This window comes from Aedes aegypti, chromosome 2, assembly GCF_002204515.2.
Source record: "Aedes aegypti strain LVP_AGWG chromosome 2, AaegL5.0 Primary Assembly, whole genome shotgun sequence".
Classification (NCBI taxonomy): domain Eukaryota; kingdom Metazoa; phylum Arthropoda; class Insecta; order Diptera; family Culicidae; genus Aedes; species Aedes aegypti.
Genome location: NC_035108.1, coordinates 458721264 through 458793352, shown reverse-complemented (window position 1 = coordinate 458793352; position 72089 = coordinate 458721264). Strand labels below are relative to the sequence as shown.

At 37.7% G+C, this 72089-nt stretch overlaps 4 protein-coding genes and 1 long non-coding RNA gene across 8 annotated transcripts in view; 1 reads left to right on the top strand and 4 right to left on the bottom strand.

The window, feature by feature from the left end:
• LOC5565922 (NF-kappa-B inhibitor cactus) overlaps nucleotides 1-15233 on the bottom strand; it is a 21232-nt gene extending 5999 nt beyond the window's left edge. For both annotated transcript variants that reach the window (XM_001650217.3, XM_021848127.1), the window contains exons 1-2: nucleotides 14111-15233; nucleotides 9718-10016 (exon numbers count right to left, since the gene is read on the bottom strand). In XM_001650217.3, coding sequence (XP_001650267.3) covers nucleotides 9718-10016; nucleotides 14111-14547 — 736 coding nt within the window. In that variant the 5' untranslated portion in view covers nucleotides 14548-15233. The remainder of the gene's footprint in view (nucleotides 1-9717; nucleotides 10017-14110) is intronic.
• Nucleotides 6168-7409, bottom strand: LOC110677200. The gene is made up of 2 exons (XR_002501017.1): nucleotides 6413-7409; nucleotides 6168-6315 (listed from the first exon to the last, which is right to left on the bottom strand). It is a non-coding gene; the product is annotated as an uncharacterized LOC110677200 (long non-coding RNA).
• Nucleotides 15234-42799: 27566 nt separating the features above from the next.
• LOC5565920 (DNA replication complex GINS protein PSF1) lies at nucleotides 42800-55384 on the bottom strand. The gene is made up of 3 exons (XM_001650218.2): nucleotides 55173-55384; nucleotides 55029-55093; nucleotides 42800-43324 (listed from the first exon to the last, which is right to left on the bottom strand). Exons 1-3 carry the CDS (start codon nucleotides 55239-55241, stop codon nucleotides 42877-42879), a joined length of 582 nt encoding a protein of 193 aa, XP_001650268.1. The 5' UTR covers nucleotides 55242-55384; the 3' UTR covers nucleotides 42800-42876.
• Nucleotides 55385-61760: 6376 nt separating this feature from the next.
• Nucleotides 61761-67133, top strand: LOC5565918. 3 transcript variants are annotated; one of them, XM_001650219.2, is made up of 3 exons: nucleotides 61761-62008; nucleotides 66180-66533; nucleotides 66793-67133. In XM_001650219.2, exons 1-3 carry the CDS (start codon nucleotides 61912-61914, stop codon nucleotides 66972-66974), a joined length of 633 nt encoding a protein of 210 aa, XP_001650269.2. In that variant the 5' UTR covers nucleotides 61761-61911; the 3' UTR covers nucleotides 66975-67133. The 3 variants fall into 3 exon arrangements, with proteins under 3 accessions (XP_001650269.2, XP_021703817.1, XP_021703818.1); XM_021848125.1 differs by lacking the exon at nucleotides 61761-62008 and adding an exon at nucleotides 64512-64758 and having other exon boundaries at nucleotides 66793-67132; XM_021848126.1 differs by lacking the exon at nucleotides 61761-62008 and adding an exon at nucleotides 65844-66033 and having other exon boundaries at nucleotides 66793-67132.
• On the bottom strand, nucleotides 67124-68092 carry LOC5565919 (39S ribosomal protein L4, mitochondrial). Its single transcript, XM_001650221.2, has one exon. It carries the CDS (start codon nucleotides 68010-68012, stop codon nucleotides 67173-67175), a length of 840 nt encoding a protein of 279 aa, XP_001650271.2. The 5' UTR covers nucleotides 68013-68092; the 3' UTR covers nucleotides 67124-67172.
• Nucleotides 68093-72089: the final 3997 nt, after the last annotated feature.

Here is a 72089-nt window from a genome sequence, read left to right as displayed (position 1 = left end):
GGGGGCCGTCCACAAACCGCGTGACAACAAATTCCATGAAAATCTCTCAAACTTCGCATAGAAATAAACAGAAGCTGTTCGGGATCCCCAAATCGAACCCTCCGTACTTTATGGACGACCCCCAACACGCGCCTTCAATGATTTCATCGACCCACGACAATACAGGTTCGCTGCTTTACATCTGGGGGAGGCAGGCAAAATCAGGAAAACCGGCGGAACAGGTTTGCGAATTGATGTGTTAAAAACCCCACCCCGAATCCTGTGCAGTGATAAACTCCGGTCCGGTCTTCAGAGTTTTCTGCCGAGTCATTGTCCAATGAGAGCATACATATTTCCCACCGAAGCGACAACGGGAAAGGTATGCGCCAAGCATGATGACAGGGCCGTTTGGGATTGCAACAGATTTTTTTTGCATTGAGTTTAAATGCCAGCGCAGTTGATTGAGGTCAGTGTGGAATACTCCGATGTCAATTAGATAGTCAACTCTCCATAACTAGATATTCAAGGGATCTTCGAGTTATAAGAACATTCAACCAGTGCAACCGTAGTTCAAAAGATCATCGAGGTAGCCATGAAAATCAACATTTACTATGATCCTACAACTCGATTTCGAGACATTGGATACACTGCGGAACACGTTTTTGTCTCAAGCACCAAAATACCGCTATTCACGCAATTAAGGGTTGTTGAATCTATTACCGTTTCCAGAAATATCATAGCACGTCTAGTTTTTGAGATATTGGCTGTTGAAAATGCAAAAAATGACTATTTTAGCCAACTTGCATGCAAGTTTGCCAGCTTGTATGGCAATTTATTTGCTTAATTTGTCATAGAATTCAAACCTTATCTTTATAACAATACTTATCGGCAAACTTTATAATACTTTCGATGCGGAAAAAATATTTTTTGATGGTTTTAAAAAGTATTGTATTTTTCCATATAAGAGAAACGAAGAATTTTATATGGAGACAGAAAACATGTTGAAAAAATCGGTTTAATTTAAATTTAATCGCGCAATTTCAACCAAATTCATTCCAAAATGAAAGTTTAAGTGCAAAATAGCATGCTCAGTGGATTTGATCACAAAAATTTACGATAAATTATACTTTAAATTTCATATAAACATCAATATAATCAATGTTTTATACAACTTAGGTGACCTGTAGCTAAAAGATGTGACGTGCTGGAACATTTCTGAAAATGGCATCACATTCAGCAATCTCGAATCTACTCGAGACACATATTTTGATCCTTGAGACACGCAAAAATGTCATTTTTGTTACGCAGTGATATCAAAAAATACTCTGAAATAAATGAATGTTACTCGATATCTAAAACTAGATGAAAATTCTAGCTGCTGTGTTTGGTTTACAATCAACTAACTCGATATGGAAGGGACCATCGAGTTCGGGAGGTATCGAGTTACCGAACACAAAACCAGTGCGAATGCGATCGAAGGGACCATCGAGATAGCCATGAAAAAAATACTATGCTTCTCTAACTCGATATCCAGATATCGAATATCGAGTAAAAGAAAGTTTAGTGTATTTCTGAAATTCATCTCTTCAGATCGATATCGTCAGTAGGTTTCTTCCGTGATAAGAAATATTTCAAAGTTTCAGATAATGGTAAAACCTTTTCAATCGAGCAATCATGTATTATATTCTTCGAGTACTACCTTTTTACAGAGAAATACAGCCGGACAGTCTTTAAGTGCATGATATCCATTTAATAGTAGATATTTAGTTCTTGGTTATACAAAACCGTATACTATGATCTCTATTGGCGAAGTTCGCAGTTTAAACTCTCTTTCGGACAGATAAATGTATTCAAAGAAAGTTGGCAAACTAGATCCGCAACCCCGGAATGTCGATGGTTTCTCAGAGATGATTCAAGCTGAATGCTTGGAAACGCTATTGGAACATCGTAATAATCGCAAAAGAATGTTCAGTTGACGCAAAACAGCGACACATGTGCAATGAAGGTCCAGACAGAATGGGACGGCAAAGCGGAAAGCTCAACTTTTATGACAAAGCAATATTATGATCGCCCGTTTATGGCGTTACGGCGCCCAACCGTTATCACTGTATTTGGGCCTCAACTTCCACTAGAGAAAGATGAATGACTCCACGCAAAAGCGTAGATTGACCCACGTTGACCGCACTTCCGCGCGATTCTGGGACAACGTTTGACTGCAGACCACGAGATTGATAAGAGGACATCCTCATCCAATTCCATCGAACATAGTCATGCATGCCTCATCCGAGATAGAGAGAAGGTTTGCATGCGCAACGCAGAAAGAAAATCCCCGCACGCTGTAAATCTGCAAACGAAGCCGTTCCAATCAACTGTTTGCTAACATATTTTCTGCCGTGATGAACGACTTGAATGCTTCGGCATGGTGTGCGAATAGCCCAACAATCGTCAAGGGAAGATCATGTGTCGTCGCTGTCACTCAGCGGTCGCGTGGAACAATGAAACTGGATCGCCCGGCCATAAGTCACAAAATTGTCAGGAAAAACCACTTTTTGCCCGGCGGCAGCGCAGTGTTGGGAAACTCGTGAGTACTCACTGAAAACTGCAAACTCACTCGCGAGTATGAGTTGTACAGCTTGAACTCTCGCGTGAGTATACTCAGGCGTGAGTTTCAGTTGTACAGCTCATACTCGCGAGTGAGTTTTCGACTAACACTTACTCACTCGTGAGTAATTTTACTCACTTGAAATATTGTAAATATTCTAAAAGCTTGCGAATGGCCCAAATAAATAATAAGTAATAAGTAAGGCTATTCTTGGGGTTACCTTATTCAAATGATAGCATGAAAATTTTATTCTGAAAACCATTTGATGCACGCAAAACGTTATTATGATATGAATTCATAACACAAGCTGTAATTTATGTTTGGTATTTCGCTGCGCATGTTGCCTCGTAAATGCCCTTTTCTTCTTTCTTCTGATGTTACCCCTCTACTGGGTCTGATTCTGCTTTTTAGCTTAATGTACTTATGATATGAGCATTTCCACATTTATCAACTATGAGCTTCATTTGCCAATTGACTATTTTTTTATTCTCTACTTTACGATATGCAGCACTACTGCAATAATAAAAACCTGAGACAGAGACTCGACAAAACGTATCTGAGTTTCGTGCCAAAACTAATAAACCGCTGATTGGTCTGCCAAACAGCGTTGCCAGCAATATTTTGTGCGACAACTTCAGCACCAGCTTTTCTCGCTCTTCTTTTCAATATTCATTATTTTGTCCCGGTTTTCTGACAACATATAGATCATAAAAGAGGAGCAGAAATCTAACAATAAGTGAGGTGCTACATGTCTTAGATAGAAACGAGCAAAAGAAGTTAAAAAAATATATCAGAAATTTTTTTTTTATAATTTTGGGACTAGATTAAACGTTGAAAATGATACATTTTTCAATGTCTCGTCTGCCTGTCTTTTTTTCCGGAAGGAATCTCTTGAGTAAATCGAGTAATGAAATCCTTACAAGAAATTCCTGATAATCCTCGAGAATCTTTGGATACATTGCGGGAGGAATTTCGGGAGGTATCCCTTGATTAATTCCGAGAGAAATCCCTTCAGGAATTCCGGGAGGAATCCGTTAAGGAATTCCAGGAGGACTACCTTGAAGAGTTCTTGAAGAATTTTCTAAACGGTCGGGTAGAATCCCCTAATAAATTCCGAAAAGAGTTTATAATAGATTGCCTGATGGAACCCAGAAGAACCCTAGTGGGATTCTTGAAGGAACCTTTAGAACACTTTCTGATAGAATCCCTGACAGAATTTCTGATGAAATCCCAAGAGGATTTTATAATAAAGTCTAAGAAGTTTTTCTAATGGAATCCATGAAAGAACTTCCGATGGAGTCTCCGCAGAAACTCCCAATGAAATCTACTGAAAAACTCCTTCGGATGGAATCCTTGGAAAAACTTGAGTAATTCCTGATGGAATCATTAGATAAACTTTTGATAGAATCCCAGAAGAAATTCCAAGTGGAATGCCTAAAAAATGCTAATGATACCCTAAAGAAAATGCTAATGAATCCATTGGAAACTCTATTGAAAGACTCAGGGGAACTCCGGATGTAATCCCTACAGAAACTTTTGATAGAATCCCAGAAGGAATTCCAGGTGACATGTCTAAAGAAAAAGCTAATGAAACCCCTGAAGGAACCCTTTTTGAAATCCCTGATGTAATTCCCAGAAGAGTTCTTGATGTTATCTCTAGAAGAAACTTCTGATGTAATCCCTGGAGGATCCAGGTGAAATCTCTGAAGAAACTTCTGATATAACCTCTACATGAACCCCTGATGGAATCTCTAAGGGAACTCCTGTTAAAATATCTGAAGAATTTAATTATGATTCCTGAAGGAATTCCTGGTGAAATCCGGAGGAACTCTTGATGGAACCCTTTTAGGAATTTCTTGAGATATTCTTGCAGGAACTCCAGATGAAATCATTTGAGGTACTCCTGTTGAAATCCTTTGAAGAACTCCCTATGGAATCGCTACAGGAACTACTGATGAAATCCCTGATGGAACTCCTGATAAAATGCCTAGAATTGCTTATGAAGAAATCCTGATGGAATTCGTAGGGGAACTCCTAATATAAATTCTAAAGAAACTTCTAATAGGATCTCAGTAGAAATAATTGCTGGAATCTCTGAAGGAACTCTTGATGAAATCCTCAGAAGAACTCTAATGGTAATTCTAAAGGTACTCCTGATAGAATCCCTATTGGAATTTCTGATAGAATCCCTGGAGGAACTCCGGATGGAATCCTTGGAGGAATATAAAGATATTGTTGGAGGAACTCTTGATAGAATCATTGAAGAGACTCCTGATGAAATCGCTAGATGAACTCCTCATGAAATTTCTGGAGAAATTCCTATAAGTTTCCTGAAGGAACTCCTGATAGAATCTATAAAGGAACTCTTTATGATATTCCTAGAAGAAGCATTGCGGAGTCGATGTTGGTCAAAACGTCTGAGCGTCTCTGGGGTGCATAATGGGCTAATGGATTATGCCCTCCCATCGTGACAAGGTCGCATCACCAAGGGGAGAGAATTACTTATGAAAAACTATTTGCGATGAAATAACTATCCAATCGGAAATCAGAAATGATAAGGCATGACATTGCCGGCCACACCCATCTTCTCCGTTAAGAGGAAAGGAAAGGATAATGATGATATGACACCTATTTGAGTAGAGGCCAGCGAAAGTTACAAGTGGTGGCACACAGTAATCAGCACCAAAAAGTGGGTGGTGTTTGTCTGTCTTGTTTTCGTCCATGGCTCGTTATCTTCCACGAACGATAGATGTCATGCGTGTTGTAGGAACCCTTCGAAATAGCCCTAGTTTTTGTGGAGTTTAGATTGTCAACCAGAAAGGAATCACCCTTCACGCGATGCTCACACAACTTACTCATACAAGTGTCAGTTCGCAAGTAAGACAAAATACTTCTTTCAAAAAGAGGCCAAGTCTCTTAACAGAGACCTGCTATCATTCCTAAAATTGATAGCTTCGACATTTTACATATAAAGTTGTTTGAATTGCAGATTATTTTCCCAAATTCAATTTTAGAGTTTTGTTAATTTCGAATAATATGTTAATGAATTACTGATCAATTCTTATTCCTAAAATTCAACCATGTCATGGCCCATGACTCTTGAGAAGTCGATAAACTTTCTTACCCAAAAAGATCCTCACTTAACAGCTCAAGAAGCGTTTTGATAGCAGCGCAGCCGAAATATGTTGGCTTTGACGCGAAAATCCTTTTTCATGAACATATTGAACCAGTAAAATACTGCTTCGCATAATTTTCCTCATTGTTATCGAAATCTCCTGAGAATTCCACGTTTTATTTTTGCTATCAGCTCTACAAATGTCCGTTATGCCAAATGACCTAGACTTGATTTGAATTCAGTAACTGTGGACCACAAAAAAAACAATAAAAAATCCATACTAACCATCGTCCTGTGGTTCCCCGCCAACGTGTCTCAGCTTCAGCGCTTCAAAACTGGGAAGTACACTAATCTCCTCGCCGTCATCCGTGTCATCCACACTCTCCTCGTCATGACCGTTTTCATCAACCGGAATTCGGTTCCCTTCCGGCTGACGGACAATTAGCTTCTGGTCTTGCAACTTGTTAATGTCCAAAGCCACCCTCGGCGGCGACTCTTCTCTCGTTCCGGCATTCCTACCCGAATGGTTTTGAGACTTATCCGTCGTTTCTTGGCATTTTGCGCTCTAGATTTGGCGAGATTGGCATACTTATATTTGGGCAAATTGTCCAGCTGAAATCTATTGGGATCGACTTTAAACCTAGCTTTCAGCCCCTCGCCTCGCTTGAGGAAGGGCTTCGTCGGAACTTTCTTGGGGGGTGAATCGGGTAACTTACCCCTCCGTTTTACTGGTTCCCTCTCAATCTCCTCGTCACTTTCAACCGGAGGTTGTTCCCTAGCGCTTCGCCTCCATTCCCCTGCCACTTTTCGCTGCATGTTGGTCTGTTCAAATTCCGAATCGTCCTTGTCACTAACATCCGGTATAGGGTCATTTTCCCCTCCCCCGTGATTCAGCCCCAGAATGACGTACATTTTCTGCTGTTACTGGCTCAGCAATTCCCGCTGGGCCATTTGGTTCTGCAATAAAACGCGCTGCTTTTCCTGTTTCCATTGCTTAAGCTGTTCCAACCGGGCCAGGATACTTCACGGCGAGTCGGACTTGGACATAGCACAGATGTCCCCCGCGGACGAAAATCCGGCTTTTTAAAAATCAAGAAAATACGGACGAACACTTACCGAATTGCAGCGGTTTAAAAAACGGTTGTTTGTTTACTCGCGGTTGTGATCGTTGCGATCCGCCGTGCGAGTTGTGCCTCGCTAGGGGTGCTCAGATACAATTCAGTCATTCGATTAAAATAGAGTCGGCACAAAAACCCCTGACTAACATTCAAAGAGGGCCCTTTTAACATCGGTAAACACTGGGAGGGAGAAACCGATACGAAATTTATGTACGTCAAGGTGAGCCGAGATTCTGCTGTCACGAACTGTCTCTGTGAGCCGAGATCTTGAATAATGGACAAACATTTTATGTCACTAAACGAAATAAATTGGTCTGGGAAGTATTTGAACACAATCGGACTTTGGCATATATAACTTGTTTATCCATTTTGAAAAACTGACTCTGAAATCGGTAAAGTTTAAACAACCATACTAAATAACTGCATATCACAATACACACTGAAGTCGACAGCAGCTGTAAACACTTTGAATTATTTACATTTACAGTCTTCCACCTAGTACATATAGAACATACTAATGTACAATTTTATTTTGCTTTGGAAATTGGTTACTCACCATACTCACAAAGAGTAACTTGCTCACTCACCCGAGAGTAATGACGTCATACTCACTGCGAGTATTACTCTTTACGTGAGTAATACTCGCAGTGAGTTATGACGTCATACTCTCGCGTGAGTTAGAGTAAGGAATGAGTGACTCACAGCGTGAGTATTACTCGCTATCGAGTACAAGAGTGAGTATTTTTTTACTCGCGAGCACGAGTTTCCCAACACTGGCGGCAGGTACCTTGGCGCGTAGGAACGCCAAATATGTGAAAAGAAGATAACAAACGAGACAGGTGTTTTGTGGAAAGGTTGTGGCGATGTGGTGGTGGTGCCATGTTGTTGCCTAGTAGAATAATGAGGCAACCGGTGGTGCGTGGCTACCTAGCCGCACCATGCACCAGGCCAAACCTTACCCATCAGCCTACTATACGGTGATGATCATCACCATCGTCAACAAAACGAAGCAGGCCATGTCTATATTCCAACGCGCTTTTGCTCCACCTATCCGCATGGTATTTTTATCGCTACGAAGCGGGACTGTAGCGGTACACTGGCGAATGCAAAAGGCGGCGTGGGAGGGTAATCAAAACAAAAATAGCAAACTGTTTGATGAATCGTGGCCTGCGGACTAGCTGTATGGTTGTGTATGGTAAGTTGAACTGTTGCTGGTGTAGTCTGTATGACGTTACCACTACAAATCGATACGTCGAAAACTATGTATGTGTGAGAGTAGTGAACCGATGATGGGAATCTTCAATACAAGATACTAGTCCTGATAATATGCAGTCTTTGCAGGAACGTGGTACAAATGCAAACACCTACTACGACAACTGGGAAAGCAACAGCGATCAATGTGTGGCGGCCTGGCTATCAAGCAAGTGTGAGAGACTATTTTGCTGCCTCTGGGTTGGTAACGGATGGTCGGACGGATGAGGCGGGTTACGGAGAGCGCGAGGGAAACATGAAAGAGAGCACGACATTGGGGAAAACCCAAACGTTTCGCAGCCACTCGGCAGTGCAAACCGCGGCAAATGCGGGAGTTGAGCGGTTTGCTGCTTTCGGAAAAGGGGGCGCCCCCTGTCGACTGTGGGGACGGCAAAAAGATATACCGCTCTACGGACCGCCATACATAACTCCTCTCGAGTGCGGGTTGCGCGCGGGTTTACCAAACAAAACCCGAAGGCGAGTTAAAATCGATGCCATGGTTTTGCGCCGTCCGAGGCCACCAATGGTGGTGGGTGAACTGCACCGCAAGACAAGACCCGCCGCGGTTACGCAAAGAGAAGACGAAGGAAAATAGCGACGAGGAGATGACTAGGGAAAGCCCCAGAGATTGACCTCCTTCAACTGGAAGCGAAGTCAGTCGGAGCGCGAGGGAGGTCAACGGGGAAGGAAGGGGAAAAGTAGCTATTTTAAGCAATAACCGGGAAAAGCCAACAACACGAGAAAGCCACGCGAAGGCTTCCGCCTTTCTTCGTGGGGCCAATAAAACCCATGCCGATTGGTGCTTGCTTACTACTATTGCTTGCTGCTATCAAGAGATTTCTGTATTTTCCCATCGTAATGAAGCGGTTTTACCGGTCCGTGTGAGTGATTGGCATGACTTTGTGTAAAGCAAAGCAGCCTTCTGGAATCTTTCTGCAGCTGGAATTTCTCCTCTAGCTTACATAAAAACCGCAATACCAATTTCCGCGTCTTCCAATTTGTCAACAAAGTCATCCCCAAGCAAGCCATGCCCGGGCTAATTAAAATAATCCATTCGCTATCTGCGCCTGCTGCGGCAGACGCACAGCCTACTAATTTTAGCACGCGGGAAATCCTAATTTTAGAGCATATTTCCTTCGGCTGACGATGAAAATTCCGCCGTGCGCGTGATATTTTTTCCACCCATCGGACGAAGGAAAATTCCGACAGAGCCGGGAGAGGAAAGCAGCAATTTGGGTTTTTTCGAGGAGCATTTTTCTATTTTTACCGCCCAAAGCGAGCGCGATTTGGTAAATTGGTTGCGCGCGCTGTGGGAACGAAATCTTTACCATAAAAAGTCCTGTTTCGCAAAACCATTCATTCATCTGTATACTAACTGAGAGTGATGACGTGTGGTAGAAAGCAAGTGAATCGCTCTGCCCAGCTAGTTGGAGAATTGAATGACCGGGGGGCCGTCCCACATTGCACAGGATGATGAGATCATTTCGTGTACGATGATCGTCATGCAACATTATGTTATTTCCCAGCTCTAACTGACTGACGAAACAAAGACCGCAACATTTAGCATCGAGCCTGGAGTCTGGTTTTTCTCAGTACCGGTTGGAATTCCCGACCGCGGATCGATTCATATACGAAAGAGGATGTAGACTTACCATTGTAGTTCCACTGTTCCAGATCTTGACTCAGCGGGTTCAGGAGTTCTTTTGCGCAGTCAGTCCTCTGGTGTAGGCAGGCCAGGTGCAGCGGTGTGTTGCCTTCGACGTCACGGATTCCGGTCTTGGCACCGGCCACCATCAGCCGGCGAACGATTTTCGGCTGGCCCGTTAGCACCGAAAGGTGCAGCGGCGTCTGGCCAATGTCGTTTTGAATGTCCAGCCAGGGCCGCGGTGCCGCGTGAATCAAATTATAGACCGCTTCGGTAGCCTCGTGGATCACGGCAAGGTGTAGGTAACTGTGGGGTAAGATGGGAAAAGAAAATGTTCATTATAGTTGACTTTCGTTCTGTCTTGGTTAAGGACGAATTGGTGGCGAAACCTGTTGCAGGGATCGACGATCATCATCGGTTGGGAAAGTTTGACGACAAACGAGGAAACTGTCCGATGTGGCTTGTTGTCTCGAGCTTGTTAATGAAATTCAGAAAGTGTTCACGCCCGGAAGGCGTTAATGAATTGCCACTGCATTCAGAAAACCTGTTCTATAGTCAGCTCTCCATAACTGGGTATTGAAATGGTTAATGAGGACCATCTAGTTTATCATGAAATTATCTTTTATTATGCTGCCGTCCATAAAGATTTGGACAGATCATAGAACAAGTAGGCGTAGAAGGGCAGTATTGTTCTAGGTATAAACGTTATCGAGATATGCAGAATGTACTGTAGCACCATATTGATCATTGAGTTAGAGCGAAGCTAGACTAAACCACGCGCCAATCGTTCAGATCGGATGACGTATTTTCCACCAAAGGCGAGTTGTTTTCTCGAGAAAAATAGTAAATCGGTTGACGTGTAGGTAATGATCAATAATCGTAAGAACGAAAACAACCAACGTATCGAATGCATCATCGCCATCAAACAAACAACACTATACCCCGATTGGTGGTGATTGAGGAGAGTGATAGCAATAAAAAACGACGCTCCTCTTGGGATGGCAATTTGCATGCACCGAACGGGTAATGATTACTAACAATCTCCGCGGGAAGGATTAGGTACGACTTCTGGAAGAGACGGGTTGAAAATAAGTTCGTGGAATTTTCCACCCTGATGTAATAGCGGTGGCGTGTGGTAGATAGCTATGTGCTTGCGTCACATATGAAGTATGTTGTCTGGAAGATGTGAGGAAGATTGATTTTCTTAGACTTCGTTCAATGTTTTGTAGTTTGATATAGAAAGCTCTCACCCATCCAAGCAGGCTTCGCTGAACGTTTCGAACGGATTCATCTGGCAATGGTAGATTCGTCTCTATCTATCTGGCTCTTTTTCGATTATAACAGGACATCTGTTGTTCATCTTTTTCAAGTAATTTTGACAGTTGGACTATTTTGATTTGTCAAAAAAGTAACAGGTAGAATCAGAATCCAAATCAAGCTCAGTTTAAGGCCTAAATTTGTTAGAGATTTGTGCGTTTTGTCTATCCGAATCCTATCAAAAATAATATCTGCGGAAGACTAATTATGGCAGAAATTAGAAAAGTCAAACAGAAGACAAAACATTAGAAGGCCAAATAGACTGAAAATGGTAGAAATAGTGGAAAAGATTGGGAAACATAAAACATAGAAAGACAAAAACGCAAAAGGAATTAAAGTCAGAAAGTTTCAAATCTAGAAATGAAAAAGGAGCAGAAAGAATCGGAACACAGTTAATAACTGGAGGCAAACAGCACTAGAAGGATGAAATACTGCATTGTAGAAGATTCAGAAAGGCACAAAGATAGGGAAATTATGAAATTGTGACGCTGGAGTTTCCGTTAACCAAAATGCATGCATTGGTTCGATACGTTTTCATTGCCACAAGCAATTCCAGTGGATGTTTTACTTTGCGTGAACGTTTTTCAACGTTTTCCTAGTCAAAGGCATTAAACCCTTCCTTCGAGACAAATATATAAAAGCGGTTTTGATTGAGCAAATCGATGAAAGCGGTTTGAATATGGCTATTGGTCATTGTCAGTATCAGTCAGTATATACATTTCAACATTACTTATCTCCTTGTATCAATCTGACTGTATGTAGGAACTGATAAACAACTTAATTCGCAGAACAGCCCCTTTATCGTATTCAGATTAGTGTGCCTTTCTGTACCAAACGACCTTTTGCTGACTTCAGATGATCGGTTTCATTTGACTCATAGTCTTCTTATCATTTGTGTTTTCTGCCAATCGGAATTTTCCGCCTTCCGCTCGAAAGTACTTTCGGGTTTACTGCTTTTCTATATTTGCTGGCTTCTGGATTTCTCTGCCTCTCGATACTCTCGGTCTTTTATACCTTTTGATACTTCTGATTTCGAGTCGTTTTCGCCTTGGGGAATTCGGATTTTTGGTAAATCCATCTTGCGGCTTTTCAGAGAAGCTTTCATCAAAATTCTTGAAGAGATTCTCAATGGATGTTATAGAATCATTTCTGACACAACGGTATTTCTGGTGGATATCTTACAAGAGGTTTAAGTCTGATTTTCGACCGGAATTTCTAGTGGAATTATGACCAAATTCGTGCAGACATTTCTTGTAGCAATCATGTAGAAATTTTGAAAGGAACTCCGAAGTGACTTCTTACATATATCATGCGTCAGGCTATGGTGGAATTCCCAAAGAAATTTCTGAAGAAATGATTGAAAACATATTGAAATGTTGTCGTGAAAATGAAGAAGAAATTCAAGATAATCCACTGAAGAATTATTACTCATGAGCATTTCTCGCGTTCAGTATCAATGATCGATTTCTCGATGTTCTCGATTACAGTTGTGTTATTGTGTAAAACATTACTTTTGAATGCTTCCTAACGGATTTGATCCAAACATGTCGCGATACTAGTTTAGGATGCGTGAGTGAATCTAGTTAAATATTTGACAAATTCGGCTCCAAATGATCGCACTGTTACACCCCAAATCTGACCACTAGTCCTCCATACAAGAACAATTCCGACATTTCACACAGTTCCACTTCCGATAGATTCTGAACTTGAAACGACCCGCACGCTTCGCCACCATCTCGAGCACTATCCTCGAGAGTGTCTGACTTGGAAACGTCTGAAATCTTCCCTGATGCGTTTTCTAGAAAATTCTCAATTGACCGGTTGGTGCCCCGGCTCTGTAGGGAGCACGGGCCAATGTTAAGCCGTGTTTTTTTTTTTTGCGTTGCAACGAACGAACGGATGGATGTCGAGGGGGATTTTGTACAATCAAGCCTCGATTCGATTACTACACACTTTGAGGGGCTGGGAAAACCCCAGATTGTTGCCGCTTGCCGTTGATGGGCTGTCGTCGTCGTCGTCGTCGTCTGGAAGGAACCGACACAAACAGGCCACGGCAATAAGCGCCGGACTCAGAAGTGCTTCAAAGTGCGCTTCAGTGGCCAGTTGCACTGATAATGCAGAAGCTCGTCAGGAGTGTATATGGCGAAAGAATGCTTTAGCTCACCATAGGATGGGGGGAATTTGTTCCTTTATTCCTTTGTTGCATTGTTCTGATCATGGAACAGTAAACTCTTCAAATACTTTTAAAAACGAATCCTAACTAGCTTTTGAAGAACAACACCATCAATCAAAATGTTGTATTTGCGACAAAAGTAGTTGAATCAATGATACAGGGAGCATTATTTTTCCATTTTGAGCAGGAAATGTTTGTCTTCGTCATAAAGAGTTTCTACTTTCGTCAAACGTCGTTCCGAAGTTTAAATGTTCAGATACTCGAGCATGAGATGTTATACAAATACTGATCAGAAATTTCTCGTTATCGTGTTTCGAGTCAAAAAAAACAAATTATGCATCCGGATCTGAGAAGGAGAGTGACACTGTAGAGTAGGATAATGTTGTCTAATTTTGTCTGATTATGACACTATTCGTAAGCTTTGAAAAACTAATTTTAATAAGCTTTTAAAGCATCTATCAGAAGAACATCAATGGTACAGTAAAAACAATACTTCTAATTTTGCGCAGGAAATGTTATGACTTCGTCATAACGAGTCAAATTTCTAGTAATCGTGTTTCGATTTAAGGAAATTTTGATGCGTTTGATCAAGAGGAGGGGAGTGACACAAGGTTGGCTAAGCCAATAAAAATATTTGCAGGCTTTATAGCCTGATTAAGAGCTGGTAAAACCCACGAACCTTGTGCTAGTTGAGTCAAAATAATAATGATGCATATGGTCTTTTTTTAAGATTACGAAATATTGTGTCACACCCCTTCTCAGACAAATCTCCAGAATGTCACGCTTAATTTATTCAAATCTTGTATCAATAGAGGCATTCGTATATATGGAATCAATTACCGAGTTTGTCGTCCCACCTTTCCCAAAGTCACCCCCAACTACAATACAAAGATAGGTAAAATATACTCACGTATCACCGTCGTCGTTCTGGTGGAAGTACTTTTCCCATTTCATCAAATGCAGCGCCTGTTGTTGCTCCTTGGACTTCATCTGCATTTGGCGCAGGCTGATGCACAGGTCGTCCACCTTCATCGGATCGGCGCTGCTCGGGTTCTGCTGACTCGAGTCTAGATCCACACCGGAATCGAAGGTGCGGCTGTCTTCCTCCAGGGGTTGCTTCTGGCTACCGGATTGGTACAGCACTTGCACTGGAGCTTCTTCCGGTTGCACTGACGCCGACGAAGACGAGCTGAACAGATTGTCCGAGCTGAAGTTCTGCCCGGAATGGAAGCCCGAGTCTATCGCTCCGCTGTCGGTGGAAAATTTGTCCTGCTTATTTTGACCCTCTGAAAGGGAAAGGTGCGTGAAACCTCCAGCTGACGACGCTCCTCCTTTTGATGGATACATGTTGGTCTGCTTGTTTGAAAAGAACTGGATCTTTTTTGTTTGTTCGTTTGGCAAGCCTCTCGACAAACTATCTTCGCTCAATAACCACTCACTTCAACGCAAGATGATTAAAGGCCTGCAATGGCTATTGACACTGGCCAATGTAGATATGGCTCTTTTCTCTAATCGGTATTCAACACATTAACTCAAGATGGCGATTCAAATAAGTCACTTTCGCTGACACAGATGTTCTCCACATATTCTGTATGCACTTTTCACCCGAGCAAAGAACTTACAATGTATACTCGGAACCTCAGTACAGTATCACGTTAAAGGTCAAATCTAAATAGGGCACCTACGGGTTCACTATCCACTCGTAAATTAATTCCTCCAATACTGCATGTAGTGTTTAAGTTTTCAATCTACAAAATAACGAGCTGACACAATCAGGTACCAGCACTTGTCCAGCACACGCACACACCCGAAGCTCGGTAATCACTTCTAGAGCTGAGTACCCGTCTCAATGCAGAAGTACGTACCCTAGCATGTGTTGGTACGCGCGAACACACGAACGTCGCGGGTAGATTTTATACAAAAAAAAAATCGCGAATGCGCTCACCACACGTGAACCACTCAAAAAGCCTCGCTCGGAAAACACTTGCGATCTGCTCAACAGCTCAAACCGAACTGACTTCGAACGGCGAACGATGTCTCCGAGCTGAGCAGAGAGCGCGCGAATGCAAAGCCAGCGAGGACGGAAACTACATTATGGACACTGTGCTCTCTGTATAGTGTGTAATTCCCACATTGCTAAATAGGGTTTGTGTGTATCATCGTCAGATCTGACTGACTGTCGAATCGACAGAACTACACACTACGATTACCGTTATTACGTCACGAGAGCGAATCACATCGCGTACAAAATCAGTCAAATTATGGGGAGATCCTAGTGCGACCAGCTGACGGGGATCATACAGAAGGGGACTTCCAATTTCCCCAGCAGAGGAGTAAACAACAACCCGTGCCATATGGCGACGAACTTTCATAATCACTGTGGTTTGGGATTTTCAGTGAAGCAATGCCAATTTGCTTTGCAAACATGGTTTAAAGCCCACTTGACTCTGCTGCAGGTTTGTGGAATAAGTAAATCAAAACTGTTTCTTTCCACATTCTCAGTAGATATGGTAGAACAACAATAGAAGTAAAATCCCTTCCATTACTATCACGATTGGCTCCACAACGTTAGGATTTCTGATAATATCCTCCTTCTCAGTATTGTCTCAATTCTTCACTGTTAAGTTTATCAGTTAATCATTTTTGCATTGAAAAAATTACTCAAAAAATAACTTTACTCTGAGGGATACAGTGAACTATGTTTAACTCAACAAATTGAGAAGAAATTAAATCAGAGTGCAAAATCATCGAATCAAAATAAAAAGCTCACTTTTCTGTATGTTCAGATGAAGTATACGAAAAAGGCCGATTTGATGAACGAAACCTTAAAATTTCTTTAAAAGGCCAAGATTGAAGCGCCGTTTGCAAACATTGCGCTCGCACACATTGCCACATACCATGAGAATGTGATCGAAGGTCTGGTCAACTGGCCCTTCGGCTTGGTATTGGAGTTGGCGAGGTAGTAGTATGCCAATCAATCATCAGCTTCTCTTGGTGAAATGGTATGGGATTTTTATTGTGATGAAATTCGAAGGAATCAAAAAATTTCCAACACTGTGTTTGCTTGTTTTTCAAATTTTGCCAATAACTGCAAGTACCGTAAAAGGGGGTGAAGTTGATCACTTTTGAACACGTACATTGTCAGGTATATATGTATTATATTATTATATTTTTTCAAACCTTGCGAAACCAACTGATTCATCGCTCCATGAAAGTAAAAGTTGGAAAAAAATATGTATACCAATAAATAAACAAAAAACCAGGCTTCGATTTCGAGATGAACTTGATCAATTTACAATGCTTACAACTGGTTGATTATTGATAAATTTAGTTAATTTTAGTTGTTTCCGAAATGAACCGTATTAAACGCCTGAAGGTAGGCAAATTCAGAAAACATTGCTGGACTAAGTTAATTAATTTTTCTGATAGATCATTCTTGTTCTAGAACAAAAACGAAAGTCACATGATTGATTATTTTCATCGAGCCTGTTTTTTAGCAAATAAAGGTAACAACGAACTAAATCAAAATAGCTTTATTTGCAGAACAGAGGGTCAATTATTAGAAATAGATCATGTAACTTACGCCCTTATTCTAGCACAAGCCCGGTGAGGCCCGGTGCGTAGTTCCATTTCGGGGCTCTCAAAATTAGGAAGAACGCCGTCTAAATGTAAGGCGCTAATGTGAAATCGATTGTTGAAATAAACGATGACCAAATAGCTTTTGTAGAATTATGACTAAATAGATGGAACTTAAGTTGATATGTTGTTATGGCCAATTAATGGCAAAAAAGTCGATTAATGAGCCTACAAAAATATATTAATTTACTGGAAAAGCATCGATTCATATACAGCTTTAATTGAGCATTCTAGGGAAATTTGAACATTTTCCAAATTTTGTGTTTTGACTGTGGATTTATTTTAAATTTGCCCAAAATTCACATCAAATAAATTGCAAAATGAACTCCAAAGATTTCTTTGAACTTCCTAATGATTCCGTTTTAGATACCTTCAAAAAATTCAACGTATTTTTTCCTACGGATAGAAGTTACCTCAGAGATTCATGAATTCCTTCAAAGACTCTTTCAGAAATTTTTCAATAAAGTCATAACTATTCCAATGATCCAATGAATCCATGTATCCAATGATTTAACCATAGTTTTCTCAAAACTTCCACCAAGATTCCCGTTTACAACATCTTTAAGATTTCATATAGTATTTTCTCAGAGGATTTTCTAGAATAGGGTCCTAAAGCCCTGTCCCAATTTCAGTGCCAAATGCTTTAGTTTAGGCCAAAAACACATGTTTACTCAATTTTTTAATGTTTTTTGTTTGTTTGAGTCCAAAAACTTTTTAACATGTTTTTTTTTTATTTTGTCACACCCCTTGGCTTAAACTAAATTTTTTGGGTGTATTTTGTTTTCCGTGTCCCTTCCAAAATGTCAAATAGGAACAACCCCTGTGGTGTTTTTGTCGACTAAGCGAACGTCAAACGTGATCTTAAGTGTCAAGGTTCATTTATGGACCCAATTTTTAAATTGAAGTTTAAATATGATATAGCCGTTATTTGAGCGGGAAAAATTGCTAAAGTAGTTGCAGTAACATGCTTTTTCGTGTTATTGAATAAAAACAAGATTTCATCAAACATTTTAGGACCCTATTTCCTTGAAAATTATCATTCAGATTACAACGATAGAATTCCTTCAGGAAATACTCCATTGATTGTTCCTAAGATTCCTTCAGGTATTATTCTATAAATATCTTCATTTCTCAGGAAAATCTCCGGAAAAAAATCAACAACATCAGTAACATCTGAAGAAACGTGATACAGCATGAAGGATTTCGTAGATAAATTGCTTAAATGATTGCAAATACTAGAATATTTACTGTACTGTGTGGAACCTCAGATGAACTTTTGAAGAAGCCATGAAGATTTTACTTGAAAAATACACGACAAATCGGTTGGGAAGAATTACATGAGTAATTTCGCATGAAATGTTGGAGAAATCTTTAAAGAAATTTCTGAAATAGCTTCATGAGGAATCTCAGGTAAAATTGGAAGAGGATTTCCTGGAAGAGTATTAAATATATATCCTCTGATAATCCCTGGATGATTTTTTGAAGCAATTCCCAGGGTAAATGTGGATGATTCCTTAAAAGAATACATTCAAAAATTGCGGAAAGTCAAACTGGATAAACTGGCGGAATTCTCGTGAATTTTTCAGAAAAAATCGCTAAATTAATTGCTTCGAGAACTGTAGAATGATTGTTTTTAAAGAACTTTAAAATAGTGGGAAATCAAAACAGTGAAGAAAAGCGCTCACGGATTTCCTGGAGCAAATTATGAAAAAAAAACCTAATTATCCCTTGAAACACCGCTGGAAGATTTTTGGGTAGACTTAGTGCTGGAATCAATAGAGAAAAAACTAAAGGATAAACCATAACTATACCTGAAATGATCTTTGTAGGAATCACTAGAAGAATTCCTGAAGTTTTCCTTGCACTTCTTGAAGCAGGATTCCCTTGCAAGCAGAATAAAAAAAGTGACTTCTGAGACCTTCCATTAAAAATAGAGATTTGCATTAAGACAGAGAATAAGCCTCTAAAATAGATCTGTCACCAGCCTCGAATGAGTATAAACCATCCAAAGACGGTAACAGATTTTTTTTTTTTTCAATTAAAATTTAAATGAAAATCGACTTTATGTAAGAATATGTAACATGCCTCCAAATCAGTTCCAGATACGATTATGGGCCCGAACATTTAGGTAAATCCGTCTGATCTGCTTGTGAACGTGTGAGTTTTCCAGAAATCAAAATCACAATATTAAATGGAACTCTTATCACTATTTGGGGGCCCCTTTGAACCCACCCTTAGCTGCGCTACTTCATGTTTGGTGAAAGATAGTTTAATGGTCTAATGAAATCGAAAAATTAAATAACTATCTTCAATGTCACACCAAATGGCACAGATTCGCGAGTTATTGCCGAAGGTTGTTGTTTCATATTATTGTACACAGTTAACATAGAATTAGAATTGTGACTCCCTTGACGCTTTTAGAAGTGACCAACTTCACACCAATTGATCAAGTTTATTCGAACTCGAAAATATTTATTTATTATATATTTGCTTGAATCTAAGAAGTTCACCGCTGAAGGGATAATTGACCCTCTGAAATTTATATAAATACAAACAAAGACAAAAAATATGAAAAATGTCAGAAAATAAATCAGAGACGAGAGGCGAAAACTAGTATTTTACAATGGGTGGAGTTGATCTATACATATAAAGAAATATGTAAACGAAATTTTGACACAAAAAAAAACAAACATCTTTTAGAAATCAAAAAGTAAAGTTTTTGATTCAGGGGTGAAGTGAAATAAATAAAAATAATCTGTTTTCTTCATAGGAGAGATTTATCGTCAATTTTATACTCTAGACAAATCTCTAGGGAGCTAAACAAACAAGCCAACCTTCTACAAAGGATATTTTTCTTTGTTGAATGGAAAAATCTCGAAAACTTATTCAAACTTTCTCATGTCAAAAGAGTAAACAAACTTAATTTATCGATCCTACGTGTTTCACGGACACAATTCTACACGTTCCGCACTAAACCAACTCGATTTTTTACTTTTAGAACGTCTAACTTCCGGATTTACAAAATGACTTGAGTCAGATTTTCAACTTTCGCAACCTAACTGCTACTTTCACCGTCGTATGGAGAGATAAAGTGATTCAACCGCTTCTCGTGACTTCGACTTCTACTCTAGTACACGACACTGAAACGGCTTCACATTTGAGGTAGAAATACGCGTATCTGTCAAAGGATACAAACTTTAATGGAATTAAATTGTATAGTACTACATTCAGTTTTCATTTATCCACTTTCAAATGTTTTCTCATTCAACTGAAGTTTGTTACCATACCAGATGTAATCTCTTAAATCATACAATTTAGTATTACACAGTTTACTCAAAAGCTCGTTAGAATATCCGATTTTGATGAATGATAACAGTGTAAAATACTATCTGACAAAACAATATAAGCTTGCACAAACGAACAGAACAACTTTTTTTAATCCACTTTTTTCAAAACAATTGCATCACATGTTCACTTCATTCATAACTTACCGAATACTGCAGAATCTCTTCGTGAAATATCCTTATCACTGTGGGTCACTGTTATCCTGACGTTCACTACACTCTCGCACCAAAAACTCACTTTTTCGACCAAAGTCTTCCAATTTGTTCCGTAACTAATGTTCCAAAACGTCAAAAAATATCCTTAGTGTTTCCTCTGCAAAACCAAACTAGAAAGTGATCCTAGATGCACATTCCCTCGAAAAGGAAAGTTTCCCTCGATTTATGTGGGAAAACACCACTCCTTCGGTTCCGTTCCCATCCTCCTCACAAGCCCCATGCGTCAGAAAGAGGCCGAGCACATCTTCCGTCGTCGGGATGCGATCTCCAAAATCTCTACCCGTCTCGTCCATACCCGTACCATATTGGACTTTTCGCTGGGAAAATCGCACAGTTAGCATATTATGGACCGATGGATGGATGGGACGAGCGGGGCACCGATTTAGCATAAACACAATTGGATAAACCATTCGCCATCTGTTTCCCGGGCCGGCCATGGGTCCGGGCGGTATTTCCGCTCTTCCGAAAAACCCCGAACCCGGGCCAATAAACCGTACCGAGCCAGAGAGCATAAGAAGCGCATGCGGCACACGGTCGATTGTTGATTAACTTATGCGGAAGGGCCCTTTGTTTGCTAGGCGCCTTCGCATGTTAAATACATAATTAGCATAAAGCGCATCTTCTGAGGTCCTTTAATTTAGGGTGACCAACTGCGGACAGAGAGGTCCGATGGAGGATCGTACAGCGCCTTACAGCGTTGGGCAGTAAGATAGCTCCTTGTTCATGGTTAATACATATCTCACAAAAATGTATGGAGGCAATTTATCATGATCAGCTTTCAACTCGAATTCTTGAACCATAAAATTCTATCTTCCTTAGTTGATATCTTCATAAATCGACGTTTTATTTGAAAAATCTAATCCTATGTCAAGAGTTAATTCGAGGCAAATGACTCTATAGCTAAACCTCTCTAAAAATAATAATAAAATCGAGAGTTGAGATCTCTCTTGAATTGTTTTCTTACCAAATGTCGTTAAAAACTTTTTTGAATTCGCTAAACAATATGCATTGTTTTGGATTATTTTTTTATTTCTACCTTAACCATGTTTAGATTTTTTTCTTGAAAATCGGTTGTAATTTTTCTCAATATATTCTCTCTTTCGCATTTTTTTTTTATTGTTTCTCAGATTTTTCCGCCATTTCCGTCACATTCCGTAAAATTCTTTTTCAACCATTTTGGCACATTCCTCCTCAGATCTGTTTTGAAAAATGATTCCTATATTTTTCAGAATTTTCCTTTTCTAAAGTTTCGACGAAAATCTCCAAGATTGTTCTGACATTCTGGTGTTTCCGTTGGAACCATGAATTTCCGACTAGAATCTTCGACTTTCTGCGAAAATCGGACTGTTCTCTTATAATGTGTTGTTCTGACCATTTCCGCCAGACTATTAAAACTGCTAACGGAATCTTGCTCGACTGTCAATATCGAAGTCTCTTTGATGGGGTTCTCTCGCGATTTTACATCTTCTGTATTTCTACCGAGACTCAATGAGTTGTTATCGAAATTCATAAGATTTTGTTAGATACTTTGTCCCTGTTGGCTCTGTTCGCTCTGCTGGCTACTTCCGAATAAATTTTGTTTCTGTTAAAATCTTCTGACTATCAATGCAACTCAAGAGTCCCATGACCGTCCTGGGGTTAAATCGTATAAGAAAAAACATTTTGCGAAACGTGATGTTTTTTGACGGGGTTCTAACGAGACCGCACCTGTGATTCTTCTACAGTATTGACGAATAAAAGTTGGGTTATGTTTTGTAAAATTTGAGTGAAAGCAAAAATACGAAAACCCTCACCACTCAGCGAATAACTACCGCATTCAAATAATTTTTTGTCGGTATACTGGCCCACATATCTAGTTCCTAAAAGTGACCAAGGGATCTCGGGAATGTTCCTGTGGTCGGAGATATTTTGGTGGGTCACTGGGTCAGGTAGGGTAAAAAAGGGCTATTTTTTTGGGACACGCCAAGTTGTCTTTATTTATTTGCAATGGCAATCATTTTAATTTGCATAAATAATTAAGATCTGATATTCAACATTATAAATGAAGAGGTAAGCACCGTTTAGAATGTACTGGATGTGGCCACTCGGGCTTAATTCCCTAGAGGTATAGATTTGTTGGATACTAAACCGTTTCAATTCTTTAACAGTAGAGACTAAACATAATAATTTACTGAAATACGTTCCCATGGGCTTGACACATATATTTAGATACAAATTGGCTACTTTGCCGTAAATTTGAGGCATTCTGGGGACCCTAAATGGTTATTTCAAGGGTCAAACAAATGCAGGACACAAGGTTATCGAACTCAATCGTTCCTCAGAAAGTTTACGCTTATGCGTTTTTCATGAAATTCCTTGATAGAGTGGCCACATTGTAACCGATTCAGGAAATTATCTGTAACTTGAAATTTGCCTACCTCCAGGGGCACAGAAGTACAGCACCCTTTTCAGCCGATCTGACCCAGTATCCCACCTGAATAACTCCGGACACATGAACATTCCCGAAATCATTTGGGTCAACCCGTATAGGCCTGAGTGCACATATCTAGTTTCCAGAAGTGGACAGAGGAACGCGGAAATATTCCTGTGGTCGGAGTTATTCCGGTGGACACTGGGTCAGGTCGGGTGAGAAAGGTGCTGTGCGTTTGTGCCCCTGGAGGTAGGCAAATTTCAAGTCACAGATTATTTCCGGAATCGGTTATAATGTGGCCATTACATGACGGAGTTTTAAGAAAATTGCATCAGTGTAAACCTTTTGAGAAACGATTGAATTGGATAACTATGAGTTTTGCATTTGATATAAAACCTACAAATGACCATTTTCGGGTCCCGAGACGTCTCAAACTTACGATAAAGTGGTCAATTTATATCTGAACATCTGTCCCAAACTTATGGGAACGTATTTTAGGTTACAATTATGTTTGATTTCTACTTTTCGAGATTTGAAACGGTTTAGTATCTATGTAATCTATAGCCCGTTCTTCCTGGCATTACGACCGAATGGCCACATCCGGTATATTTTAAACGGTGCAAAAGCCTTCATTTATAATATTGAATATTAGATCTTAATGATTTATGTAAATTAAAATGATTGTCATTCAAAAAAGGTAAGTAGGCTTTGACCGGCTTGGATGGTCTTTTTTCTGCTTGTCATTTTTTTTCAATTTTTCAGAAACGATTTTTTCAAGAATTTCCGATTGTGAGGATTAACGTGTAAGGAGGTGTTTCAAGGACCGTATTTGGATCGTTTGGATTCGTTAAAGAGTGGTTGTGCAATCTTGAGACTTGCGTGCGTGTGGGCTCTAATTCTCGGAAGATTTGAAGACTACGTTCCTGGGACGTTTGTTTGTACGTTGATTTGGCGGTGGCTTTCAAGTTTGTTTGGCGTATTGACAAGAGTATTGCTGTTCGAGTGGCACGATTTTTGGATTATATAAGATTCCTGGATCTTCAATTTGGTGGTTCCAACTACACATTTTCTTTGTTGAAAGCTCGATAAGTATCATTATTATATTATTATAGTATAGTACAAGTTTCCTTTTCTCTATTCCTATCCTATCCTATATTTATTATTTTGAATTTATCTACAATTATGGAAACTGATTCAGGTGAAGGAGATTCAAATGAAAATGATCATTCTATAGAAACCCCTTCAGTTAAACCTTTCCGCATAAAAATTTATCCATCCACTTTTCCGGGTCCATATGTAGTTTATTTTAGAAAAAAGGAGAGACCTATTATTGTTTTGTTGATTTCTGCTGAGGTTTACAAAAAAATTAAATCAGTAAAAGAAATCAAGAAAATTTCTCTCGACAAATTAAGAGTAGTTTTTGCATCTCGAGAGGATGCCAACTCTCTTTTAGAATCAAAATTATTTGTAAATTCTTGTCGTGTGTATGCTCCATGTGATTCTTGTGAAATCAGTGGAGATATATACGATGAAGATTTAAATTGTGACGACATTAGGAATAATGGCACTGGTATGTTTAAAAACAAATCCATTGCTCCTGTTAGTATTTTAGATTGTAATCGTTTATCAAAATTAATTTTTGGTGGTAATGAATCCAAATATGTTCAATCTAATTGTAAAAAAATAACATTTTCTGGATCTGTTCTCCCAGATTATGTTATGATTGATAACGTCATTTTTCATGTTAGACTTTACTACCCTAAGCTCATGCACTGTGAGCGTTGACTCCTTTTTGTCCACACATCTTATTTTTTTCGAATAAATTGAAATGCTCCAAATGTGGAGATCTTCATTCATCGGAAGATTGTAAGAAAAATTCTGATGTTTGTATTTATTGTAGACAAAAACATACTAGTTTGAGAGAATGTTCTGTATATATTGAGCATCAATCAAAATTGAATAAAAAAAAATTAAAACAAAAATCTTTTATCATATGCTGACATAATGAAATCTTCTGATAATATTAGTACTTCAAATTCATTTGCATTATTACCTGATGTCGATGATAATGATTATGACAAACAACATAATTTTCTTTACAACCCTCCGAACAAAAGAAAACGAACTTATAATAACTCTTCAAGAAAATCTATTCCTACTTTTGAACCTCAACCATCTACTTCTTATGAGTCACATTTTCCTTCACTCAATGCTTCCAATACCCCCAAAATCATTCCTGGTTTTCAAAAAGTTGATAACTCCTCTAACAATGTTGATTCAAACACTAATAATTTTTCAGGAGATAGAAAAAATGAAGGTAGTGATAATTCCATTTTGAATATTTTAGAAGAATTAGTTGAATTTTTAGGTCTTTTTTATTATCTTACCTTTTGTGGCTTCTATTTTGGATAAATTGAATAATTTTGGACCACTCATTGCATCTTTGTTTTCATCCTAATGGCTTCAAAAAATACAAATAGTTTGAATATTTTACAATGGAATTGTCGCAGTATCATTAACAAACTCGATAGATTAAAAGCATTGATAAATAGCTTAAATACCGATATTTTTTGTTTAAATGAAACTTGGCTAACAGAATCTAAATTTTTACGTGTTCCACAATTCAAAATTTTTAGAAAAGATCGTTGTGATTCATATGGAGGAGTTCTGATTGGAATACGAAATAATATTGAATTTAAATATTTGGATATATCAATACAATCACAAATTGAATTTATTGCCGTTTCAATTAGAAAAGATGGTTTTGAATTTTCTATTGTTTGTTTCTATTTACCTCCCAACGTAAGTTTTTCTTTATCGCAAATTAAATGTATTTTAAAAGAAATTCCTTCTCCTTATTATATATTGGGTGATTTCAATGCCCATAATATAGCGTGGGGTAGTCATAGCTCTGATGGAAGAGGTTCATTGATATTGGAATTGATTGATGAGTTAAATTTAAATATTTTAAATGATGGATCTTTTACCAGAATGGCAGTACCTCCTTCTCATTCATCATGTATTGATTTATCTCTTTGTTCTAATAGTTTATCCATGATGTCGTCTTGGAAAACTATTGATGATCCAAATAATAGTGATCATTTACCTATTTCCATTGAATTTCAAAATCCTATGCATAACAAAATGCCACAAGAAGTACATGTTCCTGATCTATGTAATAATGTGGATTGGATTAAATTTGCCGATTATGTATCATTTTCTTTGTATAATGATGGTAATTTATTTTCTGTGTTGGAGAAGTACAATCATTTTTCAAAACTTTTAACTGATTGTTTACATAAAGCTCAGAAAATAAAAGTTGTTCCAGGTGTTTTTAAGAGAAAGCGTCCTTCTTTTTGGTGGGATAATGAGTGTACTATTGCTTTAGAAAATAAATCTGCTGCATTTAAACTATTTCGTAAATCTGGTTGTAGGGAATATTATTTTTCATATCGGAAAGCTGAAGCATTATTCACTAGAATTACTAAATTCAAGAAAAGAAACTATTGGAAAACATTTGTAGAAAGTCTCGATAAAGATACTTCACTTACAAAATTATGGTCCGTAGCTAGAAATTTGAGTAATTATGATTGTACTTCTCCAAATGTGTTAGAATTTTCAGAAGAGTGGATTGATCAATTTGCATCCAAAATATGCCCAAGTTTTGTTCCCAATTTTGTAAATTACAAAACAAGATGTGTGAATCATTTTCCTGATTTGTGTATTCCATTTTATTTAGCGGAGATGAATTTGGCCTTATCACTAACCAATAATACTGCTCCAGGTATTGATAATATAAAATTCATTGTTCTTCAAAATTTACCAGATGATGGAAAAGAATATTTACTTTCGATATATAATTCATTTATTTCTCAAAATATTATTCCTTCTGAGTGGCGTTTTGTTAAAGTAGTAAGTATTTTAAAACCTGGTAAGGATCCATCTTTAGTTGATAGTCGAAGACCTATAAGCTTACTTTTATGTTTACGTAAGCTTATGGAACGTATGTTATTAAATCGTTTGGAACTGTGGGCTGAGACTAATAACATATTTTCTTCTTCTCAATTTGGATTTCGAAAAGGTCGTGGTACTCGTGATTGTACTGCGCGGTTGGGTGACAAAACGTCGAAAGACAAAATGTCGAATGCCAAAATGTCGAATGCCAAAACGTCGAAAGGACAAAACGTCGAAGGACAAAACGTCGAATGCCAAAACGTCGAAAGACAAAAGGTCGAATGCCAAAACGTCGAATGTCAAAATGATGAATTCCAAAACGTCGAAAAAGAAAAACGTTGAAGGGACAACACGTCGAAATAAAAAAATGTCGAATCCAAAACGTTGAAAGGACAAAACGTCAAAGAAAAAAAAATCGAGGGTGTTTGGCAAAACTTACGCTGTAGTGACTTTGACCTATTCGATTAATAAGTAATGCGAAGAAAATCGATAATAATGTAAGGGTTTATGGGGGGAGGGGGGGTTTGAGATTTCTTACGCGCTATACAATTTATTTTTAGTTTTCATACAAAAAATCTTACCAAGGGGGGAGGGGTGGTTGAAAAACCTCGAAAAACGTCTTACGTAATAAATGGACAGCCCCTAACGTCAAATTCAAACACTCAACAATGTTTTAAACAGTTGAGGTATTGAAAAATATTTCGATTTTACTATTATCACCATGATATCGTAATTTATAGCTCGTCTTCGAAGTGATAATAAAAATAAAATGGTAAATAACTAAAATTTATCTGAATTTGAAAACAAATTTTTTGATGTTCAGGTTATAAAATAATTTTTTAAGTATCTCACCAAATTGCTAAGTCAAACATTGAAAAATAAGTAAATTATTTGATTGATTTGTACCTTTTCAATAAAAGAATGAGTACATTTTAGAAGAATAAAAAATCCACTAATAATCAAGAATCCATTCGTAAATTTGATGAGATTGATGTCACTAGTTTGTTGAAAGAACGGATGTATCTAATAAAAATGAATAATACTCTATCTACCAATAGGAAGCTTAACCAGTAGCAAATTCAATTCACCAAGTTCTGTATTAAATTTTGAGAAGTTATTTAACTGTAACATAACCACAAAAAAATGAACCTTTTGAGATACAAAGACTTTGTTTTAGGTGAAAACAAATTTATCTAACGTAAAATGCTTACGCTCCAAACATACGAAACAGCTGGAATCATCACATTCTGAGGCACCTTGCTTTAGTGCACATTAAAATTTTGTTCGCCCACTAGTCGTAGGAAAAAAAATGTAAAGTTTAAAGGGGCAAGTTGAAGTGGCTGGAATAGAATAAAATGGTAGCTGACACGCTACAAATGAAACAACCTCCTGTTCACATCTACTGATATCGTATTCAAAAGTTTGCCTTCCAACTTGCCCAGTGCACGTTACACTACTTTTTTCTCTTCATTTTCTGTTATAAGCATCCAGAGGTACGGCGAATTTGTTTTCGAAGTGCTTCACTGCTTCTTGTCTGGATGGAAATTGACATTTTAGTGAAAATTTGTTCTATGCTTACTGTGATGAAAAATGCGAATTTTGGTTTTCCCAACACCGTTTGCATCGCAACATTTTTTTCCTTAGCAACACTACTGCTTTCGACGTTTTGTCCCTTCGACGTTTTGTCCCTTTCGACGTTTTGGGATTCGACGTTTTGGCATTCGACGTTTTGGGATTCAACGTTTTGTCTTTCGACATTTTGTCCCTAAACCGTACTGCGCTCTTAGCTTCTCAAATACAACTTTCGTTTAACAAGAAACAAGATGTTGTTTCTACTTTTCCTGATGTTTCTGGTGCATATGATTCTGTTTTGATTGATTTGCTTTTCGACAAAATGAATAATTTAAAAATTCCTAACATGATTTCAAATTTCATTTACAATTTATTTTCTTTAAAAATTATGCACTTTTTCCATAATGGATCTTCAAGAACTATTCGTTATAGTTGTTTTGGACTTCCACAAGGTTCTTGTTTGAGTCCATTTTTATATAATTTATTTACTTCAGATATGGCTTCTATTATTCCTAATGGTTGTTATTTAATACAATTTGCAGATGATAATGTTTTATCTATTAGTGGGAAAAACAGAGAAATCATACGACATTTTATGCAACTTTCCTTAGATAACATTGATACCTGGGCACATAATAATGGTTTCACATTTTCTATTCCAAAAACAAAATATATAATATTTTCTAGAAAACATTCAATCACTAATATTTGTTTATATTTAAACGGCTATGAAATTGAACAAGTTTTTGATTATAAATATCTTGGTATATGGTTTGATTCAAAATTAAATTGGAAGAATCACATTTCATATATTCAGAAAGTATGTTCGAAAAGAATAAATTTTCTCCGTACTATTACTGGTACTTGGTGGAGTGCTCACCCTTCTGATATGATAACCCTCTATAAAACAACTATTCGTTCAGGATTCTACCCCATTACCCCGAATCCCATTACCCCGAATGCCATTAACCTGAACGCCATTACCCCGAATTCCAAAACCCCGAACGTCCCATCACCCCGAATGACATTACCCCGAATTCCAATATCGCGGGGAAATGTCATCAATATCATCATGTCATGATAATTGTAAATTCGGGGAAATTGCATTCGGGGTGATGGAATTCGGGGTAATGGTACATTCGGGGTAATGGAATTCGGGGTGATGGCAATCGGGGAAATGGCATTCGGGGTAATGGGGTAGAATCCAATTTCGATGTTTACGAATTTGTTTAAAATTAATGAGTTCAACTCATACTCAATCCATCGAAGTTTTAGCTGGCATTGAACCTCTTAAAATTCTTTTTCACAAATTAAATTGTAAATTTTTGATTCAATGTATTTCATACAATCATCCAATAATTAATACCTTGCAAACTTTATATGAAATTAATCCCACAAGTAAAATATTAAGTTCTTATGTTTATTGTTCCGCGTTAAATATAAATCCTGATAATTCTATTGGTTTTCATAATTACAATATAAATGTTTATACATTTCAACCACTAATTGATTTTTCTCTATATGAAGAGTTGAAACAAATTCCAAAACAAGAACATTCTCGTTTAGCTAATTTATTATTTGAAAGGAAATTTGAAGGCATTAATCGCAATCAGTTTTATTTCACGGATGGTTCTCTTATTCAAAATGTTGCAGGTTTTGGAGTATATAATACTGTGTTAGGTCATTTTTTGAAACTACGAAATCCTTCTTCAATTTTTATAGCTGAATTAGTTACTTTATACTATGCATATAACTTAATTAATGATTGTGAACCAAATTTATTTATAGTATGTTCTGACAGCATGAGTTGTCTACAAGCATTGAATTCCATTAATTTCAATTTCAAATCACATCATATATTTTTAGCACTCAAAAAAAACGTTATTTGACTTATATTCTCGAGGATTTTTGATTAAATTTGTTTGGGTACCTGCTCATTGTAATATATATGGCAATGAACAAGCTGATTGTTTAGCAAAACTGGGTGTTGCTCGTGGTATAATTTATAATCGTCATATTTTTGCTTCAGAATACTATTCTAAACTTAAATCATTTTGTTTAGATGAATGGCAAAATTCTTGGAATTCAAGCGACAAAGGTCGATGATGTCATTCTATTTGTCCTGTAGTTAATTATTCTCCCTGGTTTAAAAATATAAGTTTTAGTAGAAACTTTATTTGTTGTTTTTCAAGATTGATTTCAAATCATTATATTTGTAACAGTGTGATTGCGGTGATTTTTATGAAGATATTGATCATATTGTATTTGTATGTTCAAAATATGTCCTACCTAGAATTAAATTTGAAAATCGCTTAAAAAACATTATGAATTGTATTCCTGGATCTGTTCGTGATATACTTGGTAGCAAATGTCCTTCTATTTTGAAATTATTATTTGACTTTTTGAATGAAATTCCATATATTGTTTGATACTCGTGCATTTTTTTTTGTTTGTTTATTTTCAGATTAGTACCACAATTTCATGATGACCCTCCTTTATCCATATGATGTTGTTTCCCCTGGAAATTCATGCACTTGGCCCTGTTATGGTTTATGTCCGTTGGAGCCTATAGATTATATATTCATATTATAACGTTTTGGAAAAGATGAAGAGGTGTTGTGCCTCTTTGAGAAAGATTTTTATATAAATCACTCAAAGGCGTTTTTCCCTCTTCCAAATTTTTGTTAAATAAATAAATAAATAAATAAATAAATGATTGTCATTGCAAATAAATAAAGGTAACTTGGCATATCCCGAAAAATAACCCTTTTTAACCCGACTTGACCCAGTAATCCACCAGAATAACTCCGGCCACAGGAATATTTCCGAGTTCCTCTGGCCACTTCTAGAAACTAGATATGTGGACCAGTGAACTGACAAAAAATCTTTTGAATCCGTTTAGAATTCTCTGGGCGGTGAGGGTTTCAGTATTTTTGCTTTCACTCAGGCCTATACGGGTATTGGTAATTAAATGTGAGGAAAATATTGCTTTGAAAAATTATTAGAGGTGGAGGAGTTTGTATATAGTATAAAAACGGTATTAATTGCAAACAAATTACTGCCTCCGAGATAGTAAGTAATTCAAGAGATTTCAATCGTACTGCATAACTTTTCGTTACAATTTTCGTTAGAGTAAAGTGGGACAAAAGTTCGAGTGAGGCAAGAGTTTCTTTTTAGAATTTCTAGCTCAATTCAAAACAAAACTTATAAATGTCATGGTAGTTCAAATGTTATTCAGGTAAGAGACTTTCACTTCAAATATCATAGAAATTGATTGAGATTAGGAAAAGTTATGGCTATTTGTTGTTTTTCGACGTGAATATTGTAATTTTAGGTCAAACTTTCGTTGCATGGAACCAAATTAAGATAAAATCTTTTTTCAATATTTTATGTAAGGGCGTTTCTAGACCTATCATAAGAATGCTTTGAGGTATATTAGTTTTTGCATAAATGCTTGGAAACAATTTTTGGCCAATAGTGGGGAGAAAGTTCGAATTAGCGGGGCAAAAGTTCGACCCATGTATGAACTCATAGAAAAATTTGCAAATTCCCTAAAATCCACATATTATCTTCAAATTTAGTGAAATTTGCCAGATCGTGCGAAAAAAGTCACTAAAATTTCACTTAGTTTTGCGAAAAACTGCTATTTTTGGGTATATTACCTGTTTTGGGCTTTTTTTTGTGTATTTTTCAACAAACATAAGTTCACGGCTAGTTTAAAGCAAGCCTGTCATAAAAGTATCAATATTTTGTGTTTGAGGCAACGAACTTTTGTCCCACACTAGATTCGAACTCTTGCCCCACCGGTGTGGCAAAAGTTCTTTAAAGACAATCAATTTTGAAACTAAATCGTTTAATGATGTGAAATAATTTTAAACTATTTTGCGTTAACAACGAACTTGCTCACTTTTATAATGGTGGGAGATCCTTGATTGATTTGCTAGGGTGTCGACTCAATTTTGAAAATGAAATTCCCTGACTTTCCCTGACCTTCCAGCCGTTTTCCAGAAAAATTCCAGACCATGTTGATTTGTTTGTTAGGTGGAGTTTATGTTTTAGGTCGTATGAATAAATTGAGTAATAGTTGTAACGATAATTTTCTTCAAGTTGACATGATAAAACTGAGCACTTGGGTATGTACTTTGCAAACTTGATAATTCGTATTAATAAAGCGGTAAACGGGGCCCAGATAGCCGTAGCGGTAAACGCGCAGCTATTCAGCAAGACCAAGCTGAGGGTCGTGGGTTCGAATCCCACCGGTCGGGGATCTTTTTCGGGATGGAAATTTTCTCGATTTCCCAGGGCATAGAGTATCTTCGTACCTGCCACACGATATACGCATGCAAAAATGGTCATTGGCACAGTAAGCTCTCACACAGTTCGAACGAAACGTGTAAATTTCTGAGACATTTAATGCACATAATTGGAGCGTGGTATATCATGGATGTTTACATGACATGTCATGTAAACTTCTATTATATGTCATGTAATTCAGCAGGATCTTGTGTGATTACGTGACATATAACACATATTTACATGATTCCAGACTTAAATTTACATGACGTCCTGTTTACATCGCATAATTGAAGTTTACATGACGTGTAATTTTCATTATTTTTAACTGTGCAGTTAATAACTGTGGAAGTGCTCATAAGAACACTAAGCTGAGCAGCAGGCTTTGTCCCAGTGGGGACGTAATGCCAGAAAGACGAAGAGTAGCAGCTAAGTAAATTCTGAGTTAGCTACTGATCATATTGTAATCTTCAAGCGCAAAAGATACTTTTAAAATTGTAGAAAACGATGTATTCGGATATTGAACTACCTCAGATATAATTTCACAAGTTTCAGGCATAAAGGACTTGTGGACACCGTCCGCAAGCTGATTATACCATTTTTCATACATAAGACGTCACTCTATTAAGATCATTACTATGCTTTCTTATTAGAAGGACTTTCTTCCTGAAGTTTGGTTACTTCTTTTTCAGGTAAATTGTCAAAGAACTTTCTTTGAGAAATTCATCAAGGAATTCAACAGAAAATTCTAGGAAATTACAATTTAAATTCTTAAATGTATCTTTCCAAGTATTCCTCCAATACTTCTTTCTCCGGGAACTCCTCTAATATTTCTCCCAGAACCTCCTCAAATGTTTTAACCAATGACTTTAATATCACAAAGAATTATGTTTTAAGAACTCTTACATTGTTCCTCCATAAACTAGTCCAAAGATTTTGGACAAGTTTAAGAATTTTATAATTACACCTCCAGTAAGCGAGTTCCGGCGCATATATTCTTTGAAGAAAAGAAAATTTTCTTGCTGGTGAATAATGGAAGAAAGTTTCTTCTCTTTGAAGAAATTGTTCACCGGAATTCACCTACAGGAATCTTTAAAAAATATTGAAGAATTTATTTCAGTCATGATTTTTTTTCCTAGAAATCAATTTAGAATCCATTTTTCTTAAAATTCTTCACCATGATTCTTTACAAGTAATTTATGTTGGTAAATTTAGAGAATTCCTATATGATTTTTTTAATTCAAGCAACCGTTCTCCCCAGAAATTTATCTAAATATTATTAACGGAATGAATTCTGGAATTGAATAACGCGCTAATAATAAGTTTTTTTTTAATCATTTAATAAGTATTTTTTCGGGGGTTTGTTTTGTGCTAACGTAAGAACTTCATGTACACTCACAGAATGGTACACGAGAACGGACATAACACATATTGTTCTTACAAACAATTAGAAAAGGATTTAAATTTACCTTTTTATTCGACCGGTTTCTTCGACCGGAGCTCGATCTAGCCCATCTACGGGAAGATGTCCGACTAACCTTCCAAGTAATCTCACAAACTATCAAAGGATTATCAAACAGATTCCTTCAAATTAAATTCCTGAAAGTTCTGCTTTCATGGATTTTATGGATTCGCAAAGATATCTTAGATAACAATCTTCATATTTTTTGGAGAATTTCCTGTATAATCTCAGAACAAAAAACAAACAGGACATATCTGTAAGTAAGCTCCTGAATAAAATCCTGAAGTAACGCTTGGAATTCACAATATTTTCATAAAATCCTGGAAAATTGAATTAAAAAATCAAAATTGAAATAGATAGCAAAATGGACAAATATCAATATTAGAGCACTTTGCGGTATTATCTTCATTGTTTCCAGAAACAACATGATAAAAAATTCAGGAATTATGTCTTGCATATTTTTGCTCTTGAAATTTTGAGATACAGTTTTCATCTTCACCTAAATACGAGAATCTTCATTGGTTGTTCTCTATATTTCGTTTTATCAGTTTAACTTGGATATTTTGGGCAAACTTGTAAAGATTGACATGATTTGATGAAGTGGATTCCATTTTTTCCTCAAAATTTTGAAGAGAAGACAATGATTTGATCTAGCAAACTTTAGATCTAAATATTAATAAAGCAAGCTACGCCAACTTTGAAGAAATTGTTCAGAGAGCACTGTTGATGCTTCTCATTTCAGAAATGGATTCTAAGAATAAGTATAGGTAGTAAAGTACAGCTCACTCTCATGTGCATAAAAGCCTCTTCTCAATCAACTTGTTTGATGTTGTAGTATTGAATATTTTTCCCAGACCTTTAGTGAAATTCCCTGATTTTCCCTGACTTTCCAGGTCAAAAATCTAATTCCCTGACATTCCCTGACTTTCCAGGTTTTTCCAGGTAGTCGACACCCTGCACTGTTAATGAACGTTTCCAATTTTGTACTAAGCTTCAATCAAGTAGTAGCTCCTGGGTTTTCCCAACATGACATATTTTCTCATCGCTTAACATTACTCGTACTCGTACCAAATTCAAATGTTCCTGGGTTCACCAACGATATTCTGACTGCTATTGTAGTAAGAAATATAGAATATCGTCAATGGATCTGTAGTAAACGTTGTGCTGATCGCAATCAGTACAAAAGGCTTCAAAATAGGGTCATTTGCTTGATTAATAAGGCTTAATTTGATTATCTTTCAATGAACATAGAATTATCGTCTTCTAACAAATAATATGGCGGCTGAAAGTTACTGCTTCAAATAACGACGTGGAATTTTGTGTAATACTAAGGACGAAATCAGCTCTTACTTTAGTGGTAATTTTACACGTGAATCAGATTACCAATCTGTATCCCCAGTAAACGTCGATGGGTTCAAGTTCACCTCTTGTAGTGAGTTAGAAGTTAGCATTCTGAGCTCACTATCTAAGGCTTTTGAAAAGATTAAAAAAATGCAAATACAAGGATTCAACGATTTGAACTTCTTAGCCCGTACCAATCCGGATTTAGAGCAGGGCGGAGCACAGCTACCGCACTACTCAAGGTTCATGACGATATCCATCAAACCATTGAAGAAAAAGCGTTAGCTTTTATACTTTTAATTATTTTTAAAAAGCGTTAGATCGAGTACCACATGTTAAGCTTTTGAATAAGCTGTCGACTCAATTTTACTTTCATCTTAATGCTGTAACAATAATTAAATCATATTTGAATTTACGCACGCAAGTGGTAGATGCTAACGGTGAACTCTCTAATCCAATCACTATCCTTTCAGGAGTACCTTAGGGGTCCCTTGCTTTTCTCATCATTTATAAACGATCTGCCATCCATTCTGAAGTTCTGCCTAATACACATGTTTGCAGATGATGTGCAGCTTTATTTCTGCAGGGTAATACCAATCAAGAAAGCGTAGCAGTGATCAATTCCGATCTTAAGCGTGTTCAAGAATGGTCTGAAAAAAATCTTCTTCCAATAAATCCAACTAAAAACAAAAGTCATGTATATTTCTAGTCAACAGGCTCGTGCATCTTTGCCTAATTTGTTGATCAACGATGAAATCATCTAATATGTTGACAAAGCTTCTTACCCAGGAGTGATTTTCCAAAATAATCTTGAATGGAATGTCCAAGTGAACTCACAATGCGGAAAAATTTACGCAGGTCTTTGTAACTTAAAACTTACCACTTTTATGGTTCTACTGAACTACGATTGTTCAAATCGCTTTTGTGGCCTCATTTTTCGTATGGTTTAGAATTGATTTTAAATTCTGATGAAGATAATTTAAAGAGTTGCTTTGAATCACGCTGAATATATAATCTTAACAGATATTCTAGAGTAACGCACTTATAACGACAACGTTTAGGGTGTTCCTTTTATAATTTCTTCAAATTACACTTGCTAACATTGTTCAAGATAATAAATAATGGGCCAAAATATCTTACTGATAAGCCGCAACCTTTCAGAAGCATCCGAGAACGACACTTTGTTTTATGGCAGCATAATTCGAAGCACTACGGTAATACTTTTTTGGTACGTGCAATTATTATTATACTATAGAATCAACTTCCTAACGAAATGAAAGTTAAGCGTTCAGTAACATGTTTCCGTCGTGAATGTTTAAGCTGGCTTGAAGTGAACGATGCTACATGTCAACCAAAGAGAGAGAAGTTAATGTTTGTATTGTTTGAATTTATTGAATGTGAACGGAAGTGGTAAATTTGAAGAACAAAAACAATACAGATTGTAGTAAATATCTTACGCTGCAAGTATTTTCATAAATAAATAAATAAATAAATTTTTCACAGAATATCAGACATAACTTGAATCCTAACACATATTTTCGAATAGTTTTTCTCATCAAGAGTTTTAAAGTACCGCCGTGCGAAGTAACATTGGGCCTAGGGGGTGATGGCTAGTATGGGAGTCAAAAATCTAACCCATTTCCATCCAGTGGCTATTTATAACGTATTCTTGAAGTTTGCCACATTGTTTTCATTATTCTGGTTTTATTTTGCTGTTAAAATCTTGACCCAAAGTCACCCTTATAGCCCAATGTCACCCCGCATGACAATAGTAACGATTTTACTAAATTGGAATTTTCGATGAAAAATTAGAAACTATTTATCTGAAAATCTAATAGCCCTACACAAATACTGTCTCCAGCAAACTTATTCATCTTGTCAATCTCTCCAACTTTGCTGAAGATACCATGAAGCTATTCCATCAATTTGATTAGCTACGTCAATTACAAAAAATACCGTAAAAAAATTCACTTCAGTCAAACCGATATTGCTTTTGAACTCGTGATTGTAAAAATTATTTAAAAAATATATCTTGAAATTCAAGTTATTTCTCAAGCACTGTAGAAGTTTCATTCAAATCGGTCCATAAATGACTCAGATTTAACCCTCTAAAGTTGACCGTTTTGTATGAAAAATCAAAAAAGTTACACAATTTGAACACCATCCTGACGGAAGTACTGATACAGCCTTTATACAACCTACGCATTCCTAGTGTACTGGTTTAGTCTTTACGTTATGTTAAAGGCGAAGTAGAGATATTGTTTTTTTTCAAAAATCATCTCAAAGTATAATGGAAAATCATCAAAACTAGCATCACTGCTGCCATAAAATCGCATTTTTTATGTATTATTCCCATATTAAGAAAAACAAAAGAAACATCTACGGAAAAATGCTTTAAAATTTGGTAGGAGGATACTACAAGAGTTATTCTCGCTGACACCGGCTAACTATTGGAACTCGGTCTTTCGAAATTTATACACGTTCGAAAGCTCCTGTCGTGTAAATAAAGAAACTGCATTCGGATAGTCAAATTGGAGGATCCCTCGGTAGTAATAATCAAAACCGTTTTTGAAGACCCTTCCATTTTTGATATTTTTTAGCTCACTTAAGCTGGCATAACACAGGCATTTCCTGAACAATCTCCTCACAAAACAAAAAAATTGAAAAGAGGAAACATATTGTATTATCATCAGAAAAACTGAATTTTTATGGTGCTCGCAATCACCGATTTCGAAACATCATCAGCTAGTTATACATAGAATAATATATAATATGTAAAAGTCAGATGTGTATGTTTTCTTATTCAAAAGTTATGTGTGATTTTGTGAAACATTTTTTATCACGTTGGTGATATCTGCGGTCATGTAGTGGTAAAATGGCATCATATACTGCTGTGATGTATTTGAATTGTGGAAAACCTTCATATGATCGCAAATTGCACCATCGCGATAATAAATGTTTCACAAAATCGCACATAACTTTTAAACAAGAAAATATATACCTCAGATTTATTCAAACATATTTCATAAGCTTTCTGCTGATGCTTTGAAATCGATGGTTGCCAACACCATAAAAATTCAGTTTTTTTTCTGATAAAATCCAATATGGCACCCCGTTATCCTGGCGTTATCTGTGAAATTCTGAAGAAAATACTTAGATTTTAGTAGAAGTCGTTAGATTTTGGTGGGGAATACTCATTTCTATACATTCAAGGTTTTCCATTGTAATCTGAACACTATCGAAATTCTATGAACTCTCTTCTCAATCCCAGGTTTCACATTGTAATCACACCAATTCCCAATGAAGTTCTCAAGGTTCCAAAGCATTACAAGTACCTATAGAATTAGGAATTTTAAAATTACTACTAGGACCTCACCAACACGGTGTTGATACCGTGCACCCCCGCTAATTTGAACGATACCTCATGCACGGGGTTAACAACGAGGGTAAACGGTACTACATACACAGAGCCACAAATCAACTTTGACTTCTTTTCACACAATTTGGCTGTTCCGTGGGATAGCCCAAATTTTAGTTAACTGATAATTTTCAATAGGTAACGTTCTTTTGAGATATCAATGGTTGCTATTCCGTGATTGACCGAAGTCAGTGAAAATGCACAAAGAATCAACTAGAAGTTCGGCTGGGATTGGCCATAATCTTCTTCAGTGTGCATAATTCAGTGTCTCTATTAATACATGGTCAATAACGGCGCCGGCCACGTCCTTGTAGTCAGGTGGGATTGGGGGAAGGAATGTTAGTGTGTAACCTTTGCTATTTGGAGACCGTGTTTGCCTCTACATCTCCACAAAGGTTACTGTGAGGGATGTTTGTTGATGGGGAGGATCGTTGGGTCACAGGATTCACTTTGATAAGCGATTAGACCATGATAAATAATTATTTGTGAGATATAAACATGCTCATATGTAAATATAATATTTTCATTTGATATGAACAATATCTATGTAGAGAAAAATTATGCCGACACTTGATGTGACGAACCTTTCAAAGATTGTTGAATAAAGTGAACCTTTCGCAAGTCTACACTTGTAGTGTCGAACCACTCAAAATTTTTTTATATTACAAAAATAAAGGTAAAAAATAGGAGTTTTGAAAAAAAAATTAGACATAGGTAAATACCCAAGTAACCATTGAGCCGTATAAACCGGCCCCAAGTCGGTTCTATAGTCGGTTTAAGGGCATGGCTTACAGGGCTAATTGGAACTATATCGTAATTTAGGGCTGCTATAAAGCCACTTTTGGCGAATTATTCGGCTGATAAACTGCCTACTCGTTCCGAGTCACTGAATCAGATATGTCAAAGTTTTATAGCATGCGGACTAAGAAAAAAAATAAAAATATTTTCTGCATCGTCTTTTTTTCTATGCTCCTCTTCGGTGTTCTTTTTTGTGCTTGTTCCAGACTCGAACTTACGTATTCAAGGATCCTATCGGATGATTTCCATTGCATTTTCCCACTGCTCCACCGACACACTAATGATTGATATCGCCCAGCATCATATATAAAGTAAAGTTATTTGCAGTAACCATCCAGCAGAAGAAAATTTAAGATGCTGGTAATGCCAGCAAGACCATGCAGATAGTTATTTAGACCTGGACTCTTTCATGGACATTTCTTACTACCTGGCTGGAGAATGCCCAGAAAGCTGACTAAATATATTCTCTCAAAAAGTAGATTTATGGTACCTCCCGAGATAAAGCTCCCACAAACGCTTTCACGATACATTTTGTATTTGTTTCCTTCCCGTTTCCTCCCATTTGCTCGGGTTGGGATACTCCCAAACCAACTTCATTAGCAAAAACTATATAGGGCAAAGGCATTTCACCAGTATTTTCTCTACTCACGCATTAATTTCATTTCAACAATCGTCAATTCAAGAGTCATACAATCATGTAAACTACGGTAACATAACTTGGGTAACATATATGAATCGGAAAAATTGTTCCCAAATTTCATCATCGTTCATAATTGTTTCGTTTTGGTTGAAATCTGTTTTGCTCTCTTCGATATAAACGTCAAGATATTAAGCCGTTTATAAGCATTGCCAGCCGTAGCATTCGGCTTATAGGCACAGGGTTTACAAGCCCTGTAACATAGCGTTATATACTCATATACGACTTATTTCAGGACTTGAAGATTACAGAGCCTACAAGCATTTGAAAATGTCTTATAATGCTAGTTGGCACTGCAGAACTGTTTAACGGTTCATATACCGCTTATAACAGTGCTTGCTGGTTACCTGGGTAATTTATGAATCAGAGTTTATGTCGACACTCACAGTGACGAACCTTTCAAAGTTTGTTGAAAAATCATATTTACGTCTCACCGTTGTAACGATTAAAGGTGCAGTCATACAAGTTTTATAGATTAGAAATAGTAACATGAAACGAGCTCACCAATTGATCCGTCATCCTTGAGCAGCAACAATCCATTTTCAGCTTCACTCGTTTTCTCGGCTATATAAAAGCACTCAGAGAAAATAGGCGCGCGACCCGAGAGGGAAAACAATTGACGACTTCTCGGGCTTTCTTGGCGCACTGCCCAGGAGCAAGCGTCAACGTCGAAAGATCAAAAAGAACAAATCGAACGCGGCACTTTTTCACTTTCACTCGACCGACGCGCGACATGTTTGATCTTGCCCTCATCGCCGACCCCCGCAGGAGCAAGCGTCAAGGTCGAAGGATCAAACACAACTCTCAATAGGCGTTCTTTTGAAAACAGCGAAAAAATCACCTCAGTGCCGAAAAATGTGGGTTAAAACAACTTAACTCACCTCAGTGCCGTAGTGGGTTAAAACAACTTAAATTTAGGTAAATTCGAAAGAACCCAAATTTGGTTATTCCACGGACGTTCGACGCTGGGTCGGTGCGTCTCTCTTTGTTTTTGTCAACATTGCTGTTGCGAGAGCGGCAAAACAACACAATTGTGGGTAAAAACTAAATGCAGTTTACTCAAATTTGAGTTGAAAGAACTTATTTTTCACGAGTGCTAATAATACTAAAAATACAACCTTGGTACCAATAATCTCATTCTTTTGAAAATTCCACGTGTTCAAAGGAGCGCGTTACTCCTTCTATCAAAAATTCCTAATTTTTTGGAGCGCAGAAATCGGAAACCTCTAAAAAAAACCGGAATCATTAAGTTAAAAGTAGAGTTACTATGCACGTGCTGCAGCCTTAGGTGCAGGAGCCTCATTGCTTGCAAGTGCACGGGCGCGCTAAACATTGTGAGACTTTTTTTGGTGCGCCTCATTTTACTTGATGTGTGTCTCATTGCGCTGTTTAAAATTCAGCGCAATAATTAAAGTGTCATAGCATGTAGGCAATCTACACACTTGCATAATGAGGATACCGATGGCGAGCCGTAGACCCGAGCAGCGCATGAGACGACTCTCCCCGAGAGCACATCACCTAACGCGCGTTTTAAAGAATTTTCGTGAGCCTCCGGCTAGCGCAGCACACTAGGATTCCGATGAGCTGAGAAACGGTTTGGTAGGAGGCTCGCCAGTACATTTATGTGCTCCTGAGAATTAGGTAACTCTAGTTAAAAGTTGATTTTAAAATTGTTTTAATCATACCTACAACGTTGAATACTCTCTGGGCTTCATTTCTGAGCAGATTCCGGTCAGGTACTTTTTTTCGTACCACCCATTGGTACCATGTCGAAGTAAATTATTGAATTCATACGCTTGTATTGTTGAAACAGCATTGGAACTTTGGATTGGAGCATTGGAACTAAGATTCCATATATTTTGTGAAAATGTCTTAACGATTACAATAGTTGCAGTAATTATTTCTTGAATGTTACAATTTAAGAAACAAGCCAAACATATGATTATCGATTGGCTACCCTATCGCAAACCTCAGAACCTCTGCTGTACAGTTCCGAATGTTTCGCAGATGAGCATAGCGAAAGGGTTGATGGGCCTCCGCAAAAGAAGGGAAAGTACAACCGAGCGCACAGCTGCGCCGAGTTCGGCAAATGCTAGAAACCCCACCATGTGGGATTTCAGTTCCAGTTGGTTTTTCTGGACGGCCTATCCTGGCGGAAATTCCATAATTATTTCCGCTTTCTCCGTTCCTCCTTTTGTGTGTACCCGATGTTGATGTTTATGGGACAAACCTTCAAACAGAATGGCTAATCCTATTCATATTTATTAAGTAAATAAAGTAATTTTGAACTTTCCCACTCATCTGGATGCGAATCCTGATTTGGCTTTGGACGCTTTCGTTAGGCGCCATGCGATCAAATTTGCGGGTACTTTGCAGGAGCCGGTAGATTATTTGGCTCATTTATGACCTTGGGATTTCTTTTCGTTCCTTACTTCATTGAATAATTTATTGCGCTTCGTTGATTTATGCATTTTGAATTTTTTTTTCAGAAACTTTGCCATATGGTGAACAGTTTTTTTTTCTTAGGATGCATGATCACACGATATGCTGCAGAATGCCCTGACGGATTAGAGCCTCGCACTGAAGCTTTGGCAAATAGTGCTGGCTATTCTTTTTCAATAGTACAATTTCACCGCTTTCCAGTTCGAACTTACCGTAATCAGTCAGACAGCGAACCTCGATAAACAGCGACTTCGGAGGTTTGATGTCGTTGGTGAGATTAAGCCCCGTCCCGTCTCCAATTGTCGCCATGTATTTGGCAAGCATCCGCGAGTAATTGTTGAACCACTGCAATTCCGGCTCGTTCAGGTTGGCTTTGATATCGGCCGGCAATGTGGCTCCCAGATGCCAGCGTACCTTTTTTAGCTTTTGAAGTCGATTGTGCAGGTAGACCATGAGGCAACGCTTTTGCCTTTGAATCAACTTGTGGCGGTACATGATTAGCGGGAGATATTTGTGATTACCGGTTCGATTATAATCCATCCTGGCAAATTAAAGCGAATATGAATGTTCTTGAATATTGGTTCTATTTCGATAATGATTACATTAACTATTAGAACTAGAGCTTCTAATAGATGACTGATTTTATATTGATAATGAATGTCTCTTAAGTAATTAAGAAATGCGAATGTTGATGCATGAATAGATTATGTTTGTAGGTATTATGTCAATAGTCCTAAGCCTTGCTGACCACATGAGCCCTATCAATGGTCTCATAAGATGGCACGATTGAATAACATTTTGCGGTAATCCACTTCGCGGTACGACGTTTTACGTTTAGTACTATTTGGCTGTCTGTCATTTCGCTGTTTGTATCGGGATGTTTCATCTTAATAGTGTAATTCTGAAGAACAGCCTATGCTCAAAAGAAGGGAAAATCATCGATTAAAAAGTTATCAGTACATGGCTCCATAGTTGAGGTCGAAATACGCATACCTGGATACAAAGCCTAGTGGAATTAAATGATATAGTACTAAGTTCGGTTTTTCATTTATTTATTTATGTTATTAGCAGTCAATGCCAAAAAAGCGTCCTAGAATTTCAAGAATATTCTTAATAATAAGAATTGCTATTTTAAAGGTTCTAGCATAAAGTAGAATATTCACTGAATTAAGTACAAATTCAACAATACAATGCTTTTTCAACGAACAAAAAATGATAGTGCGACTTTCTAAGATAATATTTTAATTGATAAACAAATCAAATTTCATAATAGTTATTTAAGCAACAAGTTACAAAATGATGATTGCCGAGTTGGATGATTACGTCGAGTGCTGGAAAATTCGAGTTTTGCAACGAGTTGCATACAAATTTTTTTGCAATTACGAAAAACGCCGTTGAAGTTGAATTATTTCTAGGAACAAACATGATTTAAGAGAATCCACATGGACGTCCACGCGTAGTAAAAGCCTAATATTTTTCAATCACGTAGGCTGTGATGCACTTGAATGACTGTCAAGAATTGTCATGCCTCCATTGCTAGTCTATATTCTACATTTAAACGACAAACCAGGTAAAACGCAGTTTTACACAGTTGTCTATTTTATTGTTCACCAATTCTTCATGTGCCGATCACGACTTTGTAAACTAATTACCTCCTTTATGTCTGCTATATGATCCAATTCCTAGCCAGAATCCCTATATGAATCGAGTTTGGATCATCCGACGGATGTAAAATCAGAGTCGCTAGTTGATGAAGTCTGCTGATTTTTCCAAATTCTATTAACACTTATGAATGGAAAGATGGTAAAAAATTAAATCATAATCAAGGAGGGAAATCTAGTGATCATGATAAAACAAATGATGCATCGTGGTTGTTCTTTATCATGCGATCATAGCAAAAACGATAAACCCTTAGTCGTCAAGCCATCACAACAAACTCCGCTCCGCGAAAAATGAATCGCTCGGCCTGTCGGCTGACGATCAATTGTTTGCGAATCAAAGTCATAACTTTGGAGGATTTTTCTGATTGCACTCCACGATTTGTCTCCTGTCCTGCTTGTCGTTTTTAATCTGAAAGTCAATCGTGCATGGTATGTGAGAAAGTTTATCCGTGAATTTTGAATTGATTCGCATTAATCGCAACATGTTACAATATCCGACAAACACTTTGTCCTACGACAAACAGTGTTCATCGGATGCTCGATATATCTTGATTAGCGTGCGTGGTGAGGTGTTGAAATCATGTTGCTGCAAGAGCGACGGCCCTCTTGGTCCATTCAGATACCGTGTTGTTTGTCGTTAGAGCTGATTTTTTTCCATACTTGGTCATAATATTAAAGCAATTTGCTTCAGACATTTGAAAAGTCATCAAAACTTTAGAACAAAATAAACGATTCAAGATCATTTAAAGTATTGTAGAATGTCATGCTAAAAGTGAATTACTAAAAATTATTGACTGAAGTTTAGGTGTACTTTGAAATTTGCTTTGTTGATAAGAAAAGTATTTAAATTTAGCAAATAGACAAATAAAAAGATGTATTTCTTACTTGGTAATTTTGACTTTGAATGAAAATGTTTTTTTATTATGCTTTTCTATTTCATCAAATAAAGCTTAATGGTGAGGAAAAAATTGTCATCGTTTTTCGTTTGAATTTACACTGAGAGCAGCGTTGCTGTTGAAAATACTATACTGCCCCTCTTTGCACAACAGTCTCATGTTGGAAAACGACAAACTGAGAAAAAGACGATTGAAATGTGGAAACAATTTCGCTCCATTTTGAGTCTTTATTTGGCCTAAAATGTGTTAAATTGCTACATATCACTGTTTGTTGAGTACACGAACAAACCTAATAAATTTCTTTTGAATTCAAGTTGAAAATTTGCCTTATGCAGCCCACAGACGCTCAGACGGTTTGACCAACATTGACTCCGCCCCCAAGTTAGTCAAACCGATTTATGTTGCTGCAACCGTTTGACCGACTGTCAAAGTTTGTTGCAGCAACACCATATTTCTTCGCATGTTTTAAATGCTCTCAGCAAGCCTAGTGAATATGTGTTTGCTATTATTTTTTTCGATTTCTTTGGCTGTGGGGGTGAATACTTCTATGGCAATAATCGTTGTGAGAAAGAGCAGAACTTTCAGAATACAAATACCGGAAGATATGGATATTGAGGAGGAATTACAATTACAACTCGCACGAAGTATTCCGGCAGAACTCTAAAATTATGAGGGATCTATATCGGAGATTATTCTGAGCAGTCATCGATATGAGAATGGCTATGGTAGTTTCTTCAAAGTTTGTATTCGGAGTCTTTAGTGGTTTTCTCTAGTTATTCTACTTTGAAGTTTTTCCAGAACCATTGATTATACTAGGGATTCCACCAGAAAGTCTTCCTGGGATTCTACCAGGAATTTCATCAACAATTCCTCTAGAAATTTATCCACAGATTTACCCAGAAATTCCTCCGAGGAAAATTCTTCAGGCTGGCTTTCTTCCAGAGGTTTCTTCAAAGATTCCTCTGCTAATTATTCAGGGTTTCCTCTACTGATTCCTTCAAAGATCAAAAAAATCCTCAAGTGATTTCTTCAGTAATTTTTCAGAGTTTACTTCAAGGCAGACTTCAAGAATTCTTCCGGAGATTGCTATCACAATTTTTCAAAGATTCCTTTATTTCCTGTAAAAGTTATATCATTATTCAGGAATCACATAACGTATTATTTCAGATACTTCTCAATAAATATATCACCAGAAATTCCCATAAGAATTTCACCAGAACTTTTTTCAGAGCTTCTCCTAGGACTCCTCCTTAATTTCAACCAAAAGGATTTTTTTCAGCGATTCTTTCTTGTAATTTTCTCTACAGAGTCCTCCAGAGATTTACCCAAAAACTTCCAAGGGATTTATTCATCCAATGCTTCCTTCAAGAATTCCTCCAAAATATCCTCCACTGATGTATTTAGGAATTCCTCCATCTAAACTTCAAGAAATTCTATACAGATTATATAAGGATTTTTTTTTCCTGCGCTTTTACTAGGAATTCCTCTAGAAATTTGTTTCAATAATTCCACCAGGAATTTCTACTATGCATCAAAAACCTTTCCCTAGGAATACCTCCGAAAAATCCTTCAGTGATTGACCCAAACATTCTTCCAGAAATTCCAACGCGATTTTTGATAGAAATTTCTTCAAAAACTCCTACAGAAATACATGTAGAGATTCACTTCAGGAACTCTAACAGTGATTCCACCCAAAATTTCTCCAAGGATTCATTGAGGAATTCCTCTTGAGATTCCACCAGAAAGCTTTCGGGAATTCAGCAAGAAATACTGCAAAAGAATTCAAAAAAACTTCTTACACGGGATTTCACCAGGAATTCCTTTAGAAATTCCGCTTGCAATTTTTCGAGAGGTTCCCCCAGGTTACTTTCAGGGGATTCTTCTAGGGAATCTTCAATAAATTATCTTATGAATTCTTCCAGTGTTTCCTTAAAAGATTTTTATTGTATCCCTTAAGGGAACCTACGAGGCATTCGACCTCGAATTTTTGAAGGAATTACTTCAAGAATCTACCGGATATTTCTCCGAGAATTCCTAAAGGAATTTATCCATCAATTCCTTCCAGTATGTCTTTGGGGGATTTTTTTTTCCAATGAATCCACCAGGAATTGCCTGGAGGAATTTCTGATGATCCTGATTTTTCTGGTAAAGAATTTCTAGCGAAACTCTATTGATATTCTTAACCCTGGAAGAACTCATGACGAAATTTCTAAAAAAAACACCATTCCGGAAGAAATAGTTAGAGAAAATACTGGTGACATCTCTGAAGGAACCGAAGGATTTTTTCCAGAATGTTTTGGAAGAACTTTTAGAAGATTTTCTTGAATTTCCGGTGAAATCACAGGAAAAATATTGGTGGAGCTTCTGAAAGAATTTTTAGTGGAACCCCTATGAGAATTTCAGCTCATTCCTTGAAGATTTTCCTGATGGAAATCATGGAGAATTACCTGGGCGAATTTCAGATCCAATCCATGGATGAACGTCTGGTTGAATCCTTAGAGAAATTCCTGGAGGGTTTTTAGTTGGAATATCTAGAGGAAATCCTAACGAAATTTTCGAAGCAATTCTTGGTGGATTCAATGAATGAATTCTCAGAGGAATCGCTGAAGGAATTCCTTTTTTGAATCCTAGGAGGAACTCCTCATAGAGTCACTTGAGGATATACTGATGGATTCCCTAATTACTTGTGAAATCTTTATAAGAAATTGTTGGTAAAATTGCTGAATGATTTCTGAAAACCCCCAAGAATCTCTGAAAATATTTTGTGAGAAATTCCTTGAGAAATTCTTGATGGAATCTGTAGAGTTATTCCGGTGATAAAATCTTGAGACATTCCCGGAAAAATCTTAGGAGGAATTCCTGATAACCCTTGAGTATACTTGGAGATATTTATTCCTTGAAGAATTTTGGGAGGCATCCCATCCGAGTGGTTAGAGTCCGCGGCTACGAAGCAACGCCATACTGAAGGTGTCTGGGTTCGATTCCCGGTCGGTCCAGGATCTTTTCGTAAAGGAAATTTCCTTGACTTCCCTGTGCATAGAGTATCATCGTACTTGCCCTACGATATACGAATGCGAAAATGGCAACTTTGGCAAAGAAAGCTTTCAGTTAATAACTGTGGAAGTGCTCATAAGAACACTAAGCTGAGAAGCTGGCTCTGTCCCAGTGGGGGCGTTAATGTCAAGAAAAAGAAGAATTCTTGCAGGAACTCCAGATGAAATCATAGGAGGAACTCCTGATGAAATCCCTTGAAGAATTCCCTATGGAATTACTATAGGAACTCCTGATGAAATCCCTGGAGGAATTCCTGATATAATTCCTGCTGGAACTCCCGATAGAATGCCTACGGAAATTCCTTATGATATCCCCAGAAGATCCTGATGGAATTCGTAGGTGACCTCCTGATATAAACTCTGGAGGAACTCCTAATAGAATCTCGGAAGAAATGCTAGCTGGAATCTCTGAAGGAACTCTTGATGGAATTCCTGGATGAACTTGTGATGAAATCCTCAGAAGAACTCTAATGGTAGCCCTAAAGGTACTCCTAATAGAATCCCTATTGGAATTTCTGATAGAATCCCTAGAAGAACTCTTGATGGAATCCTTGGAGGAATCAGTGGTGAATCGTAACCTCATTTTCTACCTGTTCTATGATTCTAAAAATGACTATTTCGATAAATTTAGAATAAAAATAAAAAAATAATCAAAGAGTAAATTATTGAAAACGTCCTTTCTAGCAAATCTCTACTCATTGCATGCAAATTTGATGCTGAAATTCAAGAATTTATATTCGTGGGACAGGTAGATTTGAGGTTAGGGAATCACCACTGGGAGGAATATAAAGATATTGTAAGAGGAACTCCTGATAGTATCAGGAGTCCCGATGAAATCTCTAGATGAACTCCACATGAAATTTCTGGAGGAATTCCTGATAAGTTTCCTGAAGGAACTCCTGATAGAATCTATAGAAGAACTCCTGATAGAATCTCTTGAGGAATTCCGGGGGAAATCTCAGAAGAAACCCTGGAGGAATTCCTTGGAGAAAATCCTAAATATATTGTTGAAGGAGCGGCTGATGGAGGAATTTCTGATGAAATTCGTAGATTAACTAGGAAGGAAATCCTGATTGAATCTTTGGAGGCAAAGATGGAATCCCTGGAGGAACTCCTGGTGAAATCTCCAGAAGAACTCTGATGAAAGCCCTAAAGGTACTCCCGATAGAATCCAGATGCAGATACATAAATTCAGATAATATAGATACAGGAATCCCTGATGAAATCCCTGGGGGAACTTCTGAAGGAATCCTTGGAAGAATTTGTAAAGATGTTCTTGAAGGAACTCTGTATGGAATCATTGAAGGAATTCCTGTTGAAATCCCGAGAAGAACTCCTAGAACTAGAGCAACGATGGACAGAGTCCATGGAGGAATTCCAGGTGGAATCTCTGAAATATTTTCTTCTTCTTCTTCTTAGTGTTCACTTCCACAGTTATTAACTGAGAGCTTACTTTGCCAATGACCATTTTTGCATATGTATATCGTGTGGCAGGTATGAAGATACTCTATGTCCTGGGAATCGAGAAAATTTCCAACCGGTAAAAGATCCTTGACCGGTGGGATTCGAACCCACGACCCTCAGCTTGGTCTTGCTGAATAGCTGCGCGTTTACCGCTACGGCTATCTGGGCCCCCTCTCTGAAATTTTGGAGAAACTTCTGATGAAATCCCTGAAAGAATTCCTGATCGAATCTCTGGAGAAATTCCAGATGGAATCCCTGAAAGAATTCCTGATGGAATCCCTAGCTGATACCCCCAGAAGAATTCTTAATGGTATTCCTAGAGAAACTAGAATCCCTAGAACTAGTCCTGATAAAAACCCTGAAGGAACTGCTAAACGAAACCTTCGTGAAATTTATGATTGAAGCTTTAGAAGTTCTCCTGATGGAATGCTTGGATGAAATTGTGTTTAATTCCCTAGAATAACTCCTGACCCAGACAACCAGAAATCGCATGAAAGTTCACGTTACAACTCGTTTATTCATACTAATTACATCAAACTCGCTAAACACCGTGGATAAACTCGACAGATTAATGAGTTTCCTCGCATAAAACACTTCTTTTCTGAGTTCATTTGTACATTTTGCTTCGTCCCGTACACACGTACAAAGTAAATCGGATCAATCCGTAGCAGCTGTCAAATCATCATTTGTTATCATAAGTTAAGTCGCATAATATTGCAGGTTAGTTCGGTAGAATATTTATACACTCGCATTGTATGTTATTATTCATCACATAATATATGCACGCATATCGCCTCCACTTTTGTACGTAGAAGGCCGTTTCGCAACATCTTATAAATGAAATTTTGCACATATAGAGCCTCCAGGTGAGTTCGAAATACGTACATTTTGGTTGTCTGGGGATTCTAGAGGCCTTCCTTAGCCGAGTGGTCAGAGTCCGCGGCTACAAAGCAAAACCATGCTGAAGGTTTCTGGGTTAAATTTCCGGTCGGCCCAGGATCTTTTCGTAATGGAAATTTCCTTGACATCCTTGGGCATAGATGATACTCTACACTACCTGCCACACAATATACGAATGCGCAAATAACAACTTTGGCAAAGGAAGCTCTCAGTTAAAAATTGTTGAAATGCTCATTGAACTCTAAGTTGAGAAGCAGGCTCTGCCCCAGTGAAGGCGTAACGCCAAGAAGAAGAAGAACTCTTCATTCTCAGAGGAATCACTGATGGAATATTTGTAGGAACTCCTGATAGAATCCCATAAGGAATTTCAGTTGAACTTGCCGGTAGGAATTTATAAAGGTATTCTTACAGAAGTTTCTTGTTAAATCACTAGACAAAATCTTGATTGGATTTCTGGAGGAATCCCATCTGCATCGGTAGTTCATGGGACGTCGAAGCTTCAATTTGACATGATGACGTCGATGTTCGTGCAACATCCCTACAGATGGTACGATCGGTTCGTCAAACATTTAGCTCCGCCCACCGGTGGTTTGAGAAAAATCAAACTCGTTTGATTTTGGCCGACCGATTCGTCAACCGTCAAATTGGTTTCACAAACTGTCAAATTGGTTCGTCAAGCAGCATCACACACGGTCAAACATAGCACCAACATGAGCATCAACCTGGGGGCGGAGTCAATGTTGGTCAAACCGTCTGAGCGTCTGTGGGCTGCATTAAAATGCACAAAAATCGCAGCGAGACTGTTATGCGATTATATACAATATAATATACCAATGTAATTGCATACCAGTCCCATCATGTTCATCGGCTCGTTCGACAGCTACTAAAACACTCATTGTTATTAATGCACTGATTGTTTCATTTGGTATTTATGTTCTTTGGCCGTAAAAATTTAGTTATTATAGTACAGTCAACTCTCAGTAACTCGATATTAAGGCGACTATCGAGTTAGGGAAATATAGTGTTAAAGAACACAAAATCAGGGTAACTTTGGTTGAAGGGGCCATCGAGGTATCCATGAAAACCCACATTTACTACACATTCTATAACTCGATATCGAGATACGGAATAACGAGTTACGAATAGTATACTGTATGTCCATGGATGAATCACCAGATAAAAAAAAACATCGGATTGAATGATTTCTCAAAACAAACGTTATGATGTGGAATGCGCTTACAGTCATGAGTCCCAGTCATGAGAGACCCAGATGATCATCTTTTGGATAATGCGGAAATGGAATCCGATGGAAATGATTCGAGATGTTCCAGAACAACCTAGCTAATCTGTTATATGGGAGATCCAGAATGACGAAACAAATTTTTCAGGCAACTTCTGCAAGCCTTGACCGCAGATCTAAAATACAGTGGCTCGTGGGATGTGCCGAGCCAAAGTCTTTCTGTATTCTCCCAATTAGCAGATGAAGCAGGTTGCTGATTGTTTTTATATGGAAATCTTGTTTTTGCATTGAAAAGTTTTTATTTTGCACACTTACAAGCAAGTACTCCTTAAGTCAATTTTACCAATTATCGAAAAAAGCAAAACTAAGTTTTAGTTCGATATTCCTGAGCACCAGCAAAGAATCATTACAAAATTTAAATAAAACATGTAAAATGAACTTTATTTTATTTTATTTTTAGTAACAACTCATTTGTTTTTATTCCCCTCTTACCACCCAAATGATTACCTACGGACATAAAAGAAGATTAATATTTGTATAAGCCTTATTTAAAATGAAAATTTGTAATGCATCGTAATTGAATATACATAATGATGTGTGATATCCACTAATTTAAAAATATTTTCAAAACAACGTGAATACATGACATTTACAATGTCGTAAGCAAGCGTGTATTAAATACAGTCAAACCTCCATGAGTCGATATCGAGTCATGGAACAGAAATGCTTTGGAAAGCTGTTTGAGCGAATCATCATAGTTACCATGAAATTTTGTTTAAGTATGGTTCCATGAGTCGATATTAAGACATAGAACATCGACTCATGGAGGTTTCACTGTATAGTTGATTTCCCTTAACTTCGCTACACATCAGTGAATATCGAGAGTCCGAATGTAGTACTAGAAGTGGTACCCATTCTGAGCCAGTGATACGGACTTTGATGTGACTGTTATGCGAATATTTTCAAGATGGGACAACACAAATGGGGTTTGTTTTTGTACAAGTTAGGAACAAAGGCTACTTTTTTAGCAGTTTTTATCGATCTTCTGACGATGTTGAGTTGATTTATGCAAAAAACGCAAATCGGTCAAAAGTCGACATGGGACTGTTATACGATTATGGGCAGTATATCAGAGGGTTAAATTAAATACACAACGCCACTTGATTTGTGCAGACTAAATTCGCATTTATTTCAAATATTTTGTGCACTCGACAAAAGAAACTACTATATCATGGTTAAAAACTTGCAGCAAGCCAGGATCGAACCGAATATCTGGGGATTGTTAAGCGCGAACGCTTACCGCACGGTTATTGATACGGCTAGATGGAGAGGGAACAAAACGCAAATAAAAAGCGTTCATGATACTGGAATAGTTGGAATAGTAAATTTAAAAACTTATTCATGGTCCTCATCAAGGGGAGGACAGCTTTGCTCTGAGCAGGCTATGTTACTCACATTTGCTCCAAAATCAGCAAATTCACTATTCCTACTGTTTGATTAGCTGCGATCTTGCATATGTTGCATATGGAAGGAGCCGGATTGAATTATCGCTACGGGAAAGGGACAGCACTTGGATTTACCAATTTATTAGTACCAAGTGATGTTCCTGCCTAACTTTATTTGTTTCCATGTTTTGTAAAATGCGGATAACGTACATGTGAGGGATTATAGGGAGTAGATGGTTTTAGGAACCTTAATTGTAATGTTAATACACACAATCTTACAATGACGGGAGAAAGGGTCGAAAACTCGCCAAAAAATCTCATGTACGTTATCAATGGATGGCCACAAAGACGATATAGAAATCAATAATAATATTAATAATAATTCATATAAATAACTAGCTACGATGCAGTAGTAAATTAAACGTATTACTTTCATATATCAAATGATAGATTAAATGCTTCGCCAGGCAAACGAATACGAGTAAGGGTCTAGCACCACGTATTTTTTTCCATTGAGGCAACTAATTCATCGCTTGTACTTTTCTGTGAGTACTTCTATATCAACGCGACTATGCGAGGAGAATGCTTACAATGAATCAGTGACAAAGCTGTCACGACACTGCAACAGAATCCTTGCAAAATGTTCACTTTATATTTAGTCAAAGCTGAAAAAAAAAGTTTTCATTCAGCAAAAGACCACTAATGAGGATTATGGGCTGCATACGAATACGATGGCACGGTAAATGGCTGGGCATGGACTCATGGAGTACCATTTGGTACCTCGCATACGTACAGGAATAAAATAGACCCTATTGTGTGGTCAGATCTTATAAGTGGAACGCTATGAATGTGCAGTACTTTAACACCTCGCTATTTCTATCAAACATAATACTGTCGTGCTTCTATACCGTCTATGAATTTGTGGACCTGGAATTAAAAGCCACTTATTTCTAAGGATTATTTCAATTCTTGATGTTTTTTTTTTCAAAATAGCTATTGCCAATTGATTTTTTAGATTTTATTTAGATCTTGATGAGCAATTTCCGGTTTTAGAATTGATTTAAAATCTTTTCAAAACTATAGGATCATAACTTTAGTAATTTGTAATTTGAACTTTATTATAAACGATAACCTGTTAGTTGAACTTTACATCGGGTCAAGGAAACGTACAGATATTACATTGAGAAACATTGGAAGGTAATAACAATTTCTAGTTACAATTAAAGCTAAAGTGTACTAGTCGTCTCGATTTCTTGGCAATCAAAGGAATACCAAGTAGAGCTACATGGTATAAGTCTCCAAAATGCCACAAGAGAGTATTACAAAGTTTCTATGCGGTAACCTCTTGAGAATTCTTCTAAAAACCTCTGGATGGCTGCCGGACGAATAAAAATAAATGAAAAAAAAAAACAGATAAGAACCTCACAAACAAAGGATGCTTATCTTGCCCCGCCAACCCCTATGGACACTTGGAGGTTTTATAGCAGTCCAAGTTTGTTTCATACGCGCTTTACTTTTAAAATTTAGGTTGTCCATTTAATAGATTGCATTTAAATAAAAAACGAAAACTTATACATAGTACTTACGCATTATTGTTATTATCTTCATAGATTTGATTGATATCCTCAAGTGCAGATCGAACACCTTCGCTCTGGAAAACAGAAAAAAGTACAGCCATCGTTCTTTGTAAATGTTCCATAGTCCCACCACCGAAGCAGATCTATACTTACGTTGAACGGAGGAATGGTTTCGGTTGTCCTCGTCAGCTCCCGGACCAATTCGAAAGACCGGTCAACCATTCCAATGAACAGTGGTACACTCTTCTGCAAACTTTTGTGTCTTCAAATTATCGAATTATTGTAAAAAATAACTACCAGGAATTCCTAATAAACGCACCCAAGTCCGACTCGGGCAAGGACATCGATTACTGTTTTTGATGAATTTCTTTTTTTTTTTTTTTCTAGCTGTCATCTGGCTTAGACCTATCGATCCATTGAGCTCTCGCCGAGCTGTGTCACGATCACGTGCCCAAATTTGCTGGTTGAAAATACTGCCGTTTGAGTTTGCTGGGAACAGCTGATCTTTGTTTATATTTTCCACCAGCACTCTTTAAATAGTGTTGGTGACATGTAACGTGTATGTACACGAGCGCAGAAACCACTATTCAGCCAAGTCTTGTGAAGTGTTGCCAATTATATCAATTGAGAGTTTAACGAACGCGAGATTTTGATTCACCTTATTTGAATAGTTATTGCACTGTTAACTAGCGTTAAGTATAGCTATTAGTAGGAAAGTAATTATTAATGCTAATTTTGGAAGATCTCAAACATTTTGTTTTATTGCTTTCAAGTATTGGACTATTGCCATATATTCAGCTTCATTTTTTTTAGCTAGAATTAATTGAATAGGGGTTTTATTTATCAAATTTGGATAGCAGATTCTAATTGCATTGTATTTTGGACAGTCATATAGTAGATGCGATATGTCTTCGGTTTCAGAACATAGGTCACAACGGTCATTAGGTGTCAATTTCCATTTTGCTAACCTGTCTTTCGTGATCATGTGACCGGATCTGATGCGGGATAGCATAATGGTGTCTAAAGTTTCAAAATGCATATTTTGAAACCATGGTTTTGATGAAATTTGTTTAGAGTGTTCAAAATGAAACTTCCCTTTTTCAGTTGATATAAGTGAGTATTGTTCTTGCCATATATTGAGAGTCTCGTTCTTAAGGATATTTAACAAATCTGGCAAGGTATAATTAATTTGCTCTATAGCATTACGGGTTGTTCCCAGCTTGGCTGCATTGTCTGCTCTGTCATTACCTAGTAAGTTAATGTGTCCCGGTATCCATTGGATGTAAACTGTTTCTATTGATGATTCCTCTACTGTGTTAATTAATTGTGTGATCAAGTAATTCTCTTCTTGTTTTGGGTTATTTAACAAAGTGCAAGCACTTTGCGAATCTGTTAATATGGTCAATTTTTTTATTTTTCTAGTATCTGCATATTCTATTGCTCTTATAATTGCTATTATTTCTGTGTTCATGATTGTAAACCCTGTTTTCAATCTATGACTGTATGATATTTTTTCTATGGGATCATAAATACCAAAACCCGGAATGGAATTTAGGAGTGAACCGTCTGTGAATATTAGGTAAGTATTTCTATATTTTGACTCGATTAATTCTAATACTATTTGTTTTTGAATTTCTATTGAAAGATGTGATTTTTTTAAGTTTTCTATTTTATCGTTAATTATGAGCTTTTTTCCTAAGACATTTTGGTCAACCAGTTCTATATTGTGTGCAAGTTGTGAATAATGGAAGTTGTTTATTGAAGCTATTTTTTCTAAGTATGATATATGTTTAGGTAGATAATCAAGTTGCATTAATTCTGAAATATATTTAATTATAGGATTGTTTCCATAGAAAATTATTTTGGCTATTTCTTTGGCAGCTAAGATTTCGGCTCTTAACTTTAATGGTATTTCACCTGATTCAAACAGTACAACGTTGTTTGGGGTTGAATTTAAAAATCGCATTGAAGTTCTTAGTGCTAAAAGATAAACTGTCTCTAATTTTTCAAAGTTTGTTTTGGCTGCAGCAGCTATTATTGATATTCCATATTCTAAAATAGGTCTTACTATTGATTTTGTTATTTTCAGCATTTGTTCAGGGTGGGCTCCACTACGTTTTCTTGAAATCATTTTAAGAATATTGATTTTTTGTTTGCCTTTACTTCTAGTATGTTCGATATGAGATTTAAATGAAAGCCTGTGGTCAATATGAATACCTAAGAATCTGTGAATGTCTTTAATTGAAACTGAGTTATTATTTATTTGTATGTTAATATTAGGATTAAATTTATTTGTAAATGCCATAGCTGCAGATTTTTGTGGATTGAGATCAAAACCCAATTTTTTGAATTCTGTACTTAGTTTAGTTAAAAAACGGTTCATTTTATTCGAAGCCACTGCTATGCTGAAACTTAAAACTATTGCCGTGAAGTCATCTGCAAATTGTATTAGTGTTTCGTCTTCTTGAGCAATTTTGTGTACAATTTTTGTATAGATATTAAATAAAATAGGAGAGAGTGGACATCCTTGTGGAAGTCCACTGTTTGTTATTTGAGTTAATTCAGTTCCGTCATTTAATGTTAAAATTGTTTCTCTATGTTTTAAGTAATGGAATATCCAGTTAATTATGTGAATGGGAATTTTTTCTTCTCTAAGTGTTTCTAAAAGTTTATTTACATTTACATTATCAAAAGCTTTTGATAGATCTATGAATGTGGCTACCATGACCAAACCTTCTCGTTTTGAGTGTTGGACCATAGAGACTAAGTAATTAACACAATTTACAGCAGACGTATGTTTTTTGAAACCAAAGGAATTGAGAGGAAGGATATTGTTTTTCGTTATATATAATGTTAATTCTCTTTTAACTACACAGTTCATAAGCTTCAGTAATACATTCATCATTGCTAAGGGTCTATATGAATTGGGATCGTTTGGATCTTTACCTGATTTCAATAATGGTACTATTTTTATTTTCCTCCACTCATCCGGGATATTCCCAGAGTTTAAAACTTCTTCCATCAATTCAGTTAGTCTTATTTGCAAATTTAAATTGATTCGTTTCAATATATAAAAAGATAGAAGGTCAGGTCCTGGGGTAGAATGATCTTTTTTTGAATAAATGATTTGTCGTATTTCTCTAAAATCTACTTTAATGATTTGCTGGGTTGTAACTGGTGTAAAGGAAATTTCTTTAGTAATTTTGGGAAAGTTGATATTCATAAATTGGGTTGCTAATTGTTCATCGTTAAGCAAGCTTAAATTATTTTTAGATGGACGTCCTCCTCCAATCATTTTAACTGTATTCCATAATTCTTTTTGAGACATATCCGGATTTATAGAGTTGATCAATTCTTTCCATTTTTTTCTCTTTTCGCTCCTAATTTTTCTTTTTAGTAGTGCTCTTTCTCTCTTAAAATCATTAAAATTATTTATGGTTTGGTTTTGATAAAAAAGTTTTAGTTTATTGTTTTTAGAATCCAGTAATTGTTCTATTTCTTTTGTCCACCATGGCTTCGGTATTTTTTTAACTTTTCCTTTATTAAGATTGTATTTTGAGGAGTTTATCTTTTCTGCGAGAATTGGAGAAACATCATCTGGAGTATGAATCATTTGTGGTTGAATTTGATTAATTTTATCTATTGCTTGATTTTTGTTAAAAAACTTTGATTGGGTGTTGTAGCTACGTATTGAATTATCTATTTCTAATTTAATTATTTTGTGATTGCTGAAAAAATCTTGATTAAGCACTGTCCATTCTGATTTGCATGCGATCTCTGGAGAAGCAAAAGTAAGATCTATTGCCGAAGGGGTGGTGTCTGGTGGTTTTATTAATGTATTTGATCCATCATTTAATAATACTAAACTACTGTTCTCTAGCAAATGATCAAGTAATTCGCCTCTTGGACAATTAGAATGAAAAGGGTTCCATAATTTATTATGTGCATTAAAATCTCCAGCTAAGATTGTTGGTTTATTGTATTGTTCTATTATGTCTAAGAGTTTTTTAAGTGGATTTTTAATATCATTGTTATTTATAGGCATGGGTGGTATATAGATTGATATTATGAGTATATTGGGTGTAGTATTTAGAGTTTCAATAGCTACAGCTTCTATTGGATTAAGTGTTGGTAGTTCAAATTTTTTGAATGTTAAGTTATTATTTATAAGGAAGCCGACACCTCCATAACCTAAGGGTCTGACTTCCTTAACAAATTTATAGCCTGGGAATTTAAAATTTTCTTCTGGTTTAATCCAAATTTCACTGAGTATTGCTACATCTATGGATTCTTTATTAAGGAAATTTTTAATCAGTTCTCTTGTGTCCAACGGTCGTATGCTGGTTACATTATTTTGAATTATCTTCAATTTTCTATATTGTGTCAGTTCCATTTTGTGAATTTGTGCTGGATATGGATTCAGCTCTTGTTTCGTAAAATATTTCCGGGTTTATTATTGTATCTAACTGGTTACTTATGTTGATTAGAAGTAGATCTTGCTCTATTGTTTCTGTCTTGTCTGTATTTTTGAGAATTGTGTTTTGAATGGCTTGGATTTTTTCAACTATTCCTGTCAGATTAAAGTGTGCTATTAATTCTTTTTTGATTTGATGGACGAGTTTCTCTATGTCAGTGGTTGTGAAAGGGTTTGGCTTGAAAACATGGGGTGCCTCCTCGTACTGCTCAGGTTCAGGGAATTTGTTTTTCTGGAAACTGAGTTGTTTCTGATCTTTCTTCTTTTTCTCTAATTTACCTCTCAACAAACTGTGAGCTCCGTGATTATTCAGTTCTGTACTCTCGTTGTCCGAATCTATATCTGGCAGTTTAGGAAAATCTCTGTTCAAGTTCAACCTACTCTGTACCGACTTCTGTTGCTTTGGATATTTTTGCTGTGCCTCAAAATACGACAATTTATTCAATGCCATCTCAGTCCTTATCTTATCCTGTCTATCCCTTTCGGGACAGTTCCTGTCTGATGCTTTGTGAGCCAGTCCGCAGTTAATGCACTTCAGAGTTGTCGTTTTGCAATCCTTTTCTTCGTGTTCTAATCCACATTTGCAACATTTAACTGATCCTGCTTTACAATACTTTTGTGCATGTCCATATCTCCAGCATTTGTAGCAAATTCTCAGAGGGAAGATATACGGTTCACAGAGAGCATTTACTCCATATATCTCAACTGATCTCGGTAGATACTGACCTTTGGCATAAATCTTAATTGAGAATGTGGGAACTAACTTTTTTTCGGTCGTCATTTTCATTATTCTTTCTACCTTCTCAATTTTAATTTTGCCGCTGTTCATGTTATCCATAATTTCTTGTTCTGACAAAGTTTTAGCCACATCCCTAACCACTCCTATCGTTTGTTTGAACATTGTTGGTACGTACACTTTATACCTAAATTCCTCTGTCAAAAGCTTCGAATTAATCAACTGTTCTGCGTCCCTGGGCTTGTTGAATGTTAGCTGAAAACGGCCTCTACCCACCGATTTCATTTGTTTGTAATTGTTTACCTTGATGTTTGCAAGCATTTTGGCTACCTCCATTGGATGGGGGTAAGTAACTTTATTGCTGCCTTGATTAGTTTCATTATTCAGTCGTTCAATAATAAATGTTGTGTAATCCATGTTTTTTATCCACTCATCTTTGTATTCCGCATCAGTCCTATCTCTATTTTGTTGATCTGTCTGTTTATTTTTTTCTGTCAGTGTTTTTTTCCGTGCACCTTTTGTCTGTTCTGTGTGTGTGTGAGTCGTACCTTGAGTTTCGGTTCTATTTCGTTTGACGCCATTTTGTTCTTGTGCTGAGTCCATAGTCATGTCATGTACAGTCCTGTTTCGCTTGCTGTCGATGCCATTTTCGTATTCATATTTGTTCATGTAGTCCGATCTGAGTTTTCTTTTGTATTCTGTCACAATTGGTGGCAATCCATTTTCCAACGGATCGTCACCATTCCGTCCGTCCTCGTCGTCTGTCGCCATTTGCACCTACGGCATTAGCTGCCCTCCCCACAATCAGCCTCAGCCTCCAAATTTTCCCCACTTACCGACAAAGTTTTTACTCTAAGCAATAAAAAATGGAGATATTTTCACTAAATTAATAAAACTTAACACTAATTTATGTACAGATCACTATTTACACTTTTAGGATTATCAAAATCTATTATATACAGCAATAAGAAAATCGACGCGATCAAAATCACAAGACTTGTTTCACTTCTCGATCTTATCTTCTCGAAGGATGAACAGCCAATGTTTGATGAATTTCCTTTTCTATTGCTAATAGGCCAGGGGAAGTGGTTCACCTAGAGTGAATTTCTGTCAAAGAAAAAGTAGGTTTTGTATGAGATTTGACAGAAAAATGAATGACAAGTTCATCCACTTCTCCTGGCCTATTCGCGCGCGCGGCCGCTGACATCCTTCCGATTTTGTGACTTTTGTTTTGCTCGCTGCTTCGTTTGGTCGTTGGTGAAGAAAGAAGGTATTCCTTTATGGTACACTGTAATTTGATTTTACAAAAAATCGTATCGTCTTATTACTCATCAATAACTCGCTTATACATTAGGGAAATATTATTCAAACACTACAGATTACCATTCCTTCTGCTTGAGAGAGATTATATTTTGACGGTAGCGTAGTCAATTTTGAATGGTAAAAGTAAAGTAAATGTAATTTTACCAAGTAGACGCAGGACGGCTTCTACACAAATTGTGTGATAGAAGTTTAGTGTGCCCGGTTGTCAAATTCAACCGTCGACGGTTTGTGTCGCGAAGTTATTCCTCAAAAGTAAACATTATCGCGTTCGTAAACAAGCATCTCATTGAAACCGGAAAGGATTTTTTCAATAATTACCCTCCTATTGATCCAACAACCAACAACCCGATCTGAGCATAATGTCCATCCCTCTGGACGCACGGGAGATTTTGAGCCATCTGAACCAGCTCGGCTATCGGCACATCACCCCGGAGCAGTTGAAGGAATTCCAGAAAGGTTCGTTCTTATAGGGTAATGTATATAAATCTGACATGCATACAATTTGGATCAATGTTATGGATTTTACTTAGGTGGCCACCCATTCTATCTCTTATTCTTCCGCTTCCATTAATTACCAATTACGAAAAGATCCTGGATCGACCGGGAATCGAACCCAGACACCTTTAGCATGGCTTTGCTTTGTAGCCGTGGACTCTACCCACACGGCTTAGTAAGGCCCTAAATGAGGGTGTCCGAAATGTAATACAGACTGCAGTAAAAACTGTTCTTATTCTTATTACAGCTCAGAAACTCAAATACAGTAAGACATTAAGCATATTAGTAACTTTACGTAAACAATATAAGTACCATGCCCACACAGGTACGGATCACCCACAGTGACGGATCACTTTGGCGTTCAACATCGGATAACTCGCTCAAAACATAAACGTTGACGTAAAACATATTTTTCCCATGTTATACTATTTGTCTTCTAGCATTTGTAAAGTTAAGCACAACATTAAACCGCTTAATAACGGTGTATTTGACAAATGTTTAGTTGGGATAACACAGCTATCATTATATGGTCGTTTTCTGTAAGAAGTGCCGTCAGCATTTATAAGATCCCACAAGTGGTAAAATTCATATGTTATAGCATAAAACATGCTCGTTCGCTTCGATTTAGTGTGAATTCATCATAAGAAAACAGTTTTCTTGATTGTTGATTCTAACTAGTGATCCATAATATGGACCAGGAAATGATTGTTTACCACGGTTATGGATCACTATCAAAGAATGTAGATTTCTATCATTTTAAGCATTGGATTCGACATTTTCAGACAATAGCACTAAGAATAAAACTAATACAACATCAAGGTTGGTAAATTTCATTTTTCAGCAGACAAAAATGGGTGGAAAACTTGGTGTGGAGCGAAAACAGTTCATGCCTCAGTTACTACAATGCAGTATATCACAAAAAAGGACATTTTACCCTTGTTTCCAGCTCTAACAATGCTATTTTTTGCAGTAATATGTGACACGTTGTTAACTTTCACCAAATCATGCAATACAGATGCATTGAGTTTAAAATCTCTTGATTTTGTGCACTGATCCGTAATATGTCACAATTTGATCCATAATATGAAAATTGATCCATAATATAGTTTTTTGCAATTCCGTTGCAAATCAATCAACTTTTCATTGAGAAGTTGATCAACATAACTGCCTGCTTTTCCTATCAAAAGAAGCAGTGCTGAAAAGTACTACTTTTCAGCACTCTTTTCGGTGCTGAAAAGTAGCACTTTTCAGTACTGTTTTGATAGGCGTCAACTGAATAACCGCGGCGTGTAAGTCGAGCTAAGTCGTTCTCACCTCGGGTGACATGAGGCGACTAGTGTTAATCAAATGGGAGCGAGCCGACAATTGTCACTTCATTCGATTCGTCTCGCCTTGCACTGCGCACAGCATATTTAAGCACAATTGCATCTGATTCTTGGGTTTGTTCTACGTCTGGCGTCAAATGCTGGACGATCCGTTCCCAAATCAGAATCGCCAGCCTGTGTCGGAGCCAGATCGCACAACGGATTTCCATTTGGTTTACAAGGCGAGTCACTTCACTCGAGTCGAGAATTGTCACTTCGCTATAGGAGACCGACAATTCTGACCTCTAGTCGTTCGTAGAATAAACCCATCTATATCCGTTGTGCGATCTGGTTCCGAAACAGGCTGGCGATTCTGATGTGGGATCGAATCAGCCAGCACTTGAAGTCAGCTATTGATGGGTGTAGGATCGTAGTAAGCTAGGTCAATCTTAGTAGCCTTGACCAACTGTAGAGATAGATGACAGAGAATAAATATTCATTAGTATTCGAACCACCAAGCAATCAACACTGGTTTTCTCTCCTACATTTGGCGACGACAGGAAAATTTGGAAAATCGACACCGATGGCTTGGCCAATGGTAAGTATAAAGCTCGATGTTGGTATAACGTATCACAAGGCTGTCCCCAAGGGGAAAGATACCTGGTATTCTTAGGGATGATTTCTAATATAAATGTCACTGTGATGGAGATTTTGTGATGCTGCTTTTAGGGATGAAGTACGCTAAATTTTATTTTGCGGAACCCGGAGCAAAAGATCAATTCTGAGACCATGCACTGTGAATTTTGTTAGAACCCGGAATACAGGTGGCGAGACCACTTCATTGAATGTCTCCGTAAATAGAAACGTATAAACCATGGTCAAAAGAAGAGTGGTTGTGATTATTGGAATTGAAGAGGTCATTCCTTGATACTCTTATTTCAATAAGCCCTTTCTGGACTGATGGTAATTCTCATAGCAAGAAACCAAGAGTTATGGAATCTGGCAAGTATGCAGGGTGATTCATAATGGAAGGTTGAGCAGAGAATAGTGCAATGATTATAATTTTGAGCAAGACACCTTAAGGATCTTGATTGTATAAGGTTGAGCAAATGGTTTCTACACAAATTGTGTGATAGAAGTTTAGTGTGCCCGGTTGTCAAATTCAACCGTCGACGGTTTGTGTCGCGAAGTTATTCCTCAAAAGTAAACATTATCGCGTTCGTAATCAAGCATCTCATTGAAACCGGAAAGGATTTTTTCAATAATTACCCTCCTATTGATCCAACAACCAACAACCCGATCTGAGCATAATGTCCATCCCTCTGGACGCACGGGAGATTTTGAGCCATCTGAACCAGCTCGGCTATCGGCACATCACCCCGGAGCAGTTGAAGGAATTCCAGAAAGGTTCGTTCTTATAGGGTAATGTATACAATTCTGACATGCATACAATTTGGATCAATGTTAAGGATTTTACTCAGGTGGCCACCAGTTCTATCTCTTGTTCTTCCGATTCCATTAATTACCAATTACGAAAAGATCCTGGACCGACCGGGAATCGAACCCAGATACCATTAGGGGCGATCCATTAATTACGTAAGACAATTTTCGGGGTTTTTCAACCCCCCCTCCCCCCATGGTAAGATATTTTGTATGAAAATTAAAAATAAATTGTATGGCGCGTAAGAAATCTCAAACCCCCCCTCCCCCCATAAACCCTTACATAATTAATGAACAGCCCCTTAGCATGGCTTTGCTTTGTAGCCGTGGACTCTACCCACTCGGCTTAGTATGAGCTATGTGTGTGTGTGTGTGTGATCCATCTAACTCCCACTGTCCGGCAGTGGTATTATGGAAAAAAGTTTCTAGCAAAAATATAGTATATTTTTGCAAAAAGCTTCAGTCCGGGAGTTAGAAGGTGATAGCTCTGTTGCAGATCCGGTGATCCATTTCAGAATGGCTGGAAAGACACGTCCATTCAGAAGTCACTTTCACTAACAACAAGCCCCGCATGTATGTATTACCGTTATCAAATGGATAATGATAATACATACACACTTCCTGTTTCAAAAATGTTAGCTTTGAAACTGGCGCGTATTTAATGTTTAGGTACCAATAAATATGTAATCAGAACAATCTCACCAAAATCGATCCAAGGCGGCGTTGTCATTAAATCCAATCAGCAATCGAACCTTTTTCTTCTTCTTCTTCTTCTTCTCATCTGGGTGGCATCCAATTCCTTCTCCATGTGACGCATACAATTTGTCATTACTAGACCACTTAGTGTGCATGTTTTAGCACTACCATTTATAATTCTTACTTAAAAACCTACCCACTTAACATGTTCACAAAAACATAAATTTATTTCTAAATTCTCAGAACCATCCGTCCAGGTGGCGTAGTAGTATCGGCCGAAAAACAAGCGCAGTCTCGAAAAAAATATCACGTGGGTGCACAAATCTTAACAAAAACAATTAGAATCGGCCAAAGAATATCACACTGAAGGCGTTTGAATGAATTTTTCACTGTTTAATATCGACATTTTTCCAATATTCACTTCCAAATTCAAATGCCCACTCGGCTTAGTATGAGCTATGGCTCTAAATGAGGGTGTCCGAAATGTAATACAGACTGCAGTAAAAACTGTTCTTATTCTTATTACAGCTCAGAAACTCAAATACAGTAAGACATTAAGCATATTAGTAACATTACGTAAACAATATAAGTATCTTCAATGAATCGATTACCGTTTCCAGGCTTATCCTACATGACTTACACGACCTTTCGAAATTTCTGAATGCCTACTTAACGGTTTCAATTTATTGCAGATCTACGAAAATTAATCAAATTCGATACCCGGATAAGTGGTGCCACGGTGGACCGAGAAGCCCTGGCGCAAGCCGCCCAGCAAATGAACACATTCCAACGGTTGCACACCCTCACAACGGTCAGCTACAATGCGAAAGTGACCCGAAAGGAACCCTCCGCCAAACAGCAGACCCAATCTGCAACGGTGAACTCGCGGAATGATGGTGGCTCTCGTGGAGTGTTGGATCACCATAGATCGGAGATGGTGACTCCGGTAGCGGAAGAGCACGATGGAAAAGAAAACCAACTATCCGGAGGAGGGAAGCCAAAGAAACTAAAAGCGGAAAAGGAAAATCCGGCCGCCAATAAGATGTGTAAGTTGAAATCCGCTCTTCAAGAATAATTCTTGAAGAACGAATATGAATCAACTGAAAGATGAAATTATTCAAATTCACTTTCAAAATAATTGATTGAAAATTCCAATAGTTTCGCCTTTAGCTCATTTATTTGACTACACTTTATTCCAATCATTATTGAGCTAACTTTGATTTAGCTAACATTCGTCGAAAATTTATGGATCACCTGTGACACCTTGGTAAAGAGAGGGTTGAATTTATTTTTCTTTCATTCCAGGGATTCGACCAAGGAGTACCAGTGCAAACAGCTTCCGCAAAAATGACCCTGTCTCGTTATATCACGCCTACCAGAAAGATTGGAACCGATTCAAGAATCAACTTCCAGGGGAAAACGATCATTCCGAGCTCCGATGGCAAATTCGTACCAAGCTGCTTGCCGAGAGAAAGTCTGCGCATTGATTGTCTAGTTTGATAAGCTTACGAATATGATTCCGTTCAAGGTATTTAGAAGACCTTGATTCCGTCCTTTACTTGACCATACATGGCATTTTATGATTATGGAACTTTTATAGACTGATAATTGGAATAACTAGAATAAAATGAACGTGTTGCATCGATCTACTAGCATATTTTATTTTACTCGCGATCATCCACAATTTATCGATCAACCTTAAACTTGGTCATCAAGGACCGGGCATCGGTCCGGTGCATATGTTCGCTGAGTTTCGATTCGATTTCCTCCGCGGCGCTTTTCGTCAGAACCAAAGTGTCGTGTTTCAACATGGAATATACGTTAAGCCCGTAAACCGGCATCAGGTTGATGTGGTCGATTTCGTCCGCCCCTGCCGAAATATTCCGTGGCATAATGTCGCTACTGTCGATGAAAAGCACCGAAGGTCCCCAGGCTCGTTCCTGAACTAGATCCCTCAAGTATTGTGGATCCTCTGTGGGAATATCCAGATCCCTCACTATGTGCAAATCATCCTGAGCCAGTTTGATGGACAGCGTCGAAACCAGCCCCAGAACTCGACTGAAGAACGGCAACATGTAGAAATGCGTTGTTGGAGAACGTGGACCGTGGGCAATTCCGCCACCGCGCCACAACGGAGACCGAATCGATCCGTGACGAGCCCGTCCCAAACCCTTCTGTGGCCATGGTTTCCGACCGCCGCCTCGGACTTCATTGCGGGTTTTTGAATGGGAAAAGCTTACGAAACGGTACTTCCGCTGCCATTCGATATTCTGGTGGACGATGTCGATTCGAGGAGCGGCGCCAAACACTTCGCTACTCAGCTGCTGGATTCCGAGCTTTTGCTCCTCGATGGTATCCAAGTTTTCTATCCATACAGAGCGGGGTGCCCGGAATGGGTTCAAATCGGTCGAATTTGATGCTTGGTGTTGTTGCTGGACTAGTGCGCGGCATTGACTGACTGCTGCCACCGGCGGAACTTTGAAACTGAGGAGTTTACCGGCACTTTTTTGAAATAGTTGGAACATTTTTGAATAATCTGATGAATGAGGAAAGTGTTACGAGATAGACTTTTGTAAACACCGCATGCGGGGAGTGCTCGGCTGTCAAATTTGTCGGAGTGCAGTTGCATTCAAACGTCATTCCAACGATTTTTATTTTTCCGTGTATTTACCGCAGCGCGCACGCTAAGAAATGGTGACACATTTCTTATTCACTCGTGGAATCTGTTGGAACGTCTCAGAAAAAAAAAATCAAATTTGAGTTGATTTTATTTGAAATTGAGTTCTTTTAACCCAAACATAAGAAAAGTTGCATTTACCCAAATTTGTAATAAAACTCAGTTTTGATCAGGGCTGTTAAGAATCATGAGCGGCTTGCGACACTGACGAAACCAGTCTTCTCACTGTCACTAGGCAAAGCTATATTTCATGTGCTCACTCCATCATGTCGCATGACGGGGCTCTCATGAGAGCGATTGTAAAGGTTTTTTGCTTTTAAAATTTCTATTTCATTTTAGAGAATTTTGGGAAGCAAATGTGTTTGATGAGTAAAGAGGATATCCATTAATGATTCTAGCGATATAAATAACAATTAAATCAGATAATGAAATAAAAATGGTCTAGTTTACAATTCCGTCACAAGCCGTAGCGACGAAAAAAAGAAGGAGAAATTGAAGAAAGCGTCTGTCATTGTCTCGCCGTCCGATGACAGTGAGAGAAGCATCTATGTAAAAGTCGCGCGACAACCTCTGTTTACATTGACGCTTTCCAGCACTGGTTTTGATAGTTTATATTGACTTGAAAAAGTATCACTGTACGCGCTAACATGCACAAAGTATACTGATACTTTTTCAGCTGTGACAGTGCAAAACTAACTGGTTTTTTATTCGAAATCGAGAGATGATAGCAACAATCATCAGCGACGCGTACAAATTTCAATGACGGCCTACTTCGCCCTAATATTCACTCGAAAAACTGTCATCACGTGCACTTACATATAGAAAGAATGATGAAACTTTTCAGCTTATAGAGCGCTGCATATGACGAACCTAACCTCACTTATTTGACAGCTGCTGGTCCTGTTGTTTACGTTTCGGACTTAGTCGTTTTTTCCATCATTTTTTCATCTTCGCATTTCTATCACCAGCATGCTGATGGTGACGATTTTCCACGGTACGAAGATAGAATAATACGATCCGTGCAGTGGATTTGACCTCTCCTCGCAGCAAACTTTCACGAAATTAAGAATGATTCGAAAAAAGTACTAAGCCCAAACTGTAAACAACAGGACCAGTACCTGTCAAAATTGATGCGTGACGTCACAGTGCAGTGGAGTATTAGTGTAAACTGATTTTTATCGGTTCGATATCGTTAACACTTCAGTCGTCGCGCTGTTGTATTTTGTACAACACAGTTGAAAAAACCTCGCTTTTCGTACACAGCAGCAGCGTGGTGGTTCTGACGGTGGCAAACCGCGCGACGACTGGAAGGTTAAATGAAGTAGCAAGAATCATTAATGACGCGTACAAATTTCAATGACGGCCTACTTCGCCTTAAGGCTAAGTAGCCCGTCATTCGTTTAGGCAGCTGTGGTGGTTATGGCTCGAAAGTTTATTCGTTCCCTAGAATTTGTCATGCGTATGTATCATATGATCAATGTGATGGATTTTACTAAGGTGGCGCAGATGATTGATGCGTGCCACTAGTCCTCTCTTTTATTCTCCCGCTGTTCTTATGCAGCGCAAATAGTGACGTCACTATTTTCGGAGGACTCATACAAAAAGTGTGACAAAGGGGGGGAGGGGGTCAGAAAAGTTGAAATTTTGCGTGACATAATTTGTGTACCATCCCACAGAGGCTTATTCTCCTACTGCCTGTTAGATTTGCTTTATTAATGAAGCATTCATAATAAAGCTATTGTGTTGTACGATTTCTTTTATATTCTGAACTTATTATTTTAATGTTATTATACAGGAACAATAGCTCTTATACGTTCCGGATCTTTCTTTGATTACCATTAGGGACAATGGAAATTCGCGGCAAATGCTTAAAATTTCGCGGGTGACTTAGGCGATAAAACCAAAATTTCGCGGCTTTGTCGCGGTCTCATGCTTTTAGTCAAATTTTACACTAAAAAGACTGTTTCCAGTGAAGGTATATTTTAAATGTGTAAACTAAGCAATATTATAGTAATTGTAATTTTTATTTTACCGATTAAGATAAGTTTATTACTTATTTAAAAATGAAAATCGAAACAAGCAAACCTGAAGAAGTTCAATTTAAAACTAAATGGTACAAAAATTGTTGGTGGAACCCTTGACTTCAAAATATATTAACCATTTTCATAGAAAAAAACTGAATTTTACTGCGATTTTCATATGACTTGTCCAGATTTTATAAATTTCACGGCATTTCGCGGGATTTCCTGAATTTCGCGGATTTCGCGGCTTCCGCGAAATCGCGAATTTCCATTGTCTCTAATTACCATACAAAATGGTGGTTTCAGCTAACGCGCTAAAATTTGTGCTCAACACTTACCACACCTTTCAAGAACCGTATTTCTGATTCACAGTTATAGCACAACCGAATTCAGTGACGGTTATAGCACAACCGAATTTCGTGGAGCATAATCGAGGGGCCCGCAAATGCGATTTGGCGATTGATGCTTCCACTATTGAGGAAAAACAGTTGTGTACCGTGATATTCCGGCACACTGTTAGTTGGATAATTCGAGGCGCCCAAACTGCCTTTCCAGGTGATGCACTAAAACGTTTCTGAGGGTTTCATCGTCAACCGTTTTGAATCTACTTGAGGACATACCTGTAGAGAGGGTGGAAATTCCTGTTTGTTCAGGTAAATATAAGAATTACTCTACAGTGTATGTCTAGCCGAGGCTGGGATTAGCAGAATTCTACATCCACGTTTTTTTTGTGTTCAAAACTGTTCGAGCACACATCACGAAGATGCCATCGACGACATCCACCGCCAGGAAGACTCCAGTCATGCGGGCGCTAAAAACAACGTTGCGGTCACTCCTCATCATGTTTCAGGACATTTGTGGGTTTGTGGACAGGTTGAGTGAGGTGAATAGTGCCAGCCAGGTGATGGTTCGGCTGGAGAAGCTTGATGAACTGTGGGAGAAGGTCAACGATGTGATCCTGGAAATTGAGACCCACGAAGAGTTTTCCGAAGAGGACGAGATCTATTTCAAGAAGCGGTCGGATTTCGGCAGCAAGTATTACAACACCAAAGCCTTGCTACTGGACAAAATCAAGGAGTTAGAGGAGCCGTTTGGGAATAATCAATCTGTTCAAAACCTGAATGTGTCGCAGCAACCAACCATCGAGCACGTACGACTGCCTCAGATCAAGTTGCAGACCTTCGACGGCAACATTAATGAGTGGTTGAGCTTTCGCGACCTGTACACGTCGCTTATTGATGTGAAAACGGACTTGCCTGACGTGGAAAAGTTCCACTATTTAAAAGGATGCTTGGCAGGTGAGGCCAAGGCGTTGGTGGACTCTTTGCCCATTACAAAGGTCAATTATCAAATCGCTTGGGACATTTTAACGAAGAGGTATAATGACAGCAAACAGCTGAAGCGGCGACAGGTCCAGGCGTTGTTCAGCCTTCCGAAGTTGGCTCTGGAGTCAGCTATCGAATTGCAATCCCTTTTGGAGGGGTTTGAACGAACTGTGCAGACGTTGGACCAGCTAGTACAGCCCGATGACTACAAAGATCTTCTACTGCTGGATATTCTATGCTACCGCATGGACCCAATGACGAGGAGAAGTTGGGAAGAATTATCTTCGACCCAAGAAAGGGATACAATTAAGGATCTGATCGACTTCATACGGCGTAGAATTAAGGTATTGGAATCCCTACCCGTAAAATCACCCGATCTCAATCCAGAGTTCTCACTACCGGAATCAAGGCCGTCAAACTTCCTATCGAACAGCCCAGTTCAAACAACAATCCGAAGCTGTATAGCGTGTCATGGAGATCACCTCCTTTACCAATGTCCAACCTTCCGACAGATGGCCATAACCGATCGTGACAAGGTGTTACAGAACAACGCACTCTGCCGAAATTGCTTTAAGCGAG

Coding starts and splice junctions, on each gene's coding strand:
- LOC5565920 (XM_001650218.2), bottom strand. CDS start 55,241: ATGGTTGACCGGTCTTTCGAATTGGTCCGGGAGCTGACGAGGACAACC. Junction 55,094..55,172: donor AAACCATTCCTCCGTTCAAC/GTAAGTATAGAT, acceptor TCTGTTTTCCAG/AGCGAAGGTGTTCGATCTGC. Junction 43,325..55,028: donor GAAGATAATAACAATAATGC/GTAAGTACTATG, acceptor TTAATTTGCCAG/GATGGATTATAATCGAACCG.
- LOC5565918 (XM_001650219.2), top strand. CDS start 61,912: ATGTCCATCCCTCTGGACGCACGGGAGATTTTGAGCCATCTGAACCAG. Junction 62,009..66,179: donor GTTGAAGGAATTCCAGAAAG/GTTCGTTCTTAT, acceptor AATTTATTGCAG/ATCTACGAAAATTAATCAAA. Junction 66,534..66,792: donor TCCGGCCGCCAATAAGATGT/GTAAGTTGAAAT, acceptor CTTTCATTCCAG/GGATTCGACCAAGGAGTACC.
- LOC5565919 (XM_001650221.2), bottom strand. CDS start 68,012: ATGTTCCAACTATTTCAAAAAAGTGCCGGTAAACTCCTCAGTTTCAAA.